The sequence below is a fragment of the Eubalaena glacialis genome, chromosome 11, assembly GCF_028564815.1.
Source record: "Eubalaena glacialis isolate mEubGla1 chromosome 11, mEubGla1.1.hap2.+ XY, whole genome shotgun sequence".
NCBI classification, from domain to species: Eukaryota; Metazoa; Chordata; class Mammalia; order Artiodactyla; family Balaenidae; genus Eubalaena; species Eubalaena glacialis.
Window position 1 is genome coordinate 109,808,434 of NC_083726.1, and position 72,089 is coordinate 109,880,522.

Here is a 72,089-nt window from a genome sequence, read left to right on the forward strand (position 1 = left end):
TTTTTGAAGGTTGCTTTTTGAAATATGAAAATAGATCATGTATTTGTCTTATTACCTTTAGGGAAGGCTAGAATCCTGGAACTCTGGGTTTTGAACCACAGATTAGACAAGTCTGCTTTGGGCAAAGCCACCAAAGGCGCATGAAGCTCACTTGGAGGGTCACACCTCCCCCGCAGTGCTCTGGGATCACCAATTTCCTGTTTTAGAACCTTGGGAAGTTTCCTTCTCCTCACCATATCTTCCAGGACAAGGGAATGGTTGCCTAGGCATGTTCAATTTCGTGTAGTTCAGATGGAAATCCACGTACAATGGTAATTAGATGTACATAGATATGCCTGATAAACTGGCGGTGGGGGGAGATTGTGGAGTTTCCTAAAGGGAACCAACTGGAGGCCCTGAGAGAAAAAAAAAAAAAAAGAAAAAGCCTAGCAGAGTAAATGACACTTGTTTGACAAATGACTCATAGTGGTTCTGAACCCAAGTGGTGAAGGAAACACACAAACGTTTTGGGCAGAGTGTGATTAGGTATTGTGATGAAGGTACAAATGGCTGAGGACAAGCAGAAAAGAGATCTGTTGTTATGGGCTTTTAACTGAAAGCATTACCCATCTCATTCATATTGATTCCGTGCATCAGCAGGAAGACTGGGTGGGGGCGGGAAGGGTGGGATCAAAAAAGAAGTATGAGAAAAAATACAAACCCCAATGTTCTATTCCAAAACGTACAGGGAGAACGTGACCAAACCCACGTAATGATTAATGCCATAAATTCACTCATGTGTTGAACGAATATTTATTAAACATCGCTATTTGTTATAGACCCTGTTCTCTTTTTTTAATTAATTTTTTAAATTGAGGTACAACTGACATATTATATTAGTTTCAGGTGTACAACAGAACGATTGGATATTTGTATTATCGGGGAGGGGGAAATTTCCCCCTCTACCCCTTGGGTTCTTGTGGCCGGACTAATAATAAAATTGACACAAGAAATATTTACAGGAGAAAAAGAAACATTTTAATTCGTGTGCCTGGAGGTTTCATAGAAATAGGACCTAACAAGTGGCCAAAGCAGCCAGCTTTTATACTTTTTAGACAAAGAAACAATAAATTTGCGAGGAATTGATATGATAAAGAAACTTAAGTTTGGGGTGCTTAGTTAGTGAGGAATCTAAATGTAGTTTAGACTTGAGGAAGTAAAGCAAAGAAGTAACCGGCTTCTTGGCCTGAATTCCCTATCTCTGGCAATAAGGGTGGGGAGCGAACCTTTCAAAGGAGAGATTTATTTCCCGCTTTCAGGGAGACAGAGCGGAGGGTCAGAGTGTCCCTCTCGCATTGGTCATGTCTTAAACAACTTCAATTCAAAATAATGTACATGCCATTGGGGAATATTTTGGGATGGCCCGTCCTGAACCCCAACAGTGTATATTGCAAAATGATCACCACAATGAGTCTAGTTACCATCCATCCCCATACGTAGGTACAAATTTTTTTTCTTGTAATGAGAACTTTTAAGGTCTACTCTCTTAGACCAATGTTCTAAGCGCCAGAGATACAGCAGTGAAACAACCAGAAAAAACACCTAAAAAAATATTAGAACCAGGAAACTGTAGCAATTCTAAGCATTCACTATGTGTTTGTGACTGTATTTTATACCATCTCCAAGAAGATTACAATTTCAAATAATTTGACTCATTTTCATTCAACATCACACATCATATCCAGAATGTTTTTATAGTGAGAAAATATTATCACTTTTGGTAAGACTTTGTTACGTGAAGGAAGGTTATAAATTGTATAAAGCAGTTATTGATTATAGCACCCATTCTAAGATGGCCTAAACAAGTTGGTAGAAGGTAACCATAGTTCATAAAAGGAAATTGCCCATGTGCAAAAACCACTGAAATATTTGTCAAGAATAAAGGCTGTAGCCCAAATTTTTTGCATTGTTTCAGGGGAAAAAAGTAGGTGGACAGTCCTAAATTCCTGATCAATTAAGTGATTCTCTAGCTAGCAAAAAGGGTGGTCAACGAATTAACTTTTCTTTTACTTTCTTTGGGCTTAATGTGCTGTTCTTCGAACTTTGTGAGATCAGTTTCTCACCCTTTCATATTTTCTGATATATACGTTTAAAGTTATAAATTCCCTTAAAGCACAGCTTTTTAGCTGTAGCACACAAGTTTTGATACATTTTCATAGTCATTGTGTTCAAAATACTGCTACTGTAAATTCTCTGACCCATTTAAAAAAATTATCTCATTTTATAATTGGATTTTTAAAAATTTGAGTCTTGAGAGTTCTTTATATTTTCTAGATATGAGTCCTCTGTCAGATACGTGATTTGCAAATATTTTCTCCCAGTCTTTGTCTTTTTAACCTTTAAATAGAAGCTTTCACAGAGCAAGTTTTTAACTCTGGTGAGATCTAATTTATCAGTTTTTCCTTTTATGTGTTGTGCCTTTGGTGTTGAGTCGATAATTTTTGAATTTTAATTTTCCTCCTATTATGTTAATATCTTTTTTTTCAGCTTGTTTTTTTAAATTAAAGTACAGTTGATTCACAATGTTGTGTTAGTTTCAGGTGTACAGCAAAGTGATTCAGATATATACATATATATATAGACACACATATATATATACACATATATTCTTTTTCAGATTCTTTTCCCTTATAGGTTATTACAAGATATTGAGTATAGTTCCCTGTGCTATACAGTAGATCCTTGTTGGTTATCTATTTTGTATATAGTAGTGTGTATATGTTAATCCCAAACTCCTAATTTATCCCTCCCCCCCTTTCCCCTTTGGTAACCATAAGTTTGTTTTCGAAGTCTGTGGGTTTGTTTCTGTTTTGTAAATAAGTTCATTTGTATCACTTTTTGTTCATTTGATATCATGATATTTGTCTTTCTCTGTCTGGCTTACTTCACTTTTAAGTCCATCCATGTTGCCGCAGGTGGTATTTCATTCTTTTTTATGGCTGAGTAATATTCCATTGTATATATATCACATCTTCCTTATCTATTCATCTGTTGATGGACATTTAGGTTACTTCCATGTCTGGGTTATTATAAATTGTGCTGCAGTGTACATTGGGGTGCACATATCTTTTTGAATTATAGTTTTCTCTGGATATATGCCCAGGAGTGGGATCACTGAATCATATGGTAACTCTATTTTTAGTTTTTTAAGGAACCTCCATACTGTTCTCCATAGTGGCTGCACCAATTTAAATTCCCACCAACAGTGTAGAAGGGTTCCATTTTCTCCACACCCTCTCCAGCATTTGTTATCTGTAGACTTTTTGATGATGGCCATTCTGACTGTTGTGAGGTGATACCTCATTGTAGTTTTGATTTGCATTTCTCTAATAATTAGTGATTAACATCTCACATTAGTATGATATGTTTGTCACAATTAATAAACCAATATTTGTAAATTATTATTAACTAAAGTCTACAGTTTAGTCAGATTTCCTTTGTTTTTACCGAATATCCTTTTTCTGTGGTAGGATCTTGTCCAGGATATAACATTACATTTAGTTGTCATGTGTCCTTAGGTTTCTCCTGTCTGTGACAGTTTCTCTGACTTTCTATATTTTTGATGACCTTGACAGTTTTGAGTACTCGTCAGTATTTTGTAGGATGCCTCTCTATTGAAATTTGTCTGGTGTTTTTCTCATGATTAGACTAGGATTATGGGTATTGGGGAAGAAGATCACAAAGACAAAATGCCAGTTTCATCACATTATATCAAGGATACAAACTACCAACTTGCTTATCACTGCTGATGTTGACCTTTGTCACCTGGCTAAGGTGGGCTTTGTCAAGTTTCTCCACTCTAAAGTTATTCTTTTTGCCCTTTTTTCCATATTGTACTTTTGGGAAGAAAGTCACTATGTGCAGTCCTCACATAAGGAATGGGGAGCTATGCTCCCCCTCTGTTTAAGGTTGAATACTGTCTCCTCCAAAATGCATGTCCACTCAGAACCTTTGATTATGATCTTATTTGGAAATGGGGTCTTTGCAGATGCAATGGTTAAGATGAGGTCATACTAGATTAGTGTGGGCCCTAATCCAATGATTAGTGTCTTTATAAGAAAACAGATACACAGAGACACACAGAGGGAAGAAGGCTGGAAGTAGAAGAAGATGTGAAGACGGAGGTAGAGAGTGAAGGGATGCATCTACAGGCCAAGGAATTTTAAGGATTGCCAGCAACAAGAAGCTCCTAGAAGAGCCTCCACAGAGAGCATGACCCTGCAGGTACTTTGATTTTGGACTTCTAGCCTACAAAATTGTGAGGGAATAAATTTCAGTTGTTGTTGCTTGGGGTTTTTTTTTTTGGCCACCCGCGCAGCATGTGGGATCGTAGTTCCCCGACCAGGGATCGAACCCATGCCCCCTGCAGTGGAAGTGCGGAGTCCTAACCACTGGACTGCCAGGGAAGTCCCCAAATTTCAGTTGTTCTAAGCCAACCAATTTGTGGCAATTTTTTATGGCAGACCTAGGAAACGAATACTGCACACCTTCCTCTAGAATAGAATATCTACATAATTTATCTGGAATAATTCTGCACAGGAGAATAATCTCCCCTTTTTATTATTCAATCATTTATTTATATCAGTATGGACTGGACCATGGATTTTTTTTAGTTGAGGCATAATTTACATACAGTAAAATTTACCAATTAAAACACATTATAAAACTTTTTCTATGCTCACAAGGGCTACTGATTGAATTTTTCTTGTAATCTTTGTCAGGTTTTGTTATCAGAATTATGCCGGTGTCATAAAATAAGTTGGGAAGTCTTCCTTCCTCCTCTACTTTCTGAAAGAGCTTGTGCGAAATTAATATTATTTCTTCCTTAAACATTTGATTCATCCTTGAAATCATCTGGACCTGGAGATTTTTGTGGAGAAATTTTTGCTGATTTATTTTTAAAATTTTATCTAAAAAGCTAATCAGATTTCCCATGTCATCTCACATCTGTTTTGGTAATTTGTGCCTTTCAAGAATTTTTTCCGGGACTTCCCTGGTGTTCCAGTGTGTAAGATTCCGAGCTCCCAATGGGGTCCCGGGTTCAATCCCTGGTCGGGGAACTAGATCCTACATGCATGCCGCAACTAAGAGTTCCCATGCCACTACTAAGAAGTCCTCCTGCCGCAACTAAACAGGCTGCAATGAAGATCCCACATGCTGCAACTAAGACCCAGCACAGCCAAAATAAATAAATAAATATTTTTTAAAAATAATTTTTTTCACTTCATCAAATTGTTGAGTTTTGGTATAAAGTTACTCATGCTAAGTATATATATCTATATTACCCTTCTGATGTAACTAGGATATTCCATTTTAAAATTTCCAATATTGGTAAATTGTATTTTCTTTGTTTCATGTTCAGTCTTATTATTGATTTATCAATTTTATTAATCTTCAAATAACTAATTTTTTTTTAAGACTTTTTTTTTTTTTGGCCACACTGCGTGGCTTGTGGGATCTTAGCTCCCCGACCAGGGATCGAATCCAGGCCCATGGCAGTGAAAGCACTGAGTCTTAACCACTGGACTGCCAGGGAATTCCCAGAACTAATTTTTGACTTTGTTAATATTTTTCTCTAGCCTGTCTGCTTTCTGTTTCATTGATTTCTGCTGTCTTATTATGTTCTTTCTTGTACTAACTTTGGGTTTAATTTGCTTGTTTCTTTTTTAGTTTGGTAAGGATAAAATGAATATAATTGATTTTAAATCTTTCTTTTTTAATATTATTTAAAGCTATAAATTTCTCTCAAAGCACTGATTTACCTGCATCCCACAAATTTTGATATATTGTGTTTTTTTAAAATTATTTATTTATTTATTTATTTATTTATTTGTGGCTGTGTTGGGTCGTCGTTTCTGTGCGAGGGCTTTCTCTAGTTGCGGCAAGTGGGGGCCACTCTTCATCGTGGTGCGCGGGCCTCTCACTATCGCGGCCTCTCTTGTTGCGGAGCACAGGCTCCAGACGCGCAGGCTCAGTAATTGTGGCGCACGGGCTTAGTTGCTCCACGGCATGTGGAATCTTCCCAGACCAGGGCTCGAACCCGTGTCCCCTGCATTGGCAGGCAGATTCTCAACCACTGCGCCACCAGGGAAGCCTGATATATTGTATTTTTAATCATCCATTTGGAAATACTTTCCAGTTTTCCCTGTGATCTTTTTTTTTGACCCATGGATTATTTATTTACAAGCCTGTTTTTAATTTCCAAGTATTTTGTGGTTTTCCAGTCATAATGTCATTATTGATTTCTACTTCAAATCTGTCGTGGCCAGATAATATATTCTGTAAGATCTGTGCTTTGAAATTTCTCGAGACCTGTTTCATAGCCCAGCATATTGTTTATCTTGGTGAACGTTCCTTGTGCACTTGAAAATAACGGTAATTCTTCAGTCACTGGGTGTAACATTGTATAAATGCAGCTTGGATAAAGGTGGTTGGTAATGTTATTCAAATAGACTATATATTTGCTGATTTTTTGAGTAGCTGCTCTATCTGTTACAGAGAGGTGTAAATATTTTTTACTTGTTTATTTCTCTCTTTAGTTCTGTCCATTTTTACTTCATGTATTCTTAAATAGTTTTCGACTCAAGCTCATTGGATCTAAGACCTAGGTATTAGGTCTTCCTGATGTATTGTTTCATTGTGTCCTTTCTTTAAAATCATTTTATTATCCTGTCTTTTTTTTTTTTTTTTTGGCTGCACGGCGCAGCTTGCAGGATCTTAGTTCCCCGACCAGGGATTGAAACTGGGCCCTGAGCAGTGAAAGTGCGGAGTCCTAATCACTGGACTACCAGGGAATTCCCTATCACTCTCTTTCAATACTACTTTTCTTGAAGTATATTTTATCTGATATCCTCTCATTCTATTTTGAACCTATGACAATCCAATTTTCAACAACATCATTCCACCAAAACTATTCCTGTCGAGATCACTAACAATCTCCATATTGCTAAATCCAATGGCAATTCTCAGTCCTTATCTTACTAGGCTGTAAGGAAGGACTCAGCCTTTCCATAATAAAAATAACTCTAAGTCACGTATTAAGATAAAAATTCAATTAATAGAAAACATGCTTACTGTCTAACTCCCTTGGACAAACATCGTATAATACCTTTATACTTTTTCAATATTATACTCTTCTTTGTTCTTCTAAAGTGTTATTCTGGGACTTCCCTGGTGGTGTAGTGGTTAGGACTCTGAGCTTTCACTGCCGAGGGCCCAGCTTCAATCCCTGGTCAAGGAACTAGGATTTCATAAACCTCATGGAGTGACCAAAAATAAATAAAGTGTTGTTCCTTTTGTTTTCAAATGTATATTTGACCTCTTTTATAATATGTGTTATCAGTACCTCTTTCACATGTATGTTATCAGTAGACCTTTCCAATAACCTTTTTGGAGTTTACTAATTTATGATAAGGTCTACCTTTTCCTTACCTGCTAAATATTAAATGTCTCATCTTCCACACTGATGAAGCCCATCTTTTTCTATCTACTATTGCCTAATGATAGGTGTGCCTCATCTTGGAGTGGGTCTTTGGTGTATTCATGTATATAAAGGAGAGCCTATAATTTTAATTTAAAAGCTGGGGTGCTAGTACCTAGGTCCTACCTGTTAAGCATTTTATTTACTTCCTATACTATAGTTTCCATAAATGACAGTGTTTTACTTCTACTAGAAAATTGGCACATTCTTGGACGAAATCTAGAGCAACACAGCTCCTGAGACCAGTGGAGGTGGGCTTCCAGGATCTGACCTAGTATGTATATGGTATAATCCCTTGGTGCCCTACTTCCTTCAGGTGCCAAGGAAACTCCATTTTTCTGAGCTGTTTTCAGAAAGATACTGCTGTTTTCGGGTAAGGATCATAAACTGACTCTGTCTGTCTGTTTACCCATCTGCATGTAGCTTCTTTGTTACTGCTTCTTACTTGGACCCCAGAAGATTTCAGTCTACTATTTTTGGACCTAGGATACATCTACTTTGTATTTATTATTATTATTATTTATATTCAAACAGAAAGTCACAAAAATTATAATCATCCTCATCAGTTCACTCAGTCCCATGTAATTATTTTTTTTTTCATCTTGATCTTTTGTTAGCACTTATACGAATTCATCAGTTTTCCATTAGAGTTCTGAAAATGCTTATTCATTCAGTTCAGCAGTATAGTCGGTTACCAGAAACCTGTACTTGTCAGAGTCTACTTTGTATTAATACGGCTTATCCCAAGGGTCAGGATGGGGGCCCACTCCTACTTAGTTCACTGTAAACTATTATGTTTTTCTTTCTGCAAATTTGGAATTGGTATACCAGAAAAAAAATTGGTGTTTTTCTTTTTTTCTTGGTTTATTCTGGCAAGTTTTCCAACATTAATGTAAAAGCTCTAATCAAATTTCAACCACCCTCAGGGCTCTGATGAGGTAGAATGGAAACTATGACACTAAGCAAGGATGTAATAATTTAGAAACAAAATGTGCTTTGAGTCATTATATGCTTCTAATTATCATGAGTATCCTGTAAACTGCAAGTTAATGAACTGTGGAGTGCAACCCACAGGAAATCCTCCTTGAGCCCAGGAAGATTCCAGCAGTTCACCTTTAACACCTAGAGGGTACATTGTAGTCTTATTTTCAAGGACTCACTTCTATTCCAAGTTCTTTTTCAGAATGAGCACAGGCTGCAGTAGGCTATTTTCTTGTCTGTCTTCTCTAACAGAAAATGGCCTCAAATTATTGGTAAACTCCTGCAGAGCAGGGCATTGTATGCCACTGTTTACCCAGGATCATGCTTAGTGCTAGACAGAAAAGCATGCATAGACATCTGTGATAAGGAAAAGAATGAAAAGAAATAGAAATGACGAGAAAAAGAAAGACAAAGGCAAGAAAGCAGTCTAATAAGTGGCAAGGGGTCTCAGCAAGAATGAACCTCCCAGTCAGAACTAGACACATCTTACCTACAGAGATAAGAGGTGAATGTTTGGGTCCAGGGAGTCAGGATCCTTCTGGGAGTGCAGGCAAATTTTTGAGTTTATGCATGTATGTTTTTCTCAGTAGAGTCCAAAACTTTTATCAGATTCTCAAAAAGTTCGACTAATACAGAATATAAGCTGTATTCAGAATCAGTGGTTACCAACCCCTGACCCTTCCCCTCCCCATCCCACCTCTATGACTGCAGTGATGATTTCACGGGTGTATACATCATGGATGTATAAATTACTGAATTGTACACTTTATGCGCAGTTTGTGGTATGTCAATTAAACCTCAATACAGCTGGTTTTTATTTTTTTCATAAATTTATTTATTTTTTTGGCTGCGTTGGGTCTTTGTTGCTGCGCGTGGGCTTTCTCTAGTTGCAGCGAGCAGGGACTACTCTTTGTTGCGGTGCACGGGCTTCTCACTGTGGTGGCTTCTCTTGTTGCGGAGCACAGGCTCTAGGCACATGGGCTTCAGTAGTTGTGGCACGTGGGCTCAGTAGTTGTGGCGCACAGGCTTAGTTGCTCCGTGGCATGTGGGATCTTCCCGGACCAGGGCTTGAACCCGTGTTCCCTGCATTGGCAGGCAGATTCTTAACCACTGCATCACCAGGGAAGTCCCTATCCACTCTTTTTTAGATTCTTTTCCCATATAGGCCATCACAGAGTATTGAGTAGAGTTCCCTGTGCTATACAGTAGGTCCTTATTAGTTATCTATTTTATATATAGTAGCCGTTCCATACACTTTTTAAAAAAATATTTGTTTATTTATTTGGCTGTACCAGGTCTTAGTTGCGGCACGCAGGATCTTTGTTGCGGAATCTCTCGTTTCGGCATGCAGGATCTAGTTCCCTGACCAGGAATCGAACCCAGGCCCTCTGCATTGGGAATGCTGAGTCTCAACCACTGGACCACCAGGGAAGTTCCTCCATACACTTCTAAGGTTAATGTATCAGGAGTTGCCAAGACCACCCCCAGGCTCAATGATTCACTAGGAAGACTCATAGGACTCAGCATAGAGTAGTACTCACAGCTAAGATTTATTATAGTGAAAGAGTACAAAGCAAAATCAGCAAAGGGTTCGTGGGGCAAAGCCTGGAAACTGGCTGCAAGCTTCCCCGAGTCCTCTCCCAGGGCAGTCATGGGTATACTTCATTCTCCCAGCGATGACTTGTGACAACATGTGTGAAACACTGTCTACCAGGGAAGCTCATTGGAGACTCAGCTCCCTTACCCCTTCCACACAGTTATTTCTGCCTTACTCTATTGGCCAAGTCAAGTCATATGGCTGAACCTAAAGTTAAGGGGAAGCATATCTCTCCCTTTTAGTAGAAGGAACTTGTCTTTGTTCATTTGGGCTGCTAAAACAAAAATACCAAACTGGGTGGCTTATGAACAGCAGAAATTTATTTCTCACAGTGCTGGAGGCTGGGAATTCCAAGATCAAGTCACCAGCAGGTTCAGTGTCTGGTGAGAGCCTGCTTCCTGGTTCATGGACTGCCATCTTTTTGCAGTAATCTTACATGGTGGAAGGGGCAAGGGAGCTTTCTTGTGGGGCTTTTATAAGTGTACTAATCCCATTCATGAGAGCTCTGCCTACATGACCTAATCATCTCCCAAAGGCCCCACCTCCTAATACCATCACCTTGGGGGTTAGGATTGCAGTATATTAATTCTGGGGGACACAAACATTCAGACCATAACAGAACTACAAAAACCACTTGGTAGAGAGCATGGAATTGGGTGTGGGGTGGGGTGGGTGAAGAATAGGGGCCATACATATTCCACTTTCCCACACAAAGTCAAACTGTTTTCTAAAGTGGTGGTACAACTTTACACTCTTACTAGCAGTAAAGACAGTCCCCATTTTGCATTCTTGCTTGCAGTTGATATTTACAGACATTCAAAGGTCTGCCAGTCTGGTAGGCACGAATAACAAAAGAAAAACATGGATGAATTGGACTTAATCAAAAATTTAAAACTTTTATAAACTATCTTAACTGCTGTGGTCTGAATGTTGGTGTCCCCCCAGTTCATATGTTGAAATCCTAATGACCAATGTGATGGTATTAGTTGCTGGGGGCCTTTGGGAGCTGATCAGGTCATGAGGGTGGAGCTCTCATGAAAGGGATTAGTGCACTTCTAAAAGCTCCATAAGAAAGCTTCCTTGCCCCTTCTGCCATGAAAGAATACAACGAGAAGACTGCAACCCAGAAGGTGGCCCTCATCCAAACAAGCAGGCACACCGAGCTTGGGCTTCAGCCTCCAGACCAAAACTGTGAGAAATAAATTTCTGCTGTTCATAAGCTATCCAGGCTACAGTATTCTGTTAAAGCAGTCCAAAAGGACTAAGATATTAACCATTTTTAAATGTACAGTTCAGTGGAGTTTATTCACATTGTTGTGAAGAAGCAGATATCCAGAACTTTTTCATCTTGCAAATATGAAGCTCTATACCCATTAAACAACTCTTGTTTCCCCTTCCCCCAGCCCCAGGTAACCAGCATTCTCCTTTATGTTTCTATGAGTTTGACTGCTTTAATTTGTTTTTCTTTTTTAAAAAAAAATTTTGGGACTTCCCTGGTAGTCCAGTGGTTAATACTCCGTGCTCCCAATGCAGGGGCCCCAGGTTCCATCCCTGGTCAGGGTACTAGATCCTGCACGCCACAAGGAAGATCCCACATGTGGCAACGACGATCTTGCATGCAGCAATGACGATCCCGTGTGCCGCAACTAAGACCCAGCGCAGCCAAATACATAAATAAATTTTTAAAAATATTAAAAAAAAATTTTTTTTTGGCTGTGCCATGCAGCATGTGGGATGTTAGTTCCCCAACCAGGGATCAAACCCACATCCCCTGCATTGGAAGTGAGGAGTCTTAACACTGGACCTCCAGGGAAGCCCTGAGTTTGACTGCTTTAAATACCTCACGCAAACAGAATTATACAGTACTTTTCTTCTTGTGACTGGCTTATCTCACTTAGCATAATGGCCTCAAGATTCATCCATGCAATGGGATATGCAGGATTTCCTTCCTTTTGCAGCCTGAATAATATTCCCTTGGATGTGGGGCTTCCCTGGTGGCACAGTGGTTAAGAATCCGCCTGCCAATGCAGGGGACACGGGTTCGAGCCCTGGTCCAGGAAGAACCCACATGCCGCGGAGCAACTAAGCCCATGCGCCACAACTACTGAGCCTGAGCTCTAGAGCCACAACTACTGAGCCCATGTGCCACAACTACTGAAGCCCGCATGCCTAGAGCCCGTGCACCGCAACGAAGAGTAGCCCCCGCTCACCACAACTAGAGAAAGCCTGCGCACAGCAGCAAAGACCCAACGCAGCCAAAACTAAATAAATTTAAAAAATTAAAAAAAATATTCCCTTGGATGCATATTGTACACTGTGTTTATCCATTCATCCATTGCTGGACACTTGGGTTGCTTCCATTTCTTGGCTATTGTGAATAGTGCTGCTATGAACATGGGTATGCAAATATCTCAAGATCCTGCTTTCAATTCTTTTGGTCATATATCCAGAAGTGGGATTGTTGGATCATATAGTGCTCTATATTTAATTTTTTGAGGAAACTCCATAGTATTTTTCATAGTGGTTATGCCATTTTACAAGCCCACCAACAAAATTTAAAACTTTTGTATTTCAAAGGACACTATCAAGAAAGTGAAAAGAGGGAATTCCCTGGCGGTCCAGTGGTTAAGACTCCACGCTTTCGCTGCTGAGGAACAGGGTTTGATCCCCAGTCAGGGAACTAAGATCCCACAAGCCACAGTGTGGCCAAAAAAAAAAAGTGCAAAGACAATCTACAGAATGGGATTCTCAAATCATATATTTGATAAGAGACTCATCCAGACTATATAAAGAACTCAATAAAAATAATAAATAAAAAATAAAGAATAGCCAAAGCAATCTTGAGAAAGAAAAATGGAGCTGGAGGAATCAGGCTCCCTGACTTCAGACTATATTACAAAGCTACAGTAATCAAGACAGTATGGTACTGGCACAGAAAAAGAAATATAGATCAATGGAACAGGATAGAAAGCCCAGAGATAAACCCACGCACATATGGTCACCTTATCTTTGAGAAAGGAGGCAAGAATATACAGTGGGGGGCTTCCCTGGTGGCGCAGTGGTTGAGAGTCTGCCTGCCAATGCAGGGGACACAGGTTCGAGCCCTGGTCTGGGAAGATCCCATATGCCATGGAGCAACTAGGCCCGTGAGCCACAATTACTGAGCCTGCGCATCTGGAGCCTGTGCTCTGCAACAAGAGAGGCCACGATAGTGAGAGGCCCGTGCACCGCGATGAAGAGTGGCCCCCGCTTGCCACAACTAGAGAAAGCCCTAGCATAGAAACGAAGACCCAACATAGCAATCACTCAATCAATCAATCAATCAATCAATCTTAAAAAAAAAAAAAAAAAAAAAAGAATATACAGTGGGGAAAAGACAGCCTCTTCAATAAGTGGTGCTGGGAAAACTGGACAGCTACATGTAAAAGAGTGAAATTAGAATACTCCCTCACACCATACACAAAAATAAACTCAAAATGGATTAAAGACCTAAATGTAAGGCCAGACACCATCAAACTCTTAGAGGAAAACATAGGCAGAACACTCTATGACATAAATCACAGCAAGATTCTTTTTGACCCAACTCCTAGAGAAATGGAAATAAAAACACAAATAAACAAATGGGACCTAATGAAACTTAAAAGCTTTTGCACAGCAAAGGGAACCATAAACAAGACGAAAAGACAACGCTCAGAATGGGAGAAAATATTTGCATATGAAGCAACTGACAAAGGATTAATCTCCAAGATTTACAAGCAGCTCATGCAGCTCAATAACAAAAAAACAAACAACCCAATCCAAAAATGGGCAGAAGACCTAAATAGACATTTCTCCAAAGACGATATACAGATTGCCAACAGACACATGAAAGAATGCTCAACATCATTAATCATTAGAGAAATGCAAATCAAAACTACAATGAGATATCATCTCACACCGGTCAGAATGGCCATCATCAAAAAATCTAGAAACAATAAATGCTGGAGAGGGTGTGGAGAAAAGGGAACCCTCTTGCACTGTTGGGAATGTAAATTGATACAGCCACCATGGAGAACAGTATGGAGGTTCCTTAAAAAACTAAAAATAGAACTACCATACAACCAGCAGTCCCACTACTGGGAATATACCCTGAGAAAACCATAATTCAGAAAGAGTCATGTACCAAAATGTTCATTGCAGCTCTATTTACAATAGCCAGGACATGGAAGCAACCGAAGTGTCCATCAACAGATGAATGGATAAAGAAGATGTGGCACATATATACAATGGAATATTACTCAGCCATAAAAAGGAACGAAACTGAGTTATTTGTAGTGAGGTGGATGGACCTAGAGACTGTCATACTGAGTGAAGTAAGTCAGAAAGAGAAAAACAAATACCGTATGTTAACACATATATATGGAATCTAAAAAAAACAAAAAAAAATGGTCATGAAGAACCTAGGAGCAAGACGGGAATAAAGATGCAGACCTACTAGAGAATGGACTTGAGGATACGGGGAGGGGGAAGGGTAAGCTGGGACAAAGTGAGAGAGTGGCATGGACATATATACACTACCAAACGTAAAATAGATAGCTAGTGGGAAGCAGCCGCATAGCACAGGGAGATCAGCTCGGTGCTTTGTGACCAGCTAGAGGGGTGGGATAGGGAGGGTGGGAGGGAGGGAGATGCAAGAGGGAAGAGATAGGGGGACATATGTATATGTATAACTGATTCACTTTGTTATAAAGCAGAAACTAACACACCATTGTAAAGCAATTATACTCCAACAAAGATGTTAAAATAAATAAATAAATAAATAAATAAATAAATAAATAAATAAAACCTCAAGTAACCCAATTAAAATAGAAGCAAAGGACTTGAATATACATTTCACCAAAGAAGATATACAAATGGCCAATAAGCCCATAAAAAAGATGTTCAACAGCATTAGTCATTAAGGAAGTGCAAATCAAAACCACTTTGAGATATCATTTCACACCCACTAGGATGCATAAAATCAAAAAGTCAGATATTAACAAGTGTTGTTCAGAATGCAGAGAAATCAAATCCCTCACACACAGGACAAAAATATCTACCCATTCAATTATGTTGAATATCTGCATAATATTCTATTACAGGATGTTTCAAAATTTAGTTTTACCAGTTTCCTATCAGGACATTTAGTTTTTTATATGACTACTTATACTCTTATTTTCCTTTCTGTTTTAATCTTTTTATTACACAGATTTATTTTTACATAATTTATATATTATAAGGTTCACCCATTGAAAGTGTACAATTCAATAATTTTTAGCATTTATACAGAGTTGTGGAACCAGATTATTAGATGAATAATCTAATTTTAGAGTGTTTCCATCACCCTAAAAAGAAACTTTGTACCCATTAGAAGTCATTTTTTATCTCTATGTCCCCATCCCCCTTTGTTTTCCTCCCCTTAGTTCTAGGTCACCACTAAGGTACCGTCTTTCTCTCTATAGATTTGCCTGTTCTGGAAATTTCATATAAATTGAGTCATATAATATGTGGTCTTTTGTGACTGACTTTATACACATATGGTTTCAAGGGTCATCTATATTACAGCATGTATCAGTACTTCATTCCTTCTTGTGACTAAGTACTATTGCATCGTACGGATATACCACATTTGGTTTTCCGTTTATCTGTCAATGGATATCTGTCAATGGATATATGGGTTGCTTCCAGTTTGGGGTTACTGTGAATTATGCTGCAACAAACATGTGTGAACAAGTTTTTGTGTAGACAAGTTTTCATCTTTCATGGGTAATATATCTAGGAGTGGAAATGCTGGGTCATATGGTAACTATTTTCTTTATAAACTCTACTTATTTTGTCTTGTTTCTTCTCCAAAACACATCTTTTTCAAAATATTCCTCCTCTGATACATACAAACGGTACACAGATAAGGAAATACAAAGACCGAAAAAATGCTCAATCTCGTAATAAAAATGCAGATTTAAAATACAGGACTCGGGCTTCCCTCGTGGCACAGTGGTTAAGAATCCACCTGCCAATGCAGGGGACACGGGTTCGAGCCCTGGTCCAGGAACATCCCACATGCCACAGAGCAACTAAGCCCGTGCGCCACAACTACTGAGCCTGCGCTCTAGAGTCCGTGAGCCACAACTACTGAGCCCACGAGCCGCAACTACTGAGGCCCGCGCGACTAGGGCCTGTGCTCCCAACAAGACAAGCCACCGCAATGAGGAGCCCTCGCACCGCAACGAAGACCCAACGCAGCTAAAAATAAATAAATAAATAAAATAATAAATTTAAATAAAATAAAATACAGGGCTCCTTTCTCACTTCAGGTTAATAAAGATGAAACGGGGGGCTTCCCTGTTGGCGCAGTGGCTTAGAATCTGCCTGCCAATGCAGGAAACACGGGTTCGAGGCCTGGTCTGGGAGGATCCCACATGCCGCGGAGCAACTAGGCCCGTGAGCCACAACTACTGAGCCTGCGCGTCTGGAGCCTGTGCTCCGCAACAAGAGATGCCGCGATAGTGAGAGGCCCGCGCACCGCGCTGAAGAGTGGCCCCCGCTCGCCGCAACTAGAGAAAGCCCTCACACAGAAACGAAGACCCAACACAGCCAAAAATAAATAAATAAATTAATTAATTAATTAATAAAAAAAAACGCAAATGAGTTTAAAAAAAAAGATGAAACGTTTCATAATAAAAAGTTTTAGTAAAAGTGTATAAAAACTGGTACCCTTATACCTTATTGGGTATTTAACTTTAGTCCACTTCTTGAGCATATAGTCGAGAGACAGGGTGCCAGTTCCAGTTTTGACGATTCATTCAATTTTTTAAAAGTGAGATTTGAATTTAATCTCTGAAACCTATCCCAACTCAGATGATTTAGTCATATCAATTAAGTCACAAAGCCTAGAGCAATCCAGAAAGGGTAGTTAAATTCTCTTCAGAAATTCTCTTCAGAATAAGTAAGGCGGGAAATACCTGCCTTTGAAGGTCTGCACTTTGCCAAGCGTGTCCTGCGTTTTAGCCGGAAAGGGCTTCAGCCGCACGGAATCTAGCGGGTTGCTGGTGCCGCCCGAGCCTGCGCGGCGAAGCCTCGCGGGAGACCTGGCGCCTCCGAAGCCCCGCCTCCTGCAGGGTCCGCGGTTTGGTCCAGAGCCCGCCCAGCCTCCCGTGACTGCGGGGCGGGGGAGGGGGAGGGGGCGGGGGAGGGGGCGGGCGCGGGCGCGGGCGCAGGCCCTGGGCCACCCCTGGGGCTGGAGCGGTGGGAGCGGAGGGAGGTGGACGGCCGGCGGGACCTGCGGTTTCAGCGGTGCCGCCGCCACCGTGGCCCGCCCGGATCACGGACAGATGTTACTAGATTCGTTGGTGCCACTCTGGGACTTGACATCCAAGAGGGCGGCGCGGTGAAGACCTAGAGCGTAGAGCCAGAGCGGGCCGGCTCAGGCCTCACCTGGACCCTCGACCCAGACATCATCCCGCAGCTCAGAGGCCCCAGGCTCAGAGGGGCTCCCTCTGCCTCTCCCCTTGTCTCACTTGCTGGGTCCTGGGCAGGGGCCTCCAGCGCAACCTCAGCTGGAGCCAGCCAGTTGGAACCTTGGCCAAATTTCTGAAGCAAACACTTTTGGGACCCCTCACCTCCCCACCTCCTAAAATGGCACTTTGCAACTTGAATTGTATCTGAAGTCCAGGTGGCTCTGGGAGTTGTGGAAGGAGACCCTGTCAACCAAGGACCACTTCAGCCAGCCATCTAACATTAATTATGCCAGTTATCAATTTACTGCCTCAGCTCCAAATTCGTCCTTCAAGACTTGTCTCGTGGGACTTCCCTGGTGGCTCAATGGTAAAGAATCTGTTTGCCAATGTAGGAGAAACGGGTTCGAGCCCTGGTCCGGGAAGATCCCACATGCGGTAGAGCAACTAAGCCCCTGCGCCACAACTATTGAAGCCCGCGCGCCTAGAGCCCTTGCTCCGCAGCAAGAGAAGCCACCGTGATGAGAAGCCCGCGCACCACAGCAAAAAGTAGCCCCTGCTCTCTGCAACTAGAGAAAGCCCGTGTGCAGCAACAGAGACCCAACACAGCCAAAAAAGAAGACGTGTCTTGTGGTAATGCATGGAATTCCATTTATTTATTTATTTATTTATTTATTTATTTATTTATTTATTTATTTATTTATTTATTTATTTATTTATTTATTTATTTATTTAGGCTGTGTTCTTTTGCCTTCAACACTCTTGATTTTCCAGCTCTGGCCTGTGCAATCTAGCAAATTCCTCTGCTAGCCAGTAGATTGCAACTATGCCCTTTCCAGTGAGATCTGAACCTTAGCTTTGGGGAGGTGGCCTCCCAAAGTTGTCCTTCTTTGGATACTCTCCCTCAGCCCTAGGATACCATATTGCGTTCTCTTCCATCTTTTTTAACTTGTTCTTATCATAGCCTGATTTTTTTTTTTTTTTAAATTAAACTTTCCCTGTTTAAGTCAATGTGTGGTTTTGGTCTTTTTCTTTATGTTTTTAGTTGTAGACGTTTTGGTATTCTGTAGGAGCCAGACTGATACACTTAATAAAAATCAATTATATGTCAGGCAGTGTTCTAGGCATAACAAGACAAGGTACTTGCTTTTATGGAGCTTATCCTCTGCAGAGATTAACTAAACCCTAATCCACAAAGTAGACTCAGCCATACAAAATTATGGTCACCCAGTTTATAGGCCACAGCAAAGGAGTCTGGATTCTTTTTTTTTTTTTTTTTTTTGCTTTTTTGCTCTTTTTTATTACTCAAAAATCTCCATTTTGGGCTTCCCTGGCGGCGCAGTGGTTGAGAATCTGCCTGCCAATGCAGGGGACACGGGTTCGAGCCCTGGTTTGGGAAGATCCCACATGCCGCGGAGCAACTGGGCCCGTGAGCCACAATTACTGAGCCTGCGCGTCTGGAGCCTGTGCTCCGCAACGAGAGGCCGCGATAGTGAGAGGCCCGCGCACCGCGATGAAGAGTGGCCCCTGCTTGCCGCAACTGGAGAAAGCCCTTGCACAGAAACGAAGACCCAACACAGCCATAAGTAAATAGAGAAAAAAAAAAAAAATCTCCATTTTTATTTCATTTATTTATTTATTTTTATTTTTTTGGCCGCACCGTGTGGCTGGTGGGATCTGTTCCCCAACCAGGGATCAAACCCAGGCCTCTGCAATGAAAGCGCCAAATCCTAACCACTAGACCACCGGGGAATTCCACCCCCAACAACAACAAAAATCTCCATTTTAAAATTTAGCTTTCTTTTCTTTTGCCTTCAACACTCTGTTCTTTTGCCTTCAACACTCTTGATTTTCTGCTCCTCAATAAGGAAAGCATGCTTGATCCTGTCATGGACACATTTAGCTCCCATGGACCCACCATAGGTCCTGCTGACATGCTTTTTCGTTTTAGACAACCTCATAAAAACTTTAGGTCTCACAGCACGAGCCCCTCAAAGTCAGCCTGGGCACACACTATATGTAGGTTTTGGGGTTCCAGATGGCCTAGTTTTGTTAGAGGCTGTTGTAGGACAGCCTAGGACGTACATCAAACGCTGGGCCATTCTGCATACCTCTAGATACCATCCCCTGGATACTATCTTAAGTGGAATTGGAAGGCTTTGAGCAGGGAGTGACACGATCTGATTTTAAAAGATCACTCTGATCATGTGAAGAATGAATTATAAGGAAGCAAAGGTGGAAAAAGGGAGCTAAGGCAACCACAATTTTGGAGAATACGGTGCACTCACTGGGGCTCTTTCAGGACAGCCAGGGTATTTCATCCTTTCATCCCCTCTGACACACAGAGCACCACAGTGTAAGGACTATGTTGCGGGTAAGGAAGCCTTTATGGAGCTCCTGCCTGGGCTAGCAGAAATATCTGTAGTAAATTAATGGAAACTAGGGAAGGGAGTGTCAGAACTACATGAAAGGAAAGCATGGAGGTGTGGAGTGCCTGTAGTGGGTATGAGGCGTTTGTTTCTTTTTTTAAATTTATTTATAACGAATTATTTTTTATTTTTATTTTTTATAACTCATAGCACACTTATTTACAAAACAGAAACAGACTCACAGACTTCGAAAACAGATTTATGGTTACCAAAGGGGAAAGGTGGCAGGGAGAGGGACAAATGAGGAGCTTGGGTTGAACATACACACACTACTGTATATAAAATAGATAGTCAACAAGGACCTACCGTAGAGCACAGGCAACTCTACTCAATATTCTGTAATAACCTATATGGCAAAAATGGGGAGATATATATATATATATATATATATATAGGATACATATGTATAACTGTATCACTTTGCTGTACACCTGAAACTAACACAACATTGGTAATCAACAATACTCCAATATAAAATAAAAATTAAACAAAAAAAGAAAGAAATGGTGAATCAAAATGAAAGGTAGCAGGGACCTTGCCCCTGGAGGGGTTGTTAAGCCAGGGGACTGTTTTTCCTGTAGTCAATTGGAAGCTATTGAAGAATTTTTAAGCAGGACAGTGATTTAAATGTATATGTATATGTCATATGGATGCCCTGACATCAGTGTAGGATGAATTTTAGAGGTCGAAGACTGGAGGAGAAAGGAAATAGGTAGGAGCATAAGAGAAAAATCAGAAGAATTCTCACTGGGGAAAGCAAGCAACATAATTTATTAAGTATGCAAGGCAATGCACTAAGGCTTTTCCATTTCATCTGCATAATAAGCAAGTATTGCTATTTTCATTTGTACGAGACTCTTGTATAAGAAACTTACTTAAGGTTACAACAGGTACTGGGTGGCCACATTGGGATTAAAGCTGATTTTGTTGTCACAGGAAGGACCAAAACAACAAAAAAACCAAGGCTGTGATGTTATATATACATTCAGAATTTTTATTTCAAAACAAAGAACCATAGTAACAATAATAGAAAATCCGTTTGGAAATTATTCACAATCTGGTCACTGAGAAATGGGAAGACTGCCACACTGCATGACTGCCAACCCACTGGTTTCGAGGAGCCAGAGCAGAGGTGCAGTTAGAGGAAACTCAGCCGTTCCAGCAAAGCCCCACCCCATGGCTCTGTGAGTTTTTATCCAAAGGCTCAAGGACCAGAGGGAATGGTGAGAACTTAGAACCAAAACAATGGCAACAGGCAAGGGTTTGGCTGAAGGGCCTGAAATATGTAAGCACCAAAGAGGGAAAGGGAGATCAAGCAACATATGAAAAAGGGAAGAAGGGCCCAATCTCCATTTCTAAAAATACTGGGTAACTGGATGGGCGTAGAGGTGTCCGTGGCCTCTGGCAAATGTAAACCCCTCCATCTCATCTAACTCTCTGAACCACCCCAGAGTTAGAAGCTTCAGTTTGTTTCTTACCGCCTTCAAAGAATGTCTCCCTCTCCCCTGTGACTCCCCTCCAGCACCCCCCAGAGGCACCGAGTCCCGATGTCACACGCTTTCCTATCTCCCCCTGTTGTCGGAGCATGGAGTGAGTCCTCCACTCTCAGTCTCAAAATTTAGGGAGTTCTCCCCTTCCTCTCCAACAAGGAAAGGCAGCCAGATGAGACTGAACTCTAAAGTCTGAAAGAAAACCATAGATTCAAATTCCACCCAGCAGAGGCAGTGCTATCGACATACATAGGAATGAGTTTGAACACATTCTATCCAAAAGGGGGCCTTAGGAACATAGAGGAAACAAGTTACCCATAAACTACTTCCACCCAGAGCAAGGTGACAGTGCACATACACTCACGCTCAAGTGTGGGCTCCACTGCACATCCACGCATACTGTCAAGTGTGGTCTGTGGGTAAGTTCAAGTCCCTGGAAGGGCACTTGACATAATACTATGGTAACATGGTAACAAGGGTAACTTGACATGGTAACAGACATAAACGAGCATGAGATGACCCTAATGTAACAACATACTTCAACTGGATAATAATCGTTCTGGAAAAATCCTCTCCCAGAGCTGAGGTTACAAATTCCAAGGTAGCTATGAACATCTCTGAATTCTTTTAAAGCTATGGCTTAAAACAAAATAAAAATCAACATCTAAAATCTTCTAAAGAACAAACTGAAGAAATAACGAACCTCTACCAAGAACCAATATTTTGACTTGTTCATTTAGAAGGTTCTCCCACCAGATGATAGGAGTATTTAAAAAAAAAAAAAAAAAGTGAGTTCACTACAAAGAAGCCGTTTGGTCCAGTGAGGGGAGAGAGGATTTCTAGAAATAACCATCCCTTCTCTGGACTCCATCCAAAATTAGAACCCATCAACTACCATTAACTACAATGCCCATCTTAGTGATAATCCTAGATTTCAAGTAATACTACATATAATCTTAAACAAAGGAAAAAGTTCCAAAGGAAACTAATAGCTTCTTTAGACAGGCACATGACTTTTCTGAGAAATCTGAGTTTTCACCTGAAGGACAGAAATTGTTAAGAGGCAACGTGCAAAGCTCACACACATCATACACCCTCCAACAATGCATCACATTTCTCCCTGAATTTGTCCCTTCTTATTGCACCTTAACCTCTTCGGTATTAAATCTTCCACCCTAAAACCTCTTTAAGCACCTCCCTCTAACCTCAATTTCCTTATGCTTTCATTATTTGGTAAAATTACTTTATACTTACAAAAATAAATATTTATGCAATAAAACCAGAAGATAAAATAAATAAAACTCAAGTTAGTTTGCTCTGCAGAGCCGTATGGAAGTGAGGAAGACGGTCTTATGGAATCCCTCTCTGCCCTCCACATTCTTATGTGTATCTGCTTCCTGGTAAGTCAAGGTTGGAGGAACTGCAGCCTCATGCCCACTCCCCTAAAGGCCCTCGAGTGGCGATAGTAGAACCTAAGGGAGCAAGAGCTGGCAAAGTTGTCACATGCCAAGCAGCCAATCCCTCCTGAAATGAAGGCAGGTTCACTTGGTCTCTCCTGAACAGAAGAGAATGTCCAAGAAATGAAATTTTTAAAAGCCTTTGAAGATAACAACTAACCCCAGCGTTGGGATCCTCTGAGTGCCCATGAGTGTGTGGGATGAGAAAAGAATTGAGTAGCAGCATTCAGAAACAGTCCTGGGTTACAACCTGATGAGGTCTCTCTCTTGCTTAGGGAGAGGTTGCGTTTTCATGGCAGGAGGGAGGTGGGAAGGAGGCACTGCTTAGACGTTGGTGTCCTTCGTGGGCTGGATGCTGTTCATCTCCACGATGGGACCTTTCTCACCTCGGTTACCCGCCGGCACCTGCCCTTCAAAGGCTCGTGTAATTTCCTCAAAAGTCCTGCCACGAGTCTCAGGGACTTTGAAGAAGGTGAAGATCCAGAAGATAACAAGGAAGCCGGTGAAGACAATGAAAACATAGGCTCCTAAATAGAACTAGTGAAAGGACACAAAAAAAGGAGAGTCGGTGTAAAAATCTGGTCACTGACAAACTCCAGTTTCCCTCACAATCGTATTTCCAATAGGCCTGAAGCCATAACCCTTCTAGACTTCATGAAGACAGTAAGGTTTCTTCAGAGACTTGTTTATGATTTCATTGGTAACTTACGTATTTCTCTGCAATTTTTTGTCATTCGTTTTCCTAGTCATTGAAGTTAGCTGTTTCCAAATACCTATTGAGTATTTTAGGCCTTTTGATTATGAGTTTTAAGATCTGGGTTTCTGAAAGACTCATGGAAACTGGGAATGCATTCTAGATGTCCACTGCTAGTTCCTTTACTTAACAAATCAGCTCTAGGCCATTTTATAATAGGACCTACCTCATCATTAACATCATAAAGCCATTAATGCTAAGCCAAATGATGGATTTTAAATATTGGTTTGGAATCCTAAGGCTTATTATTACCATTCTGTTTCTAGGCAGAACTATGTATTAGCTGGTTTCAAGATGGGCTGGGTGAGTTTTAAGTTACTTACTGCAGCTGAGGGGAAGAGCAATCCAACCAAAAAGTTGGAGGTCCAGTTGGAACAACCAGCCACTGCCATGGCAGCCGGGCGGGGTCCCTGGCCAAAGAGTTCAGCCACAATAAACCAGGGAATGGGGCCAGGGCCAATTTCAAAGAAGGCCACGAAGGCCAAGATGGCCCCAATACAGATAAAGCTCATCCAACCATAATTATCCTAAGAGAAAGGAACAAAGGAAAGTTAGTATTAGAGACAGCATGCCCCAGGCAGCATCCAGCTTCCCAGAGATGAGGACTGACTAATAATGAAAAGTTCCTTCTGTCCCGTGGTATAGAGGAGTTACTGGACCTAGAGGCCTTAGGTCCTTGTTTCTTTCTTCTTTTTTTTTTTTGGCCTCACCATATGGCATGTGGTATCTTAGTTCCCCGATCAGGGATTGAACCCGTGCCCCCTGCACTGAGTGCAGAGTCTTAACCACTGGACCGCCAGGGAAGTCCTAGAAGCCTCGGGTCTTTGAAACCTAGCAGTGTGATCACAAATGTCATTCTGCACTGAGACCATTTTATCAGCTGTAAAAGGGGAATAATGACCTCAAGATTTCTTTAAGAATTAAATGAGATAATGTATTTTACAAACTATATGTTATATAGATATAGGGATTATAGCAATTTAATTATCTATCTCTGATAATCCACTTGTCTTAAAACTCTGGGCATGTTGCCTCTCCCAAATGTCATTTGTATGATCTCCAAACCTCAACTACCCACCCCCTCACCTTTCCGCACCACCCCCTTCCACCCCCTTCCTTCGCAAAGAGCACTCACCTTTAATAACAAAGAAATCGTCATGAGGACGGAACAAAAAGCCATGCCTCCAAGGCCTATCAGGTGTAGCGTCCTCCTCCCTGCCTTTTCTGCCAGGAACACCTAAAAGAATAAAAAAGAAACATCTGCATTCCCTTTCATGAAAACAACTATATGAGCTCTGGAATCTGCCTGACCAACAGCAGGATACCTGTTATAGTCACACTTCCTCTCTTCCAGCTTCTAGTTAAAAGCATCCTACATAATCCCCTCTATACTTCCTCTCGCCCATCCATTCCCTACTTGTTTGAAGAGTGAAGACTGTTTTACCCATCATTCAATAGCCCTTTTCCCCCAAAAGGAATTAAACGAAAAAAGGTTTAACTAAATGACAGAAGGGGGGTGTGGAAGGACATGCAACCCATCCTTGAACGTGTGTAGCAAGAATTCTTCTCCCACCTCAACAATGATCAAAACATCTGACTTACAGAAACCACGGTGAAGATGGTATTAACCACGCCTGCACCAATAGTGGCATAGATCGGCTCCTTGACACCTGCATCTTTGAAGATTCCTGTCGAGTAATAGAACACCTAACAGGGAACAAAAGATGCAACTGTGAAATACAATTGTGCATAGCAGTTACACGGAACCCTCCAAAAAAAATCAACTCAAAAAAGTCCCAGAAGTTAAGGAGTACTTCCCAGGGATTTTTGTCCAATCACGGTATCTTTTCTGCAAACGAATGATCTCCTGTATCTTATCTCTATTCTCTTCTTCAATTGTCTTCAATTCTAGCTACTTATTTCCACTTTCTTTTCCTTCTAACTATGCTTATTCTTACTGCTCCATTTAGTCTCTTCCTTAAGTTTACTTTAGTAACTTACATGTAAAGGCTTAAGTCCCTTTAAGTTTTTCAATTACACTGTTCCAATAGACTTACTCCAACTCCCACCCCGACCAACAATGACAGGCATTGATGTCTCCACTTGATAGTGAAGAAACCGAAGAGTAATCTCAGCCTGATCGTGATTTAGAAGCAGAACTTGGGCTGGAATTCCAGGAACTAGGTCTTTGCAAGTGTTTTATGAAATAACACCAGCTATTATTTTAATTGAATATACACTATTAAATAAACTACAATTTAATGTATACTATTTTTATTATTTGCTCGACACTGTGCTAATACGTAGGGCTGCTACAACTACCACAGCTAAAGAGATGTCAGAACATTGGTCTCAGACCTCAAGATAACAAGGGAACAGGAGCTAGATCGCTCAGTCCCTCAGGTTTGGTTTAGGGGTTTATGATTTCACCCAGAGTACCTGCCCTCGTAGCAGCCAGTGTTCATCAGACTTTTTGATGAACATATGCTCCGACAATGGGAGTGACCGTCTCCAGAAACAAGTCTTCAAATCCCTACCAACCTAAGATAGAAACTATGTATATTTTCCAAAATAAGATTCAGGCTGAGCTCTTGGAAACTGAGATATGGAGTGTCATCCTCATTGAAAACTGCTGCTCTAGGAGAGAAGCATGGAATTAAAAAAAAAAAAAAAAAAACGAAGAATATTTAATAATATAAAGCTTGTGAGGAAAGAAGTTTGAACAGTTAAAACTAGAGATGAATAGCTATGCCAATTCTCTTCCTTATATAAAAGCTCACATATCAAAAACCTAACACGTATATACGCATCTCAAGCAAACTTCTTACAGTAAAATCTTGCTGCCTGGTGCCATGGAGCTAGGCCACATCATCTTACCTAAAGGCAGTTTACTCTGCTGGGTAAACACTATCCAGCCTCTTACCCCTCTGCCTTTAAGGGAAATTAGAAAACATCGTTTGTTCAAAGGTAGGTTGGAAAACTGACTTTCACACACCATTTCCTGAAAGGCCGGGGGTAGGGGCTGGGGGATGGGTAGGTCCTGCCGGCAGAGCACTCATCTATCATTTGTAACTTTCCCAGGGTGGTCTTTTTCTGATCCTGTTTTGCAGGGCTTCGATTGGGGGGAGGCAAGCAGGCGCCCGGGGTATAGAATTGAAGAAGGCGGTCCTTCTCAGGACACGTCTTGTATCTGGACACCTCACTCTAGTCCCAGCCTCGCTGTTCTGGAAGGTCTTGAGAGTATATTTGATTACAGTGGTTTTTCAAATGTGGAAATTTGAGATTGAGATCCATCAAAACCACCTGAGAGGCTTTTTCAAACTGTCTTTCCTCCCAAGGTCTGATATAACAGCCTCTAAGTCCTCAGGAGATGCACTGCTATTTCAAACACAAGTGTCCTTGTGGTGCGTTAGGGAGAAAAGGCTAAGGACAAACTTAGTATTCTGAGTTATCACGTGTTTTGCAAAACGCTTTGTCACAAAACGATTTGATCACACTGATCACATTATGATGGGAAACCCTCAGGGCGTGAATCAGTACTTAGAAGGGGGACAGGGGTGGGTGTTCTTCATATCCAAATATTTTATCTGCAAAAGGATAGGTGTAGGAATGCCCTCTCTGCCCACAACCAAGACTCAAGAGCAGAAGCTGATTTTTGCATAGAATACAATGGCTACCTGCCTACTGCTAGCTTCCATTTTGCCTCACACTTAACTATCATAGTCACTATTCTAAGTTGTAAAAAATATAGAGAATGATAAGCCCAGCTCACTCTGAATTTGCCTGTGTGCCCACACACCTCCTAATTGCTCCCCAGGGCTTTACACTGATTTTAGATTGCACAGTCCTGGGAAAAAACCCAAGGTGTATCAACTCTCAGATCTGCTTTGATTATATGGCCTGCGTTATCACTGATAACATCATGTAATAAGACAGATCAGAGTTAAAGAGGACTGAAAATTTTTAAAATGAGTGGTCAAAAAAAGAGGATTAATAAAAATTGACAAATTGTGATACTCTATATATGAAAAAAAAATTTGGAAGAGGACAAATGTTAACTATAAGTTCCAAGGCTAAGGGTGACAAACTTTTAATTGATTCTCTCATCTTTCCACATGGAAAACATGTACTATAGATAATTTTAAGAAATAGGGAATTCCCTGGCAGTCCAATGGTTAGGACTCCGTGCTTCCACTACAGGGGGCATGGGTTTGATCCCTGGTTGGGGAACTAAGATCTGACCAAAAAAATTAAAAAATAAATAAATAAAAATGAAAAAAATTTAAAAACGAAATGGAAACCTGGATAAAGAGCATTTTCTGAGAGGCTGCTCTGTGGCAAGCATTGTGGGGAACCCCTGGATATGAAAGAAGGTGAGCAACAGCCAATGCTATTCACCTCTGGTCAGGTGTTTTAAGTGGAATACTGTAGGACACGTTTGACATACAAGTGGGCACTCACAGCGTTGATCCCCGAGAGCTGCTGAGAGAGCTGGAGCATGATGGAGATGATGATGGGCTGTCGGTAGTTGGGGGCTCGGAAGAGCTCCACCACAGTGACTTTTTTTTCCTGTGCCATTCTTATACTCTCATCTTTCATCTCCTGGATGTCCTGAGCCACATCCTGGGTGCCCCACAATCGCTGGAGAACTGGTGAAAAGCATGAAGAGGAAAGGTTAGTGATAAGGTGCTGTCCCGAATTCCTTTTCCCCATGAGACGGATGGGAAGAAGCCGCCCAGATGAGCCCTGCATCTGGCGGCTCAATCAGCATCTGGTTTTAACTCGCCTTCTCACCCCATCCTTCAGGGGCTGCAAGTTTCTGACTTAAGCATAATCAGACAGGGAAAGGAGATGACAAAAACCAGATCCAATGTCCTCATCCTAAAACGAACCACAAGCCTAAGATTCCTACAGTGAAGGTGTGAAGGGTACTCACTCTCCTTAGCGCTCTCCTCTTCCTTTCTGTTAATGAGCAAGAATCTAGGACTTTCAGGGCAAAATGGAAGGGAGGCACACTGGAGGATGGCTGGGATGATGGTGAAGCCCAGGAGCAGGGGCCAGAGCTCTTTAGTCCCCAAGATGATTTTTAGACCAAAGATCTAGAAATCAGACAAAGACAATACTATAAATTCCATACTTTACAGGCTACAAGTTGATTTAAAAAAAATGTTCAGAAGATCATCTGTTCTTTTATCATGGGAAAAGATAGTCTCTTCTACTTTTTCTACCCTGCCTGCTTCCTTAGCCGTCTGTGAACTATGGTAATATTAATTAATATCTGAAACATATATAGTTGAATATGTGCCAGATGTTCTTTTTTTAAATTGAAGTGTAGTTGATTTACAATGTTGTGTTAATTACTGCTGTACAGCACAGTGATTCGGTTATGCATAGATATATATATATATTTTTAAAATATATTCGTTTCCATTATGGTTTATCATAGGATATTGAATACAGTTCTCTGTGCCAGACATTCTCTTGACTGTCTTCTCTACGTAAATTCATTTAATGAGTTGGGAAACTAACACTCAATAAGTTCTAGAGTACCTGGGCCACCAGAATCCCAATAACGATGCCCAGCTGGTTGAGAGTGCCAAAGGCCCCCCGCAGGGCAGTGGGCGATATCTCTCCAATGTACATGGGCACGAATCCTGTGCAGAGTCCACAGAAGAGGCCAATAACCAGTCGGCCCAGGATCAGCATTTCAACTGACTCCGCTATTTTGCAGAACCCCATAAGGCAGCCACCAGCGATGGCCAACAGGTTGACAATAAGCATTGAATTGCGCCTGAAAGATTAAACAAAAACAAGTGAAGTGGGACCTCCCTGGTAGCGCAGTGGTTAAGAATCCGCCTGCCAATGAAGGGGACACGGGTTCGAGCCCTGGTCCGGGAAGATCCCACATGCCACGGAGCAACTAAGCCCGTACACCACAACTACTGAGCCCACGTGCCACAACTACTGAAGACCGCGCGCCTAGAGCCCGTGCTCCGCAACAAGGGAAGCCACCGCAATGAGAAGTCCACGCACCACAACTAGAGAAAGCCCCCATGCAGCAACTTAGACCCAATGCAACCAAATAAATAAATAAATAATAAATTTAAAAAAACAAAACAAAACAAGTGAAGTTAGCAAAATAGACCTGATCTCCCCCTTCTTTCCTAATCATTCTACTCTTCTCCAGGCTCATATATCTTTTGGTCTAATTTTTCCACTTTCTAGTATCAGAACATATCTGGTTGGGATAATCAAGATCAATGGTTCTTACACCTCAGTATGCATAAAACTCACCTAGAGAACTTGTTTAAGATTCTCCCCTCTACGTCCTAGCTGTAGGCTAGGATTTTAGCAAGCACTTTAAGGCCAGTTGTTCTCAAAGTGGTCCACAAACTAACAGCATCAGCTAGAAATTTGCTAGAAATTAAAATTGTCCCACCCTACCCCAGACTAATCATTAGGCCTGAATCTGGGTTGGAGCCCAGCAATCTGTGGGACTAGTTTTCCCTTGATGGGAATTTGAGGTGCTCTCATTCAAATGCATCATCACCTCCCTGCTCTAAGCCTCAATACTTGTCCTCAATGCAACCAGTATAGCCCCCTTCCTTGCCCAGTTTCTGATCAAGACCTGCCAAACCGGGACTTCCCTGGTGGCGCAGTGGTTAAGAATCCGCCTGTCAATGCAGGGAACACAGGTTCGAGCCCTGGTCTGGGAGGATCCCACATGCCGCGGAGCAGCTAAGCCCGTGCGCCACAACTACTGAAGCCCGCACGCCACAGCTACTGAAGCCCGCGCGCCTAGAGCCTGAGCTCCGCAACAAGAGAAGCCACTGCAGTGAGAAGCGCGCGCACCGCAACGAAGAGTAGCCCCCGCTCACTGCAACTAGAGAAAGCCTGCGTGCAGCAACGAAGACCCAACTCAGCCAAAAAAAAAAAAAAAAAAAAAGTATTAATACCTGCCAAACCGGTTGACAAAGAGTCCAACAGAAAAGGAGCCAATCATACCACCAACGGAGAAGATGGCCACAGACAAGGACCACAGGGACGTGAGTAGCACCTCAGAGGGAGGGTTTTCTAACCTCTCTTGCAAAGTGTAATTGAGAAAGTCCTTTATGATCTGCAAATTAAAATGGTTGGTGGGAGAAGAGACCGTTAGAGCTGGATGAGAAAAGAAACAAACATTGGGGATCTTCCCCTCCCTAAGAGAACAGCATTACAGTTACTTCCTAGGTAGCGGATCAAGGGAATAAATAGATGGCAATGGAAGAGACAGGTAACACACTGGAGTTAATGTTACCAGCTCTGAAAAGAATAATTTTTTATTTGTCCTGAAAATTCCAGTAGGTAGTACTGATGTACTCTTGTTCAGTGACTATCCCAGCCACCCTCCCGCCCTGAGACTTTGTAACTAACCCCTAAGGGATAATAAAGGAAGTGTGTCACCATAGGGTGAGAGGAAGAATGGGTACAGTCCAGGGTACAGGGAGCCCCTGAGCCTTTTGCGTTGATCAATGATTCAATTAGACCCCCACCAATATCATTCCCCCTCTAGGTCTTAGCCAAGCTACCTACCAAGTCTGTCTAAACTTGTTAATTCTGGAAACCCTACCTAAAGGAATAATTACCCTATTCCAAACTCTAGCTGCCTGGTACTCACCACCTCAGGAGCATTGATGACTCCAGTGTTGTAGCCAAACTGGAACGAGCCTATTGTAGCAATCGTGATGGCAAAGATCAGAGGGGCGGTGACCTGGGGGGGAGGGAGGAGAGAAGAAACAGTCAAAACTCTTGATGGATGATTGCCTCTTATTAAGGAGATGTATATATCAGGAGAACTCAGCCTGTGAGCGGTATGAAAACAACAAAAACTTAACGATTTAGGTAATGAATGAGAACACGAAAGAACTGAAGAGCTTATCTGGAAATACATAGGTGAGCGTGCAGAGTAAACTTGGGGAAAGTGGCAAGAAAATTTGGGAGAAGGGAGAAGTTAAGAGAACTGGGTTAGTCGGTTTGGAAGCATTCAAAAAACAGCCCCAGGTAAGAGCAAGCGTAGAACTGTGCTCAGGAATAGAAAAAATTGTGAGGGCAGAGTAAAATGCCTTAGGATTGCTGAGAACAATTGACTGTGGAAACAGCTAGATCCAGCGTACGCTCACCCGTACCCCAGATTCCACAGAAGCCCGAGTACTGGTGGCGTGTCGTCATCACCAGGCTGCTCTTAATTGCATCACGTAATCTACAGGATCAACCTACTGTATCCTTGGTCCCATCTGAAATTCTTCCTGTTCACTTAATAATGTACTGCTATCCCCCACCCAGCCACCAGGGGGCGAGCACAAGCTCACTCCCAACCCCAGATGGAGACATTTTGTGAGGGGCTGTGCAGTAATCAACCCAGTCATCACTCACCTTGCTGGGAATAATTTCAGTGGGCGTGATCTTACTTTCCACCTCAAGGTAGCTCAATTTTTACGCCTGAGAACCCCAACCCTTCCTCATCTTAAACTCCTTCCCTCTCAGGTCAGACAGTGGCAGGCCAGGAGTTTCAGTTCCCCAAATTGACCTTGCCTCCCAGGCATCTAGTAGCCCTGAAGCCCCGCCAGGGCACCGCTTTCTGTTTAATCCTCTTCTTTTAGTAAAAACCTCTTCTATTTCTCTCATCATTTACTATTCTTGAGGGCCTTCCCACTTTTTCATCCCTTCTCGTCTTTTATTTTCAAGTAAGCTACCTTAGTGAATGAAAATACCTTTCTCCCTACAAATACTGCATCCATAACACACAATAATACATTAATATATTGTGCACTCACAATCAACCACAACAGGGAGGACAACTGGAATTCTCTCTCCTTAGTATCCAGGGAATCCCATAGGTCATAGAACAGATGGCTGGACACCGACCCAGGCCCCAAAACAAATCCCAGGTCCTTTCAAGGTCTAAGGCTTCCAGAGAAATCCTCTTGCTGGTTCTCAGACCCACACTCGTAATCAACACAACCAAGCAGCCCCTGGTCCCCTGAACACTCAACCGTTTCATCCTCACATTCTCAGTAGCCTGTAACTGTATTAAAGAAAAAAAAAAAAACGAGAAACAAACACAACTTCTCCAGGTGACTTTCCCTACCACAGGAAGGTGAATCAAACGGGGATAAATCCTTTATAGGAAATGACATCCAAAGAGAACTGGTGGGAATTGTGGCACTGCAAGCTGGGGAAGAAATGGAAAGGCTTTAAGATGGCTAGGTGACTCCGTATAAAACAGAGCACAGCCATCACCGTTAAGGCTTGCCTTTCGGAGCGTACCCCAAACAAGCAAAAACCAGTAATTGTATCGCTCTTACCTTCGCTGTCCCCATGGCCCTAAATTAATTCCTTTCAAATCTTCAATAAAGATCTAGAGGTGGGATTCCAGAGACCCCTCTTCCAGCCAACAAAACCTCCAAAATGTCCTTCTCAGCAGCAAGTTTTCCAGCAGGTCCTCGGTACCGCTCCAACGTCTCCTCACGCACCCTTAGGATGGGCACCTATTTATAAGCTCCGCAAAGGGCGGAGCTTGGGCGACAAGCCCCCAGCCCCACCCCACCCCCGCCCCCAGTGATCTCCGGACCTCCCGGAATTTTGTGACCTCAAGCTCTGCCCCCACCCTAGACAACACCCCCCCCACCCCATCTCTTTAAAACCACATCCTCCACCCTTCCTACTCCGTGGTTTTTTTTTTTTTTTTTTCTAAGCTCGTCCTCCTTCCCTCTTCTAAGAGCAGCTACAGCCTCTTAGTTTCACAGACAAAAATGCTACCAGAAAAGCCTGGAGGGAGGGCAGATACACTTCATTTTTTGCTCTCGCAAGCGCTCAGAACTGAATCAATCCGTAAAAAAATGAGAATAAACGCTCTCTATATAAGGCAAAGTCGAGTGGGTGCTACTAGATGAGAGTTAACGTTGTTTGACGGAGTGTAAACAGAAACTATTCCTACTTCTATGAATTTATCAGCTGCTCTTTGATTGTAGGCTGTGTCTACAATCTTGAAGGGGAGGGAAGGACAGTCTGAGTGAGAGAAGGAAAGCGAATGAAAGAAGAATTGGAAGAATTTTTGGCTCTACTACTCTCTCCTGGGAGAAAACCTGAATGTCTAGGAGCCAAACCAACTCTCCAGGGCTGCAGAAAGGAGAGAATCAGCTGCCCACGGGACACAATCCAAACTCCTGAAAATATGGCATTCACCAACTCCCCACCCATTCTGAATTCTACCCATTCTGCAGTGTTTTGCCTCTAGTCTCGGGTTTACAGTGCCTAGAGAGAGGACAATGATCAAATTCCGTGAAACAGGTATTTGCGGAGCACATACTATGCAGCCGAAGTTGCGGATTCATCAGTATATAGGACAGAAAAGTCCTGGCCCTCAAGGAATTTATGGTGCTTCCCTTCTTCCACTTAAAACATTAAGCAGGGACGAGGCCAACGGATTCTCATCCAACTGGAGATAATTAGCAATATCCTATTCCTTCTGGGCTGCGAATTTCTTGAAAGAAAAGGGTGAGATAAATATCTGATTTCTAAGCCATACAAGCAAAGTGAGCAAGATGAGTAGGAAAAACAGAAAAGAAAAATGGGAGCAGAGGAAGACGAAGGAAAATAAAAGGAGAGAGAAGTGCTCCTGTGTGAGAGTTAACGAAGGAGGACAAGTTCGCTGTAGGTAGAGTTGGGTGGCTTTGCTGGGGGGAAATATCAGTGGTCAAATTCCTAATGCCTATTAATCTGTAGCCTAGCAGGCCCTGCAGGGGAAGAGCGGGTGGGGTGCGACAAGCCGGTAAAGAGGTAGAATTATGCGAGAGGAGCCACTGAAGAAAGTGCACCTTCCTTTGGGGTTTTGGTTGGGAGCCTGGAATTCAAACTGGTACTACTGGACCTGAAACAGAGCACATCGTGTGGTCTTTCCTGAAATGAGGATTTTTTAAGAAAACTGAAGTATCACTGACTTACATTATTTTATTAGTTTTAGGTGCACAACATACTGATTCGATATTTTTATACATTACAAAACGAAACCACTAAATGAGGATATTTTCTAAATCTCGTTAGCTGAGAGAACTGGCGATGAGTGAAACGTGACATCCAAAAAAACCTTCCCTGAGGTCATTCCTCCCCTCCCCCACTCTCCCAGTCTTCCAGGAAACCCTGAGCCTAGAGGCCCCTTTAGTTACCACAGCAACTGAATTTAGCAGCCAAAGGACAAAATATCCTGTATGGCAGCGCTGCCAATAAACATTCAATCTGAGTCATTTATGTAATATTAAGTTTTCTAAGTGGCCGCATTAAAATTTTTAAAAGAAAAACACAGGAAGCGAGAATAATTAATTTTAATAATTATTTTATTCGACCTGATATAGCCAAAATAATGCTATTTGAGTTTGATTAAATTATAATTGATTTATAAATATATTAAACTATAATTGATTAAATTATAATCAATTTAAAAATTATTAAGATAGTTTACTTTTTTCCTACTAAGTCTTTGAAATCCAGTGTGTATCTTACATCTCCACTTAGATTCTGTTTTCTACAGCTAAAGTAATATGTCGTTCTAATCAAAACAACAAAGTTGTGTTTAACGGGAAAATATTTTAAACTGCTTCAATTTTAAATGAACTAAAATTAGCAATTCGGTTCCTCAGTCCCACCAGCCACATAAGTGCTCAGCAGCCCCAGGAGGCTGGAAGCTGGACCCTGAAGCCTCAGTGACGCGAGTCTTTTCTCCATTCTTTGATTTTTATTTATTATTTGTCTCACAATGTCATTCTTCTTCTTCTTCTTCTTCTTCTTTTTTTTTTTTTGGCCACACAGCTTGTGGGATCTTAGTTCTCTGACCAGGGATTGAACCCACACCTTTAGCAATGAAAGCGCAGAGTCCTAACCACTGGACTGCCAGGGAATTCCCTCACAATGTCATTCTTGGCTCTAAATCACTGTCTTTTATTTCTCCCTCTCCCTCGCCTTAGAATAATTATTCCTTAATGTTTTGCAAGAGTAAATGGCACCAGTGAAAGTAAAAAGTAGGTCTTTTTGCCCTTCATTCACTCAGAGCAGGCTCCAATGTAATTCCAGAGCACAGTCATTTTTCCAATATTTATTGAAAGAACAGATGAAATAATTGTAAAGGCCTAGGATTATACCTGTCCCAAATAATTTATGTAAAACCAGTGTAGTGAAACAATACTGAGGGTCAAGATTTAGATGTCTGAAATCTGTAGGTATTTTCTGCTTCGTAGAAAAAGAGGGAGGGTGAAGGGGAGAGAGATCTGAAACCTGTTTTCTCTGGCTAAACTCAGTCTGAGAAAATTACCTTTAAGAAAGCTAAGCAGCTTAGAGGGAGAGAGAACACTTCTATCAATGTATATTTTTAAACGGTAACAACTGGAACTCAGCTGGATCTCAGGAATCTAAAAGTATGCTGAACATATTGAGATGAATACTCCTTGAGCAAGTGGGACTTAATGTAAGTTCCTGCTTCTCGGAAACCGGATCAGGAACCGGACTTGTCCCCAAGGTGACAGGGACCTCCAAGTTAGGCAACCCTCACTGTGGGCCACAGATAACAGTTGCTCAATACGACTGTTTGCTGATGTGTTGGGGGGATTGGCTGGGGGACTGGGGTCTTGGGTGCACTTTGGAAGCAGGCACCACGAGATTCCAAGCTCCACCCAGTCTGGAGCCACAGCTCTGGTGACCAGTCTCCAGGGAAAATGCCAGCGGAGGAAATGTGGTGGATAAATTTCAAAATGGAATAGGTTGGGGAGGAATGTTATGAAATCCCCACCTAATAGTTTAATGGAGGTCTGCTTAGAAGAATGGGAATGAATGAATCATGACCTGAAATCTCTTAGATCCAAATGCCGGTAATCTGCCACCGTGAATCTCAATCTCCTTTTCGGGTTGCTCTGTGAGAGGATGTTTGGTAATATGATAACCAAGCAGGAAAACAAACAGATCCAAAATCCTAAAATCAGGGAACAAAGGGCTGTAAACATATTTACCTTGTCAAAGTAAAGACAGGGAAAACTACCTCTTCAACAGAACAATGTAAATGGCATTTCAAGGCACACAAAAAGCTAGTGACTGCTTTAAAGATATCCAAAGCTAATTCTACTCTTTGCTCGTATTTGTAATATTCCTCATAAAGAACAACTTTTGCATAGAATGTTATTTGTTAATTTTCTTTTATTAGGTTAGGTGTAGATGGAGTTTACTTTGAATCTGAAAAAACCTTAGAAAATAAACTCTCAGGGTGAAGAAAGAAAAAATTTGAGAAATGTTGATTTTCCTGTCTAAACTGGGTTGCAACTAACTATTCATTATTCCAACTGATCCTGAAGGACCTAATCCCAGCTCCCAGATCTTTATTACTTTCTTCCCTCCACCAGTATCTTCAAAAGTTAATCCATCACACACCAGCGCTAGATGAATTACCTTAAATCAAAAATTTAATTACGTCATCTCCTAATCAAGTAACTTGAACAAGTTATTGAAAAAGTCTAGATCAGTTCTGTCCAATAGAAATATAATAAGTCACACATGAAATTAAAAATTTTCCAGTAGCTACATTAAAAAAATGAAAAAAAAGAGTTGTCACTTTTAATATTATATTTTATTTAACTTAATATACCCCAAATATTCTCATTTCAACACATATTTAATATAAAAATTATTAGTAAGATATTTTATTCTCTTTTTTTTGGTATTAGATCTTGAAAATCCAATCTTCATTTTACACTTACAGCACATCTTAATTGAGACTAAATTTTCAACGATCAAGGAGAAATGTAGTCCTATTAATTAAGCTGTGTTTAACAAAAACATTTTACACAACTTACAACTTTTTTTTACACTGCTTCAATTTTTTTTTAATTGAAGTATAGTTGATTTACAATATTATGTTAGTTTCAGGTGTACAACATAGTGATTCAATATTTTTATAGCTTATACTCCATTTAAAGTTATTACAAAATATTGGCTATGTTCCCTGTGCTGTACAATACATCCTTGTCGCTTATTTATTTTATACACAGTAGTTTGTGCCTCTCAATCCCCAACCCCTATTTTTCCTTCCCTCTCCCCACTGGTAACCACTAGTTGATCTCAATATCTGTGTGTCTGTTTCTATTTTACTATATTCATTTGTTTGTTTTATTTTGTAGATTCCACATATAAATGCTAATATACAGTATTTGTCTTTGTCTACCCTGCTTCAATTTTTAAATACAAACTTTTTTTCTTTAATGTTTCTTTTTTTATCAAGGTATAATTGATATACAACATTATATTGGTTTCAGGTGTACAACATGATTCAATATTTGTAAACACTGTGAAATGATTACCTTAATAAGTCTAGTTAACATCTGTCATCATACACAATTACAGAATTTTTTTCTCTTGTGATGAGAACTTTTAAAATTTAAAAGTTAGCAACTTTCAAGTATGCAATACAGTATTATTAACTATAGTCGACAATGCTGTACATCACTATAACTTATTTATTTTATAACTGGGAGTTTGTGCCTTTTGACTTTCTTCTCCTGTTTTGTCTCCCCCAGACCTTTGCCTGTGGCAACCACAAATAAACTGTTCTCTGTATCTATGAGTTTTTTTTTTTAGATTTTACATATAAGTGAGATCATACAGTATTTGTCTTTCTCTGCCTGACTTACTTCACTTAGCATAATCCCCTCTAGGTCCATTTATGTTGCTGTAAATGGCAAGATTTCATCCTTTTTTACGGCTGAGTAATATTCCATGGACACTTAGGTTGTTTCCATATCTTGGCTATTGTAGATACTGCTGCAATAAACGTGGGGGAGCATATATCTTTTCTAGTTAGTGTTTTCATTTTCTTTGGATAAATACTCAGAAATAGAACCACTGGATCATATGGTAGTTCTATTTTTAATGTTTTTTTTAAGAATTTGGGGATTAAAAAAAAATTATTTATTTATTTGGCTGCGCCAGGTCTTAATTGCAGCATGCGGGATCTTCCTTGCGGCAGGCAGGCTCTTTTAGTTGCGAAATGTGGGATCTAGTTCCCCCACCAGGGATCGAACCTGGGCCCCCTGCATTGGGAGCGTGGAGTCTGGAGTCTTAACCACTGGACCACCAGGGAAGTTCCTATTTTTAATTTTTTGAGGAACCTTCATACCATTTTCCATAGTGGCTGCACCAATTTACATTCCTACCAACAGTGCAGGAGGGTTTCCTTTTCTCCAGATCCTTACTAACACTGATTATTTCTTCTCTTTTTGATGACAGCCATTCTAACAGATGTGAGGTGATATCTCACTGTGGTTTTGATTTGCATTCCCTTAATCATCACTTAATGATTAGTGATGTTGAGCAACTCTTCATGTAGTTTTTTGCCATCTGTTTGCCTTCTTTACAAAAATGTCTATTCAGATCCTCTGTCCGCTTTTTAATTGGAAGGATTTTTTTTCTTTTGCTATTAAGTTGTATGAGTTCTACATATGTTTTGAATAGTAACCCCTTATCAGATACATGATTTGCAAATATTTTCTCCCATTCAGTAGGTTGCCTTTTCATTTGTTGATGGTTTCCTTTGCTGTGCAGAAACTTTTTAGTTTGATGTAGTCTAAATACAAACTTAAAAGAATTAAAATGGGACAAAATTAACAATTTTCCTCAGCTGCACTCACCACGTTTCAAGTGCTCAGTAGCCACATATGGCAAGTGGTTACCATATTGGATAGTGCAGATCTTGACTCCTTAGCATGATCCCAACCTATCATTCCAGTATTGTCTGGAACATAGACTATACACCCAAGAAGTGTATCTCCTTTTACCTAAGCCAAACTGAACTATTTGTCAGTTTTCAAACAGTTTCAAACATTTCCTGCCTCACAGTTTTTACTTTGCTATTGTCTCTGACTTAAAAATCCATTTCATCCCTGCTTGTAAAAATCGTTTTCATCCTTCAAGGGTCAATTAAAATGCAAGATCCTCACAGCCAAAGAAAAGCCATTTGAAGATTATACATGTTACGATACTCCATTCTATCTTGAATTTTAGATATCTAGGTTGGAACTCCATGGGAGCATGGTCTGGTTTGGGTTTTCTGGTTTGGTCCAGAATAGAATAGGGTTCCAGTACATGTTAGTTGAATCAATGAATGGTTGTATGTTGATTTTAATTTTTTTAAAGAAGATTAATTAATTAATTTATTTATTTTGCATTTTGCGGGATCTTTGTTGCGGCATGCGGGATCTTTCAGCTGTGGGTGCAGACTTCTTCCCCGACCAGGGATCGAACCCGGGCCCCCTGCATTGGGAATGCGGAGTCTTACCCACTGGACCACCAGGGAAGTCCCATTGTATGCTGAAATTGTAGAAATATGTGGACATTGCCAGGTGATGGAAAAACTGATGAAGTCCTTTCAGAGAGATGTAGGATCAAGACAATGGAAGAACAGTAAGAACAGCTTCAAATTTAACTGAAGCATTGCTTCCTCCAGAAACTTTCCTGATTCCTCAGTCTGCTCCTGCGAATTTTAACTGTCTTCCTTGTCTGTCTCCCTCATTCACATTTCCCTTAAGAGTAGGGATTTTGGACTTCCCTGGTGGCACAGTGGTTAAGAATCCACCTGCCAATGCAGGGGACACAGGTTCGAGCCCTGGTCTGGGAAGATCCCACACGCCACGGAGCGACTAAACCTGTGTGCCACAACTACTGAGCCCGCACACCACAATGAAGAGTAGCCCCCGCTCGCCGCAACTAGAGAAAACCCGTGCGTAGCAATGAAGACCCAATGCAGCCAAAAATAAGTAAATTAATTAATTTAAAATAAATAAAGTAGGACTCCTGTTTAAAAAAAAAAAGAGTAGGGATTTTTTTTCTTTTCTCCAGTCTCGGCTCCACATAGGGCTGGACATGTGAATAAACAACTGGATGAACGAATGAACAAATTAAAACTTATCAATACGAGTTCCTATTTGCTTGAGGAAGAGCATAGTCATGTTTCCTGACCACACAAACAGGACAAGGCTGGCAGTGGAAGTAAACTCAGTGAGTACATGAACCCATAACCAATTATGTGGGGTTCCTTACGCTATACGCCTGAGAGCGATCATTGAATATATAATATAGCACTACTGCAAGACTAAACCACAGACTATCGTGCTCATAACTGACCTGCTAAAATCATTCCACATGGTATGATGAAAATCAATCCACATGGGACAAAATATTGACATCAGGATTGCTTTGGAAAATCTGCGGAATCTGGTCATTATGTTGATTTTAGAGTTCTGACCAACAGTCTGTAATTTTTTTTAAAATAAATTTATTTATTTTTTAATTTTTGGCTGTGTTGGGTTTTTGTTGCTGTGCACGGGCTTTCTCTGGTTATGGCGAGCGGGGGCTACTCTCCGTTGCAGTGTGCGGGCTTCTCATTGCAGTAGCTTCTGTTGTTGTGGAGTACGGGCTCTAGGCATGCAGGCTTCAGTAGTTGTGGCACGCGGGATCAGTAGTTGTGGCTCATGAGCTCTAGAGTGCAGGCTCAGTAGTTGGGGCACACAGGCTTAATTGCTCCGTGGCATGTGGGATCTTCCCGGACCAGGGCTCGAACCCGTGTCCCCTGCATTGGCAGGAGGATTCTTAACCACTGCGCCACAAGGGAAGCCTCTGTAATTTTTAAACTTTTAAAGTTTGTAAGTGCTTGGCACATAAAAAGATTTGATGTTTGTTGTATTGATTACAGAGCACAGATAGAAACAATACTCTTTTTTTTTTTAAATAATAAGTTTCAATAGGATTTTAAACTTGCCAGCCGCAGGCCCTTTCATTTTATCGTAGCCACTTTCGTCACTCAGATGCATTAAAACATTGTCTATAATTTTAACAGCTGATGTCTTAATGTTGACCAAAATTCTTTTTGAATTTCATTTAAAGAAATTTTTGTTTTTGCCTAATATCACTAGTCTCCACTGCCAGGATCCGCTGTGGGCTGTGACTCACAAGGAGGGGAGCACTGGTGCACTGCAGCCAGCTCCTGAGAGCCAGTTGTGCACACTGCTTCCCAGCTCTGTGCTCAGTGAGATCACCCAGGTAGCTACACATCTATCACAGTGTGGGTATTTACACCATGGAAATTGGCAAATGCTACAAATCAGATTTTTTTTCTTTTCTTTCTTTTTTTTTTTTTTTTCCCACACCGCATGGTTTGCGGGATCTCAGTTCCCTGACCAGGAATTGAACCCAGGCCATGGCAGTGAAAGCCCAGAATCCTAACCACTAGGCCACCAGGGAACTACCTTTGTTTTTCTTTCTTTCTTTCCTTTTTTTTTTTTAAAGCACTGATTTAACAGTGACTCCACTGAAAGTAAATAAGGCTTCTTAGAGAAATAGCTGATTCCATACCTGGGGCTAAGAGATAGATAAGGCTGGAACATCTTACTGTGTCAGGAAGCATAGAAGTTTTCAAAGATCAATGTAGCCATGTCAGAAGGACACGGGAGCCAATTTAAAAGGGACTCCTATTGGCCAAAGTTACGATAATTTGGGCATCAAAAAGAGAATACTGTCTGAGGTTAACATATTGTAAAGCTAAAAAATCCATAATGATACCAAAAAAAAAAAAAGGTAACATCAAGTAGTCTAAAAAGAAAGTGAATAGAACGTATTTCTGCTAAATCTTATTATTCAATCATATTTTTTTTAAATAAAGAAATAAATTTATTTATTTTTGGCTGCATTGGTTCTTTGTTGCTGCGCGGGCTTTCTCTAGCTGCAGCGAGCGGGGGCTACTCTTCGTTGCGGTGCGTTGGCTTCTCATTGCAGTGGCTTCTCTTGTTGCGGAGCACGGGCTCTAGAGTGCAGGCTCAGTAGTTGTGGTTCACGGGCTCAGTAGTTGAAGCCCGGCACTGTTGTTTCTTGACTGCTCCTCCCTTGTCTCTGCATCTCTTCCCTTCCCTGATTAACAAGTGTTTGAACCTGCCCTCTAGTACTCAGGGAAAGTCAAGAAACGGGGGACACAGAAAGGCTTTCTTGCTCAGGGGCCCCATAGGGTCCTGCTCAGTTTCAGTCCCACAGATTAAAGGCTCAGTCTCACAAGACTGCCCCCACTTCAGCTGCCAGTTGAAAGTCTGAATTGTTACTTGTGCTTCTGACTGACTGGCTATAAATTGGAGGTTCCTATCACTCGTTTCTTGGGTTCAATCAATGTGCCAGACTGGCTCACAGAATTCAGAAAACGTTTACTTACATTTACCAGTTTATTACACAGGATATTATAAAGTACTCAGATGAAGAGTGTCACCTACAAATGGGCCCTTGCCATCTACCTCTACAAGGATCAAATTATGAGCCACTGCAGGTGCTGACCTTTAACAGCCCCCTGAAAGGAGTTCAGGGTGGAGAGCAGAAATGAGGCACTCTGTGCTCTGGGAAAAAAACTGGCAGAACAGGTCTTCAGATAGTTAGATATTTTCAGGAGCCGATTTTATGAGCCCAATTCTTGCATCTCCTCATATCTAGAAAAGCACTAAAATTCTTCATAGTGACGTCTGCTCCTCGTGACTAGCAGAAACCTTCTGCCAAAAAATATGTTCTTGATTGCATGTACTTGCCCTTCACCAAAATCACATATATACTGATCTTCCCCCTTACCTCTTTGGAGCAGTTTCTCAGAGCTATCTGAAATGCTGTCTCCCAGGCTATCGTCCTCATTTTGCCCCAAATCAAACTTAACTCACAACTCTCACCTTGTGCATTTTTTTTCTGTCAACAAGAGGTACATAGATAGGGCAAGGTCTGGAAAGATCCTAAGCGCAGAAACCTCTGTCTCCATGGAACTGGGATGCACCACATTCTCCAAATATGGATATGATCATCAACCTGGAAACTCATCAAATCTCTTTGTTCCAGAGTTTTGTTTTGCTTTTTTTTTTTTGGCTGCGTTGGGTCTTCGTTGCTGCACGCGGGCTTTCTCTAGTTGCGGCGAGCGGAGGCTACTCTTCGTTGCGGTGCACAGGCTTCTCATTGTGGTGGTTTCTCTTGTTGCGGAGCATGGACTCTAGGCACACGGGCTTCAGTAGTTGCAGCTTGTGGGCTCTAGAGCACGGACTCAGTAGTTGTGGCATACAGGCTTCAGTAGTTGTGGCACGTGGGCTCAGTACTTGTGGCTCATGGGCTCTAGAGGGCAGGCTCAGTATTTGCAGCTCACGGGCTTAGCTGCTCCGCGGCATGCGGGATCTTCCCGGACCAGGGCTCGAACCCGCGTCCCCTGCATTGGCAGGCAGGTTCTTAACCACTGCACCACCGGGGAAGTCCCTGTTCCAGAGTTTTTGTAGAGTTTAACCTGTAGCTCCTCCTTGCCCCAACATAGAGGTCAGTGGGTAGTGCTATAAGTGTCAACCCTCTAATCGTTTGGTCTCTCTGGTGACCAGCCCCATCTTTAGGCTATCTGGGGGCCGCACCCTGAATCACTTCACTGGCATAAATTTAGGTGCGTCCCAACGGGCTCCTTATGAATAACAGACATTCCTACCAGTCAGGAAATTCCAAGGGTTTTAGGAGATTTTATGCCAGGCATGGAGACAAAGACCAAATATATTTCTTATTAAATCACCCAGCCCCAGCAAACAAATACAAATGGTTATTTAAAAATTTATAAGTAGTTAGGTATAGTTGAAACATAAAGGTATATGTGGGAGAATAGTAGAAATAAGACTGACTCTTAGGCAAGGGAATATATGTGGTTTCTAAGAGCAAAGACTTCGGAGCCAGATTGCCTAGGTATAAATCTGGTCAATATCATTTACCAGCTATGTGTGTCAGCCTAGGCAAGTTATTTTCTCATTTAATAAAATGGATTCTTTGTGTCCATCAGACTCATTAGTAGATAATGCATGTTAACTGGTATGGTAGTCGTTTTCCTTAAGTGGCTCAGTTTAACATAGTGTTTAATAAATGTGTATTAAATAAATTATATAGTATAGATGAAAAGAATCTGAAATCTTTCTAAAAGTTAGTAATGTTAAGACTTCAATTCTGACAGCCACAGTTCCCTTTTTATTTTACAGTAGCCATAACTTCAAGGCCTTGAACTTTTTGAGATTCTAAGAAATATAACTTTAAAGACTCCTGGCCCTGATAGAATTTTTCATTCTTTCATATTCTCAGGGATGTACACTTTCTAAGAATACTTAAAATTACATCCACTTAAATTTAGGGTATTACCTTTGCCTTTGACTTGAGGCTATATTTTGAAAATCATTCTACCAACATTCCCCTTGAGTCAGAAAATGCCTTCTAACTGGTACATTTATGTTTAGTTGTTTTTGTATTGTTCATGAATAAAATATATGAGTAAATATGATTGAATAGGGACTTCCCTGGTGGTGCAGTGGTTAAGAATCCGCCTGCCAATGCAGGGGACACGGGTTCGAGCCCTGGTCCGGGAAGATCCCACATGCCGCAGAGCAACTAAGCCCGTGCGCCACAACTACTGAGCCTGCGCTCTAGAGCCCACGAGCCACAACTACTGAGCATGCGTGCTGCAACTACTGAAGCCCGCGCACTGCAATGAAGATTAGCCCCCGCTCGCCGCAACTCGACAAAGCCCGCACACAGCAATGAAGACCCAATGCAGCCAAAAATAAATGAATTAAATAAATAAATTTAAAAAAAAAAATAGGCCAAAGACCTTAACAGACACCCCACCAGAGAAGATATGTTGATGGCAAATAAGCATTTGAAAAGATGCTCCACTCATATGTCATAAGGGAAATGCAAATTAAAACGATAGGATGCCACTACACACCAATTAGAATGGTCAAAATCTGAAACACTGACAATACCAATTGCTGGCAAGGATACGGTGCAATAGGAACTCTCATTCATTGCTGGTGGGAATGCAAAATGGTACAGCCACTTTGGAAGACAGTTTGGTAGTTTCTTACAAAACTAAACATACTCTTACCATATAATCCAGCAATCTCACTCCTTGGTATTTATCCAAAGAAGTTAAAACTTATGTCCACACAAAAACTTGCACACAGATGTTTATAGCAGCTTTACTCATAATTGCCAAAACTTGGAGGCAACCAAGATATCCTCCAACAAGTGAATGTATAAACAAACTGTGGTACATCCAGACAATGGAATGTTATTCAGCACTAGAAGGAAATGAGCTATCAAACCAGGAAAAGACATGAAGGATCTAAGGATCCTTCCCTAATGCATCCCTAATGCATGTTAATAAAATAAAGAAGCCAATCTGAAAAGGCTACGTACTGTATAATTCCGACTCTATGACTTTCTGCAAAAGGCAAAACCATGGAGACAGTAAAAAGATCACTGGTTGCCAGTGGTTGAGAGTGGGTGATGAGAGGAGGGATGAATAGTTGCAACACAGAGGTTTTTAAGGGCAGTGGAAATATTCTATATGATACTGTAATGATGGATACATGTCATTATCCGTTTGCCCAAATCCATAGAATGTACAAGACCAAGAATGAACCGTAATGTAAAGTCTGGATCTTGGGTGATTGTGATGTGGTAATGTACATTCATCAGTAGTAACAAGTGTACCACTCTGGTGGGAGATGTTTATAATGGGGGAGGCTATGCGTTTGTGGGGGAAGAGGGTGTATGGAAAAAAATCTCTGTACCTTCCTTTTAATTTTGCTTTAAACCTCAAACTGCTCTAAAAAAAAAAATCTTTAAAAAAAATTACCAATTCCCTATACAAGCAATTTTCTCCAATCTTGAAAGCAGAGGCTGTGCTCATTTCACTTCATATCTCTTCCTCCAACACCATTTCCATCACCCTCTCAATACTTGGCACAGGGCTTCCCTGGTGGCGCAGTGGTTAAGAATCCGCCTGTCAATGCAGGGGACACGGGTTCGAGCCCTGGTCTGGGAAGATCCCACCTGCCGCGGAGCAACTGGGCCTGTGAGCTACAATTACTGAGCCTGCGCGTCTGGAGCCTGTGCTCCGCAACAAGAGAGGCCACGATAGTGAGAGGCCCGCGCACCGCAACGAAGAGTGGCCCCCGCTCACCGCAACTAGAGAAAGCCCCCGCACAGAAACGAAGACCCAACACAGCCATAAAAAAAAAAAAAAAAAAAAATTACAAAATACTTGGCACAGTTCATTATTTAGAGTATTTTGGAGGAATTAAATAATTTCACTTTGGAGGCAGACAGTTCTGTATGGAAGAGAATGTACTGATTGGACATAAACTCTTAATTCTTATTGGTAAACCACAATGCCAACTAAAAGTTTATAACCTGTCTCTTGTCAATTTCACCAACACAACTCACCTTTTAAGCCCTACCTAATCAGTCAACTAGGCTTGCTCCTTGTCAATTTTTTAATGAAATTCAATTATTAATTTCTATTGAACAATTAATTCGTAAGAATGTCTTATGAAAACAACAATGAACTTTGCTGTTTAATACCATACCCCAAACTTCTTTGAACATATGCCCTTATTTAGTACTGTCTCTTCAGAAACTTCATTTCATGCTTTTAAGTCTGTCGTCAATGTGAAGTAGTTTTTTTTGGATCAAGTACTTTTTTTTTTTTTTTTCCTTTGGCCACACCCCACGGCTTGTGGGATCCTGGTTTCCCGACCAGAGATTTAACCTGGGCCCACAGCAGTGAAAGCGCGGAGTCCTAACCACTAGGAAACTCCTTGGATCAAGTACTTTTTAATACTTGGCAGAAATTAAATTGATTCTACAATACCATAGCATCATGTTTATTATACTTATTGCTAATAATCAATAATAATGTCAGAATATGCTCTAAACAATAGCTAGGAAGGTAAATAGATCATTATAATTGACAAAGGCAGAGCTGAAGAAAAAGGAAGAACCAGGTTACTAAGAGGGGGAAGTGAGTGTCTATGTCACAATTCAAACCAAGAAAAAAAAAAAAACCACTACCTTATACAACAACTGCCCACAATTCAGCCCCAAACTCTCCCCAATGCCAACACCAAAAGATATTAAGACACCCCACCAAAGATATTAAGTGGAAAATTCCAGGAATAATTCATAAGTTTAAAACTGCATGCTGTTTTGAGTAGCATGATGAAATCTTGTGTCATCCTGCTCTGTCCCACCTGGGGAGTGACAGGCTAGACTAATTCTGAAAGATAAGCAGCACAGAGACAAACCTTTGGGTTTCTATATACAGAGACCCTCTCCAGTGTTTTCATAGCTGGTCTTCTTCCAGGATTAGAGCCAAAAGAGACTCTCTCTCCTTGCTGAGCGTCTTAGTGCTCCCCTGAAATGATCACCCACCACTGAAGCAGGAGCTCCTCTCTGACACCTCCCCTTACTGTGCTGCCTTGGGCAGGAACACAAATATCCTCTTCACTCACTGTTTACCCTTCTTTATCACCCAGCAGAGACTTGGCACTATTAAGTTACCTATTTCCTCTTATTATCAACACTAGGACGAATAGGTAAGGTGAGAGAATAATTACAGTGTAGTGTAGTTGACTGGGCAGAGGATTAGAAGTCAAAAGAGTGAAATCTGAGTCCCACCTCTGGAACATGAAGAGTTTAGAGTTTAGACGTTTGAACTGGTCATTTAACATCTCTATATCTCAATTTCAGTATACATATATATATATATATTTTTAATTTTATTTATTTATTTATTTATGGCTGTGTTGGGTCTTCGTTTCTGTGCGGGGGCTTTCTCTAGTTGCGGTGAGCGGGGGCCACTCTTCATCGCGGTGCGCGGGCCTCTCACTATCGCGGCCTCTCTTGTTGCGGAGCACAGGCTCCAGACGCACAGGCTCAGCAATAGTGGCTCACGGGCCTAGCCGCTCCGCGGCATGTGGGATCTTCCCAGACCAGGGCTCGAACCCGTGTCCCCTGCGTTGGCAGGCAGATTCTCAACCACTGCGCCACCAGGGAAACCCCCAATTTCAGTATTTAACTGGAGGTCATAATACCCAGCTCAAAGAATTTTTGGGATAAAGAAATCAGATAATGCAAGTGGAAAGAAACCCGATAAACTCTAAAGCCCTAGCAAACAGTCATTTAGTCAGTCATTTATGCATTCTTCATCAACTGTTTATTGAATACCTACTGCATGCTAGCTACAGTTCTAGGCACAATATGAACGTCGCTAAGACAATGTCCCTCTCCTCATAGAGCTTAAAATTTAATGTAGAAGGCCTGTGAAAGGTTAATTTTATGAGCCAGCCTGGCTGGGCCACCATACCTAGATATTTGGTCAAACATTATTCTGGATGTTTCTGTGAGGGTGTTTTGTTGTTGTTGTTTTGTTTTGTTTTTCCCCCCGGCTGACAGCTTTATTGCTGTGGGGAAGGGAACAGACCGCTCAGGAGCTCTTGGTGGGACGGGTCCGCTTCCTCGGCACCGTCACAGGCTTCTGGCTGCGCGGGACGTTGCTGGCTCTGCGGAGGGCGGCCATGCGCAAATCCGGGCGCTACTTGTTGTTTCGGATTATGTGCCGGATGCTGGTGAGGGTGGCCCGGGCGTTCTTGTTGATGCTGGTCCGCACGTAGGAAGTGGCCAGCTTTCGCGGGCTGGACCTCTGCTTCGTGACCGCCACGACCCCTTTGCCAGCCGCCGCCGGCTCCACGCCCACAGTCTTGCGGTGAATTGTAGCGGAAGGAGTTGCGGGCCTTCAGGTTATTGGGCTCGGGGCCGTACATCTGCCTCTTCCTCTTGATCAAGAAGCTGGAGCAGTTCTGCACGACCATCCATTGCAGATGCGCGGACATGGTGGCACCTCCACTCGTTGCAGCGGCCGGAGATGGAAAGAGGGGGGGGTGTTTTGGGATGAGATTTACATTTAAGTGATGGATTTCGAGTACAGCTGGTTGTCCTCCATAATGTGGGCAGGCCTTGTCTAATCAGTTGAAGACCTAAAAAGAACAAAGAAGGGACACCTTCCTCCCCACCCCAACCCGGTCCCCCGCAAGAAGAATTCTACCAGCAGACTGTTTCGGACTTCAGCTGCAACACAAGCTTTCCTGGGGCTCTAGCTTGATGGCCTTTGTACTTGAACTGCAGCACTGGCTCTTCCTCCGTCTCCAGCCTGCCAGCCCGCCCTGCAGATTTTGGACTTGCCAACTTCTATAATCACATGAACAAATCCCTCAAAAAAAAATCTTTTGCTACATACAAGTATCCTCTGCTTTTCGAAAGTACGCTTTATGCCACTTCACTTTCATGAAAGATATACAAACATTAGTACCTGTTTTCACTAACCAAAAGAAATCGGAAGAGGATTTTCACTTTCAGGGAAAAAGGTGAAAAGTGACAACAGCGTTAAGTAAGCATTTGTTTTGCAACCAGCCATTATAGAGACAGCACCCAGCCCCAGCTTTGAGAGTGGCCCTGCAAGTTCCTTCCCCAGTATCTACACTCAGCATTTCAGCGTCAAGCTGCCATAGCTTTGAACTACGACTCTGAGCATCTCTGCTTTATCTTGATTTATTTTGCGCAGCCGTTAGCAAGATGTGTCCGAAGGTAATTGCCTCTTTGTTTTGTGCCATTTCAGCTTAAGAAAGGTTTCATAGGAAGGCTGTACTTCCAGATAACTGGGAAAACCTGTATTTACACATTCTATTGGTTCTGTTTCTTTGCAGAACCCTGACTAATACAGATTTTGGTACCAAGAAGCGGGGTGCTGCTATAACAAATACCTAAAAATGTGGGTAGAGGCTGGAGGAGTTTTGAGACACACGCTAGAAAAAGCCTAGATCACCTGGAAGAAATTGTTGGTAGGAGTATGAATGATAAAGGCGATTCTGGTGAAGTCTCAGATGGAAATGAGGAGCATGTTATTGAAAATTGGGGGAAAGTTGATCCTTGTTATGAAGTACCAAAGAACTTGGTGGAATTGTGTTTTAGTGTTTTGTGGAAAGTAAACTTTGTGATAAAATAGGATATTTAGCTGAGGAGATTTCTAAGCAAACTGTTAAAGGTATGATTTCCCCTTGCTGCTTATAGTAATGTGAGAGGAGAGAAATAAATTGAAGGAGGAATTGTTAGGCAAAAAGGAAGCAGAAATTGAGGATTTGGAAAATTCTCAGCCTATCCATATGGCAAAAAACAAGAAAGCTTGCTCTGGAGAGGACACCATGGGTATGGCTGGAAAATCATTTGATAAAGGGATTAGGAGTGAAATTCCTGGGTTTAATCAGCCATCTCAGCGGAATTAGCAACAGAGTTGGTGTTACACCAGCAGAAACACTGCCAGACTAGACTAAAAGGTGAAGAGATAAGACAAATTGAAGGAAGGCTATCAGACTTCTGAGATTCTACAGGATAGGGCAATAGATCTATCAACATGGGTTATCCTTTAAGGGAAGAATGACCCTGATTCATGATGATATCATGGGAATGATATCAGAGAGCTGCCACTCCCATCACAGACCCAGAGCACACAGGCCATCAAGGCAAGGCTCTCTCCTCCTCAGTTTCAGTGGGTCAGGCCAGTGGCCACGGCTGAGGGAGCAACAGGGCCACCTCAGTGGGCCTGGAGGTCAGAGCACTGAGCCAATAAGAATTATTTTTGAGACTTAAAATTTAACGGAATATTGATTTCATGGATATGACAACAAAAGCACAGGCAACAAAACCAAAAATAAACAAATGGGACTACATCAAACTTAAAAACTTTTGCTCATCAAAGGACACAATAACAGAGTGAAAAGGCAACCTATGGAATGGGAGAAAATATTTGCAAATCATATATCTGATAAGGGGTTAATATCCAGATTACATGAAGAACTCATCAACAAAATAATCAAATAAACTAATTAGAAAATGGGCAAAGGACAGGAACAGACATTTCTTCAAAGATGATATAAAAATGGCCAACAAGCATATGAAAAGATGCTAAACATCATTAATCATCAGAGAAATGCAAATTAAAACCACAATGAGAGATCTCTTCACACTCATTAAGATGGCTACCATCAAAAAAAAAAACAAAAAAAAAACCCCAGAAAATAACAAGTGTTGGTGAGGATGTGGAGAAATTGGAACTATTGTGCACCATTGGTGGAATAATAAAATAGTGCAACTGCTATGGAAAACAGTATGTCAGTTCCTCAAAAAATTAAAAACTTCTAGGTACTGAAAGTATTGAAAGCAAGGGCTCAAAGAGGTATCTGCACACCCATGTTCACAGCAGCACTATTCACAATAGCCAAAGAGGAAGCAACCCTGGTGTCCATCAGTGGATGCATGGATAAATGAACTGTGGTGTATACATACAATGGAACAGTATTCAGTCTTAAAAAAGAAGGAAATCTTGTCACATCCTACAACAGGATGAACCTTGAGGGTATTATGCTAACTGAACTAAATTAGTCAAAAAACACACTGTATGATTCCACTTAAATGAGGTGTCCAAAGTCGTCAAACTCATAGAAACAGAAAGTTGCATGGTGGTTGCCTATAGCTGGTGAGAGGAAGAAAAGGGGACCTGTGGTTTAATGGGTACAGAGTTTCAGGTTTTTGTTTTTGTTTTTGTTTAATTTTATTGAAGTATAGTTGACTAACAACGGTGTGTTAGTTTCAGGTGCAGAGTTTCCGTTTTGCAAGATGAAAAAGTTCTGGAGATCTGTTTCACAATAATATGAATATACTTAACATTACTGAACTGTACACTTAAAAGTGGTTAAGATGGTGAATTTTATGTTATGTGTTTATTACCACAATAAGAAACAAAAGGGAAAAAAATCTAATGGAATTTACCTTGCCAAGTTTTGGACTTGTTTGGGACTCTTGACCCCTTCCTTCCTTCTGATTTCTCCCATTTTGAAATGGGACTGTCTATCCTATGTCTGTCCTACCACTGCATTTTGGAAGCACATAACGTGTCTGCTTTCAGAGGTTCACAGCTGGAGAGGAATTTTGCCTCAGGTTGAATCATACCTAGAGTCTCACTCACACCTGATTTGGATGATATTCAGATGAGACTTTGTAGTTGGAATGGATACTGGAATGCGTTAAGCCTTTGGGGGCTGTTAGGGTGGAGGTAATCGTACTTTACATGTGAGAAGGACATGAATTTGGGGGGGGCCAGAGGGTGGGGTGTTACAGACTGAACTGTGTCCTCCTAAAATTCACATGTTGAACCCCTAACCTCCAGAACCTTGGAATGTGACTGTCTTTGGAGACAGGGCCTTTGGGAGGTGATTAAGTTTAAGCGAAGTCATAAGAATGTGACGTAATCCAATGTGACTAGTGTTCTTATAAGAAGAGAAAGAGACACCAGGGGTGTGCACACAGAGGACAGGCCTTTTAAGGATACAGCAAGGAGGCAGCCACCTGCACGGAGACAGGTCTCAGGAGAAACCAGCCCTGATCTTGGTCTTCCAGCCTCCAGACCTGTGAGAACATAAATTTCTGCTATTTAAGCCACCCTAGGACTTCCTGGAGGTCCAGTGGTTAAGACTCCACACTCCCAAAGCAGGGGGCACAGGTTTGATCCCTGGTCGGGGAACCAAGATTCCCACATGCTGCTGTGCGGAGTGGCCAAAAAAAAAACAAAAGCCACCCAGTCTGTGGTATTTTGTTATGGTAGCCCTAGCAGACTACTGCAACAGACAGCAAACAAACACACAAATACATAATGTCAAGTAATGATAAGGGAGCACTTGGCAGAATATATGAGCAAGGTACGGTAACAAAGAGTTGGGGAGGAGGGTTATTTAAGGCAGGGTGCTGAGGGTAGATCTCAGTAGAGATGACATTTGAACAGAACCCTGAATGACGTGAGGGAGCAATTCTTGGGAGCATGTGTGAGAAGACCGTTCCAAATGGAAGGCATTTCAAACACAAAGACACCAAGCGAAGGATGTGCTCTTGGCCTGGTGCCCAAAGACTGAGGGGCAGGAGTGCGGTGAACCAGGGGCAGAGAGGATGGAGAAACTGTTGGAGAGATAAGCAGGAGTCTGATCACGCAGGGGCATGGTAAGGGATGGCTTGGATCCTGGATTGTATTCTAAATGTGACAGGAAGCCAGGAAGCTACAAAGCCATTTTAGGTTTTGGGGTGAAGGAGTAACCTTAGTTGATTTATGTTTTTAAAAATGTATTTGCTGTTGAATGGAGAAGATGAGAGAGGAGAGCAAGAGTGGAAACAGAGACCAACTAGGAGGCCACTGGTCCAGGTGAGAAATGATGAGGGCTTGGACGACGGCGGTAGTAGTGGCAGTACTGAGTCGTTGTATTTGAAATATATTTTCGAGATACAACCAACAGGAGTAACTAACTGGATGTTGGGCGTGAGGAAAAAAAAAAGGAGTCAAGAATGATCCTAAGGGTTTTGGCCTGGGTAACTGGAGTTGCCATTTAGATCAGTCAGGAAAACAGAGAGAGGAGGGGTCAAATCAAGAGTTTTGTTTTAGACATGTGAAGTCTGAGATATCATTAGGATACTCCCTGATAATAGTGCACTACTAATAGAACACTCTCCTTGTTTTCCCCGGCTTCTGGCAATATACATATACAAAAGATATGGTTCCTGCCTTTACGGTCTCATGGAAGGGGGTGGAGAGTGACATATAAACCAATTTTTTTTAAATTAATAGGTTTTATTTGGGGGGAGCAGTTTCATGTTTACAGAAAAATTGCTTAGAAAGTACCCATATACTTCCTCACCTTCCGTATTATTAACATCTTGCATTAGTATGTACATTTGTTACAACTGATGAACATTCATTGACATACCTTAGTCACCCGAAGAGCATAGTTTACATTAGGGTTCACCCTTGGTCTTGAACATTTTACAAATTTGGACCAATCACCCATCATTACAGTATCATATGGAATAGTTCCACTGCCCTAAAAGACCTCCAGCTGTTCCTCCCTCCCCCCCACCCATCCCCCACCCCCAATCCCTGGCAACTAGTGATCATTTTACTATCTGCACAGTTTCGCCTTTTGCAGAATGTCATATAGTTGGAATCATACAGTATGTAGCTTTTTCAGATTGGCTACTTTCACTTACTAATATGCATTTTAGGGTCCTCTATGTCTTTTCACGGCTTGATAGCTCATTTCTTTTTAGTGCTGAATAATATTCCATTGTCCGGGTATACCATATTTTATCTCTTCACCCACTGAAGGACATCTCGGTTGCTTCCAAGTTTTGACAGCTATGAATAAAGCTGTTATAAATACTCACGTGCAGGTTTTTGTGTAGACGCAGCTTTTCAACTCATTTGGATAAATACCAAGGAATGTGATTGCTGGATTGTAAACAAGTATTTTAAATGTCAATTTCTATACAAGGGCCAACAGGGAACACAGACTATTGCTTGCAGGAAGCAAAGAGCTTTCTTTGAGTTCCTTAAGTTTACTCTAGCAATGCTCTAAAACTATAAATGTGCTTCCTTCTCTGTATGACTATTAGTCTGACACTATCACCAGGATACCCCAGCCTGGCTCATTTACAGGAAGGCAGCCACTGAATAGCGATAACTGAAGTGCTCGTGCTGACTCACATCCACCTTTTCAAAACACCATAAGCAAGTGCCAATCTACTGATGATGGAGGAAGCAAAGTCACTTTTCAGTACATTTCATAATTAAATGTCTATGTTCTTTAAGCAGAGGTCTTCCTTAACTTTGGTGAGCCCAACTCCGCCCAAAAAATCCATCAAGTTCTATACGAAGAGAAAAGCTACTGAAGCTCTAGGGTGGTGTTTATTCATATGGGGTTCTAAGATGGACCAGGCAGGTATACAAACCCCCTAAAAGTGAATGCAAATATTGTATTTCAGTGTACTTTTCTGAGGGGTAGGGGGACCATAAGCTCTCAACCACAGTCCCCAAAAAAGTGCAAGATCAGAAAACAGCCAAAGGAGCTGCCAAAGCTTGGGTGTGTACGAAGGGGGAGGAGAAGAATCTGACCTCCCCTGGGTCATCAGATGAACTGTAGTGAGGAGACCTCGGGCATTGTCTGCTTTCACAGTGGTTCACCGCCCACTCTTAGAGAAGGTCTGGGCTCTAATTCCCTCCTAGCAGGGGGGAGGGCAAGAGTCCAAAGTCCTCCGGGAGTGCAGGAATGGTGCTCCCTATTACTAAGGTACTTTAGCAAGATGTAAAACCAATCCTCAGAACAGGGCGTAGTCTGAACAGACTAAAAATCTTCACCTTTACGCATACACTTGGTCACGGTAATATATTAGCATTGCCTTTAGCAACTCAAAGAGGAAGAGCTGTGAAACGGTAAAGGCAAAGCTCTCTCGGGCTAACTTTGAATCATGAGATCTCCTCATTAAAACTGTCCACACTGTATGCAGACGACAGATTTTGTCCAGTGCCAAGCATGTGCCACCCAGGGTTCTGGCCACTGTACTTGTAACCATTCTACGTCTCCCACATATGCTTCCTTTACAAGCGCCATGTGGTCTTTCTGTGTAGTGAAAAATCGGCTTCCCTAATTTACACAACTTTCTTACAAATAATTGAGGCCATTCGGACTTCTTGTTTTCAGCCTCAAATTGAATCAGGCAGTCACAGAAATATTTGGATGAGGCGGGCCCAGAAACCCAAGAATCTCTTCTGGTCTGTGTCTACCCTGTAGGTTAGCCCCGCCTGCCCGCGTTTTTTTAGGAGGCTGCTACGTAAGAGAGTGCAGACGTGCTTCGTAGACCGTAGACCGTCAGCCAAATCTCCGTGGCGACCAGTTCCATCACTCAAAGCTGACCAAAGTCTCCCCACCCTTTATTCTTCTGCTTCTCCCCTCCTCCAACGGAATTTATTTCGTGCTAATGCTACCCAGGGATGCAGGCAGTATCTTTATCTCCCCTGTTGTCTTGTTTTTCCTCATCCTCTTTGGCTCTCCTTCTCCATTGGACATGAATCTGCACAATCCCATGGTGTAAAGCCCTGAGTACTTCTTCCATGGTAGGATGCAGATTTATTGAATGAATGTGTAATTATTTCAAAAATGTGTGCAACGAGTGTTGACTTTGATGGCCTGACCCTATAATCCTATAACTGTTTAAGTTCAAATGGGGGGGGGGAAGTTACTTTGATTACAATCACAGTCTAAATTCTTTAAATATTAAGTTCCAGGTGGACTTTTTAATCCAACTTAATTCCAATTACATGTAAATGGCTGTTTTAAGCTACTTGTAAATAAACAAGTTTATACATGTTTTTACAAAATTAAGAGGAACAAGATAATCCATTAAATTTCATACTCTTGACGAGTGGCCCTTTAAGAGCTTTGAGTCTTAGCTTGATATTCTCAGGCCAGCTCCCCCTCGATACTATTAATAAGCAGAAACAGATCAACATACTGATAGCAAGAATGAGGAAGAAAGACAAATGGCCTGAAAAGCCCACAATAGGATATAGATCTGCGTTAATTCATTTATGAATTTGTTTAGCTCTGCTATGTTGCCAGGCCCAGTTTTAGATACTGGGGATATTGTGATGGTAAGAGAACGCCAGTCCCTCCTCCCGTGGAGCTTAAATTCAAGTGGATTGGGGTTATCTACACGTTTTTACTTTTTTTAAAAAAATTTATTCATTTTCTGTCTTTATTTTTGACTGCGTTGGGTCTTCGTTGCTGCGTGTGAGCTTTCTCTAGTTGCGACGAGCGGGGGCTACTCTTCGTTGCGGTGCGCGGGCTTCTCATTGCAGTGGCTTCTCTTGTTGTGGCACACGGGCTCTAGGTGCGCGGGCTTCAGTAGTTGTGGTACACGGGCTCAGTAGTTGTGGCTCACGGGCTCTAGAGCACAGGCTCAGTAGTTGTGGCGCACGGGCTTAGTTGCTCTGCGGCATGTGGGATCTTCCCGGACCAGGGCTCGAACCTGTGTCCCCTGCATTGGCAGGCGGATTCTTAACCACAGAGCCACCAGGGAAGCCCCATTTTTACTTTTTATTTCTATTAAAAAAATTTTTGGCGGGGGGGTTCCCTGGCGGTCTAGTGGTTAGGATTCAGCGCTTTCACTGCTGTGACCCGGGTTCAATCCCTGGTCGGGAAACTGAAATCTCACAAGCTGCGCAGCGCATTCAAAAAAAAATTCCTTTAAAGCAAGTGTAGCTAAGAGCATGGATTCTGGAGCCAGGCATCCTGGGTTTCAATCCTAGCTCTGACACTTGCATTGTGTGATTTGGGGAAGGTCATTTAGCCTCACTGTGCTTCTATTTCCTCACCTGTAAAATGAAGGTAATAATAGAGTCTACTTCATAAGATTCATTATGAGAATTAAATCATTTAATATGAGTAAAGTACTTAGAATAGTGCCAGTATATATTAAGTGTCACATAAGTGTTTGTCAAATTAAAAAAAAAAAAAAAAGAAACAAATGTATCTATTTAATTTCATAGCAGAATACATATGCTCAGAGATACAGAAGCTACTGCAGGTCATGAATTAAAGCCTAGATCCCCATTTTTTCAAAGAACCTAAAGACTTTCCAAAGATTCTCCAATTACATGGGAGAAGTTCAAACAAATCATCACAGAACTATTCTTTTCTATAGTAGTAGTAAGAGGTTCTTGATAAACTGAAGGTGTTTTTATTACGTGCCTGGTTCTTATCAGGTTACGTCATTTACAATTCACAACAATAGTTTAAATTTATTATTATCATCCTGATTTGCCATGAGAAATCTGTAAGTAATTTGCTCAAGGACCCACGATTTGGGGCAGAACTAGCTGTCTGACTGTACTATAGTATATTCCTGTAGATTAAGAGACAGATACAGCCAATGTAGGTTCAGAAAAAACTAGGATAGCCAGTGTTTTCCTGTTCTCACCCCCTACCCTTTTCCACCTAGAAATGGGGCCTGTTCTTCCTCCCTTCTTAAGCAGCTGATCATAAACAGGAAGCATAGCTGGGTGCAGTAAGTCTGTGGCTGAGGATAAGTGGCTGTAGACAGACATCCTCCTAGGTGGAGCCTACCTGAGGGAAGAAACACTCCTGCTACTTAACAGGGTTGTCTTTGTCAACAAGAAGCACCAAAACGAAAAAAAAAAAGAGGGGTATCCTTCAGGAATAATGGATTTGGAGAGCCCAGTGCCTGCTTTTGTACCACCCATAAACTAAGAACATTTTTACATTTTTGGAAAAAAATAAAAATAAGAACTATATTTCGTTGACTTGTAAAAACTATATAAAATTCAAATTTCAGTGTCCATAGGTAAAGTTTTACTGTACACAGCCATGCTCATTCATTTATACAAGGGCAGAGCTGAGTAGTTATGACAGAGACTCTATGGACTGCAAAGCCTAAGATATTTAGTATCCGATGCTTTACAGTAAAGTTTGCCAACTTCCGAGTTAGGCAGTTGATGAATCAAGAGGAATAGGGCCATAAAGTTGTAAAAACCCATAGTATAGGGTTATACTAGGCCCAGGTCAGGGTAAAGAATGGGATGGAGCAGTGCAGCAGGAGGAGAGGGTGAAGAGAGAGAGAATGGAATACATCTGGGTGGGATACAGACATCCTGAGAAGTAAAAAACCTCTGAGGACTCCCTGTTAGAGAATGCAACAAAGTGGGCCCACCAAGATGGAGATGCAAAAGGCCGGAGACTAAGCAATAGGAAATTATTCTCCAAATTTCTCTCACACCACGTAATAGGGACTGGGAAAAACACTTACCAAGGTTGAATGTGACCTCCCAAACTGGTTCCCTAGGTTCACCCAGGGCTGATAGGTTCACCTGTTCTTTTTACTTATCCATATAGAAACACAGTATAGATATTATTGGGCTGGCAAAAAACTTTGGGTTTTTTCATAAGAGCTTATGGAAAAACTGGAACAAACTTTTTGGCCAACGCAATATCACACCTAAATCCCTAAGCAGCTACTTTGAACATAGCACTGCCCTCCAAATATTTTTTCCATTTTATCGAGATATAAGTGACATACTGCCCTGTGTAAGTTTAAGGTGTACGGCATAATGATTTGACTTGTGTACATCATGAAATGATTATCACAGTAAGTTTTGTGAACATCGATCACCTCAAATAGACAAAACATTTTTTAAATAGAAAAAAAAATTTTTGTGATGAGAATGCTTAGGATTTAGTCTTGTACCAACTTTCATATATAACATACAGTAGTGTTAATTATATTTATCATGTTGTACATTACGTCCTGGTGCTTATTTATCTTATAACTGGGAGTTTGTACCTTTTGACCGCCTTCATCCAGTTCCTCCTCCCTTCACTCCCTGCCTCTGGTAACCACAAATCTCTTTTTCTATAATTTGTTTGTTTTTGAAATATAATTGACCTAGACTGCCCTACTTTAAGGAGGGGAAAACTCAGGACTGGATTAAAGAAGTGGCTAATCGAGTGGCTAACTTAGTGGACTGATGGATGATCTCCAGACGCAGTCTTCCTATCTTCCTTAGCTACATGTCATTTTCTGTGACCCCCAAAAAGGTGGCAGTCACACTGCATTTTATATCAGTGCTGAAGATGGTATAGGGAAGAGGGCTGTAAGGACGGCTGAAGTGTACAGTGATGCACTGCGAGACTGTTGCCAGGGATTTCTGTGTCTTCTAATATTCCTTTTTACAGTTGGTAAGTGGAAGTCACAAAAGTTGGAAACTGGAGCCAAAATGTTACCACCTCCATCACCCATTTACCTAATGAAATCATGTGTGAAGAAATGGGATGCGGAGACTAGTAGAGAACAAGGACCTTAGTGGAATCAGGTCCCTCGATAAATCATTATAAATAGAACACATTATTAAACCTAGATCATTAATTTGCTTATTCTACACTTACTGATTTCTATCACTGCTTGCTGCTGAGTCGTATTTTAAAACACACTATGGGAGCCTGTTTTAAAAAACAAAGTCAATCTCTACATAATTTTTTAAAATCCTGCATAATTCTACAATATCAATATAAATGATTGTTCTAATTAATTTCTTCGCAAATTCAAGATTTTAATGTGGCACAATAGGTGTGTTTAAAGTAAAACACGTTGAATTTTCTAATGATTAACTTTCTACAATATGTCGGATGCTGTTTTGAAGACACATATAGTACTTGCTGATTATGTTTACCCAAAGTCCTAAAAAGTTTACATGAAGGGGCACTACCAAGTTCAAAACTAAAATATAAGGCACAAACAGAATGTCATGATACATATATCGCCTCGTTTTTTAAAACGGGGCGCTGGCTTATTTTTCTCCACGGTACAAAAAGAGAAAGATAAACACCAACAGAGGAATGTATTTACATCTCAACTGAAGGGAAAATGAATGAGGCAGGAAAAGAAGAGTCCCAGAATTAGAGTTTTTTCCACTTTCCTGGTTTCTCCTCTCAAGCACTTCTTCAGCCATGGTAGCACGCTGAACAACTCCCCGTTTGCCTGCAACCTGCTTTTTCTCCATTTCCCTACACAAGTGTATGCTCTTTTTTGATGCCTCCGTTAATTCTTTTTTTTTTTTTTTAAATTTATTTATTTATTTATTTATTTATTTTTGTGTGTGTTGGGTCTCCGTTTCTGTGCGAGGGCTTTCTCTAGTTGCGGCAACCGGGGGCCACTGTTCATCGCGGTGCGCGGGCCTCTCACTATCGCGGCCTCTCTTGTTGCGGAGCACAGGCTCCAGACGCGCAGGCTCAGTAGTTGTGGCTCACGGGCCTAGTTGCTCCGCGGCATGTGGGATCTTCCCAGACCAGGGCTCGAACCCGTGTACCCTGCATTAGCAGGCAGATTCTCAACCACTGCGCCACCAGGGAAGCCCCGTTAATTCTTAACTGCTCTTCCCCTCCCAATCTTGAAGCGTCTTTCTCAGCGTCTTATTCGTTCTAAATCACCTCTTCTCTCGGTACCAGCTCTCTCCCTCTCCTGCACTCACATCCCCCCCATCCAGTTTCCAAGCCCCCTTTCCCCTCACTTGCTCTCTACTCTCCTTCTTCTAAGCCCACCCCTCCGCCCCCTCCGGCCTCGCCCCTGCCCACTGGTATCTCTCCCTCCTCGGCCAGAATTGGCCAGACGAAGAGACCAAGAGCTGACACAGACGGAAAACACACGTCCAGTGACTGTCTGGGGCGGGGACGCACGGCCGGGGGCTGGACAGGATGCTGCGCCGGGGGTGCTGTGCCTTCCCGCACGTCCGCGCCTGCGCCCCGCCCCCGGCCAGATGCTGAGGGGGCCCGGCAGGCACGCCCGCCCCGGTCCTCGGAGAAAACTGTAATTTCCTGAATGTGAAGCATCTCTAGGGAGATGCAAAATGTTCCACAAGGGTTCTGCCTCTAGGGCAGGTTTTTGTTCTAGGCAACTAATCCCAAACCGCCCTTTCAGCGCCACTCGGCAGCGTCCGTCTGCATGCCCCCTGCTCCTCGACCTTACCCTGACTGTTTAGCCTCGGGTCTGGTCTGGTCTTGTTTTCTGTTCTTTTCTCTCCCCTTCTGCCTCCCTTCTCCCCTCTTCTCTTTTCTGTGTATATTGCACATTTCACATTACCACACGGCCTCGGATCTTTACAAAATCGTCCCGTTCTTTACGTACCTGCAGCACCCTGATTCTATTTTTTGAAGTCAATATCATTTACATGCTGGGTGTCCAGGGCGATGACTTTTGACAGATATATGCACCCATGCACCCACCGCCCGACAGATTTGCATCTTACAAAGTGTCCTCAGCACCCTGATTCCTGCTGCAGTTCCTGTCATTTTTTAATTATACTGTACAGTTTTAGTCTCATGCATTCACCTTTTTCATATATTGGCAAATATTTATTAAGTACCTTCTATGAAACAAACACCGATGTTACAGAGATTAAAAACTAAAACTACTCAATTTAAAAGGGAAGGCAATATAATGCGACCATGCCTTCTGCTCTGCTTCCACTTACGTATTTCTGATCATCCCCCCACCCCCTTTTTAGACCCTCAGACAACTTGGTCAGCTGACTAACCCTTCCTGAGAAATAAATGACTTCTTTCTTCCTAAGTTTTCTTTTTTCCTGAGGAAGGCTGAAGGTGAAGGAAGCACACTAGACCCAGAACAGCTGCTGAGGAGAAAGCAGGGTGGGAAAGCACTAAAATGGGGAGAATTCCCTGGAGGTGTGGATGGGAGTCTTAATGAGAGTGGGAATTGTCATAGGCACTGTTCCCAAACAAATAAAGTCCGAGAATGCAGCTGTAAAGGCTACTGGAAGGCTCTTTGGGTAGGGGGACAGGATGTAAGTCTCTGGGATAGACTCATAAAAGAAAATGTCAGCATACACCATTGAGTTTAATCAGACATGTTTAGAAAAGATGGGAAAGTAGGCTACTGACCAGAGATGAAGAAAATTTGAAGACCACCCCTGTCCCTAAAGGGTATGCTATTTGGTGGGGAGGGTGAAAAATCAATCTAAGAAAAGTAGGCATGGGAATTCCTTGGTGGTCCAGTGGTTAGGACTCCACGCTCTAACTGCGGAGGGCCCGGGTTCAATCCCTGGTCGGGGAACTAAGATCCCATAAGATGCGCAGCCAAAGAAAGAAAGAAAGAAAAAAAAATACAGAAAGAAAGAAAAGCAGGCATAAGGACACAAAGGTGAAAACTAAGAAGAAAAGGAAGGAAAAACAACAACAAAAAGATTGGTTGCAATGTTGATATAAACATAGCCCTCTTCCTGAACCAGTGACACAGGGCTTCCACTTCCCTTTACTGTCACATGTTGCTCAAGTCTAGAAACGGAGATGTCTGACCACCAACTTCAAGCGAGGGGATAACCTCTAGATCCACATAGTAGATGTTCAAATTACAAAACCGAGCCTCTTAACAGTGCTGAGCTATTTGAGTTGAAACATTAAAAAAAAAAAAAAAAGAACTTGTCCTCTAGTGGTGTTAGAAGTGAGGGTGAGTTCTTTCTTCCTTTTATGTCTTTTTCTTTCTTTTTTCTGCTTTACTTAAGTATAATACACAAACAGGAAAGCAGGTAAAAATGCGTTAATGTTAAGTATACAGCTGGGTGAATATTCACATCCATATTCACCTGTACAGTACAACCACCACCCAGATTAAGATCCAGATTCTAGAACACTTCTAGCTCCCTAGAAGGTTTCCTTGTGCCTGTCTATAGCCTCCCTCCCCAGAGGAACCCACTATACTGACTTCTATCATCATCAATTAATTTTGTTGTTCTTGATCTCTATGTAAATGGAATCATATAGTATGCACTCTTTTGTGCTAGGATTTTTTTTTTTCACTTAACATAGTGTCTATGAGTATTACGTGGTGTGAATCAGCAGTTCATTCCTTGTTACTGCTGACTAGTATTCCATTTACGGATATGCCAAAATTTATGTATCCAGTCTCCTGTTGATGTACACATTCACGCTACTCCATTATTGTTTTTAGTTTTGAGCCATTATAAAACATCCCTGTCACCTGCCATACATATGAATTCTTTACTCTTGGGTGTATACTTAGGAATTGGATTGCTGTGTTGCTATTTTTTGGCAATAAATAATAAATTCTAAATAAAAACAAGTGAGCTACATCTCTGTCTTAATATGTGTATGGTATTTTAATAAAAATCTTTTATATACATTGTTTTAATTGATCTTCAGAATTTTTTTGTGAAGTAAGAAGAGTAGGTAATGCTATCTCCATTTTACAGGTAGAAACTGAAACAGGTAGATTTAAATGCCCAATTTAAAGTCATAAAATTAATAAGTTATGAATTAGGACTAGAAACCACATCTCTAGTCCTAATTTATGACTCAAATTCATTTTTCCTTTTCTCAGATATAGAAAACTGCTGTTTCTTATTGTTTTTATTAGATGTTATCCAGCCTCATGTGAACGGAGAGGTCACCCAAATGTCCAGGTTCCCTGGACTGTCCTAGTTTAGCACAGAAAGGCCCTGGGCAAACTGGGATGGTTGGTCACTCTGCAGAACAAAGACAGGAGTCAAATGGGTATCACAGCTTGCAACTGGGCATAAAAAAACAAAACCTATCTGATTTAGCTCGTTCACACTCCTCCATTCACAAAGAAAAAGATATTTTTAATCAAAGAGCAATGCAATATCCACACATTTATGTACCATGTATGTCAGTTGTGGTCCCTGACTCTCGAAATCATCTAGACTAGTGCTACTCAAGTTGTGGTCCCTGGGCCAGCAGCATCAGCATCTCCAGGGAGTCTGTTAGAAATGCAAATAAAAAACCCTCTACCCCCACTTACACTCCCCTCTCTCCCGACCTAAGAATCTGAATTTCTAACGGGTGGAGTTCAGGAATTTGTGTTTAACAAGCTCTCCAGCTGGGGTCAAGGGAAGCAATGGGAAAGGGAGCTCAGGTTTGAGAAGTACTTATCTAGCCCATTTCCTTTACAGATAGATGGATCCTATCTGGTTTTAAAGGTATCTCTGGGCAGAATAATTCCATTACCTCACTGAGTAAACTTTCCTTATGTAAAACAAATCCCATTGTTGGTAAAATCTTCTTTCTTGCTTATTAAATCTTTTATCTAACATTCTGGTCCTAAATGAGAATGTACAATATCATTTCACAGTCGACTTTTTGTTGTCCTTTTCTAAGGCCATTCCAAGTGTTCTCCACGATCACTTAAATTATAGTGTCCAGGGCATTCCCTGGCAGTCCAGTGGTTAGGACTCTGCATTTTCACTGCCGAGGGCCTGGTTTCAATCCCTGGTTGGGGAAGTAAGATCCTGCAAGCCTCACGGCATGGCCAAAAAAAAAAAAAAAAAAAATTAAGGTGCCCAGAAGGAATCCTAGTGAAAAACCCTAGTACATCTAAAGAAAGACCTTGTGGTTCCAACGTGAATATTCATGAATCTTTAAGAAAATCACTTTTCAAAGTACAATACACCCAAAACCACACAGGTATAAAAATCATAAAGCTTAGAAACAGAAAGAAAGAGTTAATCTGGATCACAGGAGAGGGAATAAAAGATGACAAGACTGGCAGAACGAAAAACAGAACGAATTTACTAGCTGAGGCTGGATTTGGGCACCCAATATGTGTTCCCTTAGGATTTTGGGTAATTTGGCTGGCATCCACCTACATAGTTTGTCTGTACTCTATTTCAGGACTCAATCCAAAAGGTCACCCTCCAACTCCAATCCAGCTTCTCACTGTCTATCTAATTCTAGGCTCTCTCTTCCTTCCCTTTCCCCTCATTCTTCCCCAGACAGGGGTTGCTATGGGGATGGGATCACAGTAAGCCACCTGGTAAAGAAAAGCAGTGACAGAAGCAGAATGGGAGAGTACAGAGAGAAAAATAAAAGACTAAGGCAAAAGGAAAAGGCACAGACATAGATGAGACTTCAGACAGTCAAAAGAGGAACTGCAGGGACTCCCCTGGTGGTGCAGTGGTTAAGAATCCACCTGCCAATGCAGGGGACACACGGGTTCGAGCCCTGGTCCAGGAAGATCCCACATACTGCAGAGCAACTAAGCCCGTGCACCACAACTACTGAGCCTGCGCTCTAGAGCCCGCGAGCCACAACTACTGACCCACATGCCACAACTACTGAAGCCCGCGTGCCTAGAGCCCGTGCTCTGCAACAAGACAAGCCACCACAATGAGAAGCCCACGCACCACAACGAAGAGTAGCCCCTGCTCACTGCAACTAGAGAAAGCCTGCGTGCAGCAACGAAGACCAAAGCAGCCAAAAATAAATAAAAACAAAAATAAATAAATAAATAAGAGGAACTGCAGAAGTGATAAGATACCATAAACAACTTACAGAAATGGATGGAGACATACAGCCCACGGTTAGAGAAACAGAGCAGAGGCACTAAGGCAACAGACATAAGCAAACCCAGGGACCTGAAATATATGTAGAGACACGGAGGGGAAAGACACAGTCATGTCTTGAACCAGATCATGCAGGATTCTGGAGAAAATATCTGCAGACAGAACCTTGCTAAGAACAGAGACAGTTCCTGGGAAGTGTTTATTTATTCTCATATGCCTCCATGAGTCATTTCAATTTCCAAGGAAGGGACCAGCAGGAGGTTATAAAGAGGATATGCTTACTTGCTTACTTCTGTATTGTTTTCCATTTCCTTTTCTGACGTGTATGAAAAGGAACCTCCCAAAGACAAGCAAAACCTAAGGTCTTTCCCTTTGACATAACCCTTTTAGTCTCTTGACTGTTCCTCCGTCCATCTCCTCAATATTTGTATCTCAAAATTTCTACAGTTCCTTCTCTTTCTGGCTCCTTTGTCTTTTCTTTCCATTTCCCCAGGTTATAAGCCACCATCTTCAGGCTCCTTTTGTCTCTCTGATTCTCTTTTCCAATATCTCCCTGTACCTAAAGTCAAACTTGTCCCCATATCTTAGCCAGAAACTCTGCTTCTTCCAAATCCATTCCCTATTTTTGCCCATTAGCTGCATTCTTGGACCTCTCAATCTTTGGAGAAGAGAACATCTAATAAAAACAATAATAAATAGCAGTTTTCTAAATCTGAGAAGATTTTAATTTTTTTTTAAAGGCAATTTTTAGAAAAATTAGCATATATACATACATATATGCCGAGAGAGCCTACAAAATCGCACAGCACTCTGCTGAACAGTGCAGAGCCCCCCACGTTCCTGCCGTCGGCTTGATTACAATTTGGTCCATGGAGGGGACCGGAAAAGAAAGTGCTTAAGGAAGTCAAAGAATTGAGAGACTTTATTCACGTGGAAACAATCCAGAAAGTCTTCTGAAGTTAGAATCTTCCAGAAGTTAGAATTTGGAATAGCTCTTGAAAGATGGGTAAGATAAGAGGTAGGCAGAGATTAGAGAAGGGCATCTCAGGAAGATGGGATGGCCTGGGCAAAGGAATGGTGCTAGAAAGTCTGTGCAGAGGATTGGGGAAGAGTGCTTTGTCCAATTTTGCTGAAGAGTAGGGTCCTTACAGGAATCTAGTAAGAGAGAACGTTTTTCTAAAAGCAAGTTCAGGCTCTGCTGCAGCAGTCTTTGAATACCAGACATGCTACTTTGAGTGTAAGCCCTTAGTTGAAGAATAAAGCAAAATCTTACTGCATTTTTTCCCTTTTTTACAGCACCAACATACCACTTGTACTCCAGAGACACCAAATGCGTCACTTTTATCTTACATGCTTTGCCACAACTAAAATATAGTCTCCTCACTCTGTGCTTCTTCTAATTTCTCCTCTCCATTTCATCCCTCCACCCCAGCTCTGAACCCCAAACTCTGTTGCTTCATTTCATTATCCTATCCATTGTTTCAGCCAGAAGGCTTTCTGGATAGAAACCAACTTGGTACAGTGGCGGAAAGCGTTTTCTGCAAACAATCTTCTCTCACGTATATTTTTAGAACAATGACAAGGTTGAAAGTCAGAAGACCCAGGTAGCTTCTCAGACTATGGCATTAACTTGCTGTGCTATATACTATGCTAACAATTAGTTACGTTGTTAAATCTGTATCTCAATTCTCTAATCCTAAAAGGTAGTCTTAAGGCTGAAGGGGAAGGACCCCAGCTGATTTACTCTCTGCCGTCTCAAACACACTGTCTATACAAATACTTGGGGATTCATGCGTGCAGAGCAATTATTACCCCATGGAAGAAAGGAGATCAATTATGTAAATATTTTGACTACTAATTAGGTATGCACTCATCACTTCTCTCTCAAACACGCACTCGAAATTTCCAAATGTTTAGAAGTTTCCCTGGTTCATTTTTGTGCCTGGTACATGTAGACACATTCAATAAATACCTGAATGAATGAATGAATCTCTAGCTCTAAAACACAAAGGTACTGGGGAAGGCTTATTTTTTGCCACTAGATTCTGAGTGGTATCACAGTTGCAATTTGAAAACTTAGAAGCATCTGAAAAGAGCTACCTAGTTGTTGTTTCTGGGTATGGCTAAAGAAAGAATTTATTGCTCCCCTTGCGCTTCAGAATTTCCATCAGCCTTTGCTCCTTTCAGGTACCCTGAGAGTGAAGCTATTTACCCCTGTCTCATTAGTTCCTCTTTGATCTTGACAGCTGCCATCAATACCAAGAAATAAAACAGCCCCAGGAAAAGACTGGAGCTGCTCCCAGCATGGAGCACATGCAGTAAAAAGCATTCCTCTTGGTCCCCACACCTCAGCCTCTAAGTACAGCCAGTGACAGGACAGTGCCTCTGCCTCCGCCTGTCTCACTAATAGCAAACTAGTGAACATGTCTGCACAGCCACGTCCCAGAATAGCCGCATGCCTCATTGGGGCACCTGAAAGATAAGGAGAACAGAGCTTCTGGTTTAAGTTGTGTTGTATTTATCTAGTAGAAAAGCAGGATTGCTCCTCTTCTCAAGAAACATGACCTTACAGATGGAAAGAATGAGCAAAATATGGGGAAGAGAAAGTAAAGGCCAGAGAGGTCAGTGAGATAAATGAGAGCATGATTTTACTTTATTTATAATATTTATTTATTTATTTAGGCCACGCCTTGAGGCTTGCGGGATCTCAGTTTCCCAACCAGGGACTGAACCCGGGCCCTCGGCAGTGAAAGCACTGAATCCTAACCACTACACCACCAGGGAACTCCCTGATTTTGCTTTAAATGAGAGCATATGAAAATAATGTCCAAATGTGATCACTGAACATTGTTAATATTCTAAAAAGGATGGAGACTGAGAGCGGTGACAGAAAATTGGGGCTATGAAAACATTTTCTTAGGTGAAAAAAAGTTGTGCTTCAATATTGTCCCATTAAATTATAGAAAGATTATTAACAGATGGTTGGCATGAGATAAAGGGAGAGAGCAGTGATTAGTTGGAAGCAGAATTAATTCATTAAGTTTAAATTGTGTCGATTTTTTTCACATAGGTTTTATTAACCTTTTTTTTCAATGAGGTTAGTAAACAACATCAGGGAAATACCATGGTCCAGGGTTTGTAAATCTAGGTACTACTGGCATTTGGGGCCAGATAACTCTTTGTTACTGGGGCTTGTCCTGTGCAGTGTGGGATGTTTTGCAGCATCCCTGGACCCTACCCACTAGACGTAGGTAGCATTCTCTTTGCCACAAGTCATAGCAACGAAATAAGTCTGCAGAAATTGCCAAATGTCCCTGGGGAGCAAAATCACTGCTAGTTGAGAACCAGTGCCCTAGACTGAGAAAATCTCTAAGAAAATCCTTTTGTAAAGGACTGAAATACCTTACCCACCTGGAAATCAACTATTTGAAAAACTCACTTATTTTGAATATAGATTAGAAAAACAAAGTAAGGGAAAAAAAAATTTCCCACTAGAGTTCAAAGCTTTACTCACGGAAGGGCTCAGGTGGGCCCTCTCAGAAAGCACATACTCTCCATTTTAAGTTATTATAAAATATTCCAAACATACAAAGCAAAATGTTAATATCTGATACAGAGCATAAGTTGGTTATTTGATTTTCAAATCAACAACAGATTAGGAGAAAATTAGAAGAAATGTCGTATGCCTCAGGCAGGGACCCTAACACATTAATGACAAGACAGAACACAGATAAATTATAAAAAGTGAACATATTTCTGAACAATAACAAATAAGAGGGAAAATAGTCCTACATTTTGGGTGTGTTATTCAGGTCACTTTAGTCCTTGGCATCCTACTTTAAAAAGGATATGACCAGGATGTTGAAGAATCTGGAAACAAGGTCCTGCAGAGCAGCTGGGGAAACTAAGATTATTAGCTTAGAGAATAAAAGACATTAGGAGAGAGCATGCTAATTTCCTTCAGACATTTGCTGTGTTTCCAAAAATATGTATTTTTCAGTAACCCCAGATGGAAATGGGCATCATATTTATACTACACTTATAATCATCTCAAAGTAATAGAAAGAACTTTCTGGTAATTAGAGCTATCCAACATAATAGGCTACCTTGAAAGGTAGTAAGTTTCTCACTGCTGACTTACTTCCTGATTTCCAGAGTCACAGATCTATAGCCTGTCTGATATCTCCATTTGAGTGGCCAAAAGGCATCTCAAACCAAGCATAGCCAGAACAGAAGTACCGCTTTCTCTTCCAACCCCCCAAATCTTTTCCTTCCTTAGTCTTCTCCATCTAGTAAACATTATTACTATTCACCCTTTTGCCAAAGCCAAAATGCTAGGAGCTATGCAGGATTTCTCTCCCACCTCCCACATCTAATCCAACAGCAAGAACTGTCAGCTTTACCTCCAGAATCTACCCAGATTCCTTCCACTCTCCTATCTCCACTGCAGCACCCTTGTCAAAACCATCAAAATCTGTCATTTGATCTGCTGCAATAGTCTCTTAATCAGTCTTACTGATTTCATTCCTATTCTTCTATAACTCATTCTTCACAGAAGTATCAAAACTGTACCTGGCCTCTACCTCTTTTCCCTGCCTTACTATCTATCACTATTCCCTTGATTCATTAAGCTCTAGCCATAGGAGGGTTGTTTTGTTTTGTTTTCCTGTCCCTCTATTATATCAAGTTCATTTCTGGCACAGGACTGCCTGGAGATGTCTTCACAAGCTCTTCAAATGTCTGACTCCTTCTTGTCATTTAAGTCTGAGCTCAAAGCCTCTTCCTCAAAGAGGTCTCCTTCACCAGGCTATCTATGTTGTCCTTCTACCCACTCACCATTTATCACATTTCTGTTTTAATTTTTTTCATAGGTCTTATCACTATCTGGAAATATTTCTTTGGTTATTATCTGACCCCATTACAACAGGGACCTTGTCTATCAACATTATTTGTCCCATATACTTAACATCTAGAAGGAGCCTGTACATACTAGACACTCAATTAGTATTTGTTGAAAAAATGAATAACCAAATAATAATATAGATAAACTGGATTATTGTTCCTCAATTTGGTAAAAACTTGGATTAAATGATTACAGATTGCTGAACATTATTAATATCTCAGTGAGATGGGTGACTATGAATTTATAATGGTACCATCCTCTTCCAGGTTGTGTTTATTTTTTTTAGCATCCTGGGGGCAGTATCAAAGAAGGCTAAACCAATCCTGGGGATTTTTCAGGTGGGTAAAACACAAGGACTGTTAGGCAAGGGACTCATTCAACCAAGCATTTACCTTTGGAGGGTTAAGTACAGGAAATGACATCTCTCTGCAGAAGCACTGCTCAAGGTGTTAGGGTGTGGAGAAAATATTGCATTCAGAGAAATAAACCTTTCCCCAGCCTCTTCAAACCCTTGTTTTCCCCATTTACCCAGATGACCAGACTCCATGCTTTTTCAGAAAATAGATTTTGCTAATTTTCATTCCTTACCCTCACCTCACCTTTAATCCATTCCTTCTAGAATCCTGCCTATTTTAGAGGTTTCCATCCTCCTCTCCATATTTTATCCCACCCATGCTTCAAGACACTGTTGTATCCATTATTCCTGTTTCTGCCTTAAATTTCTCACTTCCTGCTTATCTACCCCTGCTGCCAAGGGATTCTAAAGTAC

General features: G+C 41.5%; 1 protein-coding gene and 1 pseudogene across 1 annotated transcript; both read right to left on the bottom strand.

Annotated features, from left to right (window-relative positions):
• Positions 1–20,969: 20,969 nt before the first annotated feature.
• SLC2A3 (solute carrier family 2 member 3) lies at positions 20,970–33,219 on the bottom strand. The gene is made up of 10 exons (XM_061205553.1): positions 33,044–33,219; positions 31,357–31,449; positions 30,656–30,816; positions 29,250–29,490; positions 28,636–28,798; positions 28,161–28,348; positions 25,302–25,406; positions 24,835–24,936; positions 24,023–24,226; positions 20,970–23,482 (listed from the first exon to the last, which is right to left on the bottom strand). Exons 1-10 carry the CDS (start codon positions 33,056–33,058, stop codon positions 23,270–23,272), a joined length of 1,485 nt encoding a protein of 494 aa, XP_061061536.1. The 5' UTR covers positions 33,059–33,219; the 3' UTR covers positions 20,970–23,269.
• A 15,849-nt stretch (positions 33,220–49,068) lies between these two features.
• Positions 49,069–49,474, bottom strand: LOC133101086 (large ribosomal subunit protein eL28-like; annotated as a pseudogene).
• Positions 49,475–72,089: the final 22,615 nt, after the last annotated feature.

What these genes read in the sequence shown, in the direction of transcription:
- SLC2A3 (XM_061205553.1), bottom strand. An exon ending in TTTGTCAACCGGTTTGGCAG is followed by an intron (nt 29,491 to 30,655) that starts GTATTAATACTT and finishes TTAATCTTTCAG; the next exon opens with GCGCAATTCAATGCTTATTG. An exon ending in CCATCTTCACCGTGGTTTCT is followed by an intron (nt 24,937 to 25,301) that starts GTAAGTCAGATG and finishes TTATTCTTTTAG; the next exon opens with GTGTTCCTGGCAGAAAAGGC.